The sequence below is a fragment of the Lolium perenne genome, chromosome 3 (genome assembly GCF_019359855.2).
Source record: "Lolium perenne isolate Kyuss_39 chromosome 3, Kyuss_2.0, whole genome shotgun sequence".
Lineage (NCBI taxonomy): Eukaryota > Viridiplantae > Streptophyta > Magnoliopsida > Poales > Poaceae > Lolium > Lolium perenne.
Genome location: NC_067246.2, coordinates 2501464 through 2573552, shown reverse-complemented (window position 1 = coordinate 2573552; position 72089 = coordinate 2501464). Strand labels below are relative to the sequence as shown.

Genomic DNA, 72089 nt, shown 5'->3' with positions numbered 1-72089 from the left:
TACTTTGTATGATCATGGGCTAGAATCAAAAATTGGCTATGTAGTCAATACTAGCCCATTTCAACTATTTCAAAATTTAGGAATTTAAATCTATGAGATGTAGCACCTCATTTAAATCACCTTCCCAAGTGTTATGAAGTAATGTGATGATCCCTATTGCATGGTCTCATAATTGCTCACTTGTGGAACTTAAATCAAAATAGTATTTAAATCACATGAGATGATGAATCTCATTTAAATCATGTTTCTCAACTAATAAGTGTGAAGTGTTGACCTTGGTCAACATGTGATCATACCTTGTTGTTTGAGAAGATTAAATCTTAACAAGATTCAATGAGAGGAAATTATTTCTCCAAACTAAATAGAAACCCTAATCCACATATTCAATGAGAGGAAATTATTTTCCCAAACCCTAAGAAGAAACCCTAGCATAATTTTGAATAAATGTTAAGTGATGATGCTAGATCATCTTGAGTGAGCCATTAAGGCTAATTAGTCTACTTAACTATTGTTTGGTGATTGTATCCTCGTATTCGTTTATAGACGCTAGTACCGGAGACTATCAAGAGGAGGAGGTCTACTTTGAAGAAGAGGAAGAGAACTTTGATCACCTCACCAATCAAGGCAAGCTAATATTCTTGCAAAGTGCAAAGCTCTACCAGAGAAAGGCACACTCACCTATTACTTTATGCTTCATGATCCCATCCCAAGTAATATTCTTCCAAAGTTTTTACTTTATTTATTAAAGCTTCTTTTTATAGTTAACTTTGGTCTAAGTATAAGAGGAGTACAAGAGCATCAAACTTAGCCTAAATAGCTACAAGTAAGTTAGCACCACTCATGCCTAGTTGCTAGTGCTAAACTAAAATTGACTACTCTAGAGAGGAACTTGTGAAAACCAATGACTTCGAAAACCTTGGAATGATGAGTCATTCTATTGAAAGATTTTGAAGGTGAATATGACTTGGGAAGGACATGGTGAACTTTACAAAAACTGATTGTTGGGTTCGGATGCGATACCATTCCCATTTTTGAGTACCCCCACAATACCTGATTATGGGTAAGGGCTTAACTGGAAGTTTATGTGCTTTAGTATGGGTTCCCTCTAAACAAGCGTCATCGGGGTTATGCCGAGGGCTGCCTCCACAAAGAAATGTGAAATGATGTGAGATGACGTGAAATGAGGTGAATGTCCAGCCCAAGCCCTGTGCAGTTCCCAGGCTGACGGTTTGTCTTCACTGGGAGGCCAAGCTCATGGGGAGAGGTGCCTATACTAGGGTATGTAAGTGAAAGGTTATGGTTGGTAGTCTGCACACGGAGTGTGATAAATCAGGGCCAGTTAACCCTGACGGATTATTGCAAATGTTGTGGCACAAGTGTACGCCCTCTGCAGAGTGTAAACCTATTCGAATAGCCACGTCCACGGTTATGGACGGTTGGAAAGGCCATACTGTTCCGTCCTCAGAACTTTTCCAAAATATGAATGGTGACTTGTGACTGGTGACTTGATAGTGAAATGTGACTTTGACTTGGAATCACAAACGAGTGGTGGGAATGACACTAATGTTCCCACTTGAGTTAAGTTAGGCAAAGGAAGAGTCTTTGATTATAAATGCTTATGAAATAAAACTGGCTTTATGCAAATGAAACTAGAGCTGAGAACCCTCTTATCCTAGTTGATAGTATTTACATTAGTATTAGTTTGCGAGTACTTTAAAGTACTCATGGCTGTGTCCCTGGCTATTCAAATGCCAGACTATGAAGAAGAGCCCAAGTGCCAGGATGAAGGACAGCAGGACGTCTACGACAACTAGGACCGCTCCTGACGTCAACAGTTGCCTGTGGAATAGATGGACCGCAACCGCTACTTCGCTTCCGCTATGTGTTTTGTAATATGATCATTAGATCAACTGTGTTGTATTAAGACTGGATCATGTGATCCTTTATTGTAAGACAATTATGGTATGTAATGAATGATGTGTTGTGATATCAATCTATTATGTCTCGCAAAAACAATATTCCTGGGATTGCGAGGTATGGCATAATAGGCATCTGGACTTAAAAATCCGGGTGTTGACAAGTTGGTATCAGAGCCATTGTTGACCTTAGGAGACCATAGTTAGAATGGACGTCTGAAAAACTTAGTTTCAAAACCAATGAAGTGATTATTTATGAAAACTTATTCTCACTCTTATCCTTGAGATCTTCTTCAAAATAAGAAAGTTATGCTCTATTCTTCTTATACTACTACATAAAATTTTGACACACTACTCACTTCTCTAACTTACTCATCATAATTCTTCACAGATGGAGTACACCTGCCAGTCCTATCAGCTTGGCCACGGAGGAAACCTCATGTTCGAGAAGGAGTTGAAACAACTAGTTGAATACTTAGGACGCCCGTATCCCGAGTTATTCGGAATACCAATCAACAATCAGTCGGGAAGACAACCTCGGTGGGAAGTCACTGCAGATCTGAGAGGAAAGCTTGGAGCCCCAACTTGGGAAACCATCTGGTTTTTTGTAACGGGGAACACTTGGAAGGACGGAATAGATAGAGCCATGCAAGAAGCAATTGCCCGTCTGTGTGGACGGAATGTGAACAAGCTCCAGAATACTCGCTTCATTTACTACCCAAGACATGATCCCATGGGAAGACCAATAACCATGCCACCGCACCCGGAGATGAACCACTATGTCGCCTACCTGGACTTCATGTTGTACAAGACCCGCAAAGAGTTGGACAACGCCCACGCCTTTCGCCCAGCACATTACCCATGAAGACGAAGAATCTACCATTCCGGAAGAAGAGTAGCATCACTAGAGCACTCTCGTAGGTGTGAGTTTGTATCAGGATCCCTTGTATCGTAGAACGAATGAATGGTTCTTCAAACCAACGGTGTGTTAGCTTTGTAATGTGTGATGTTTGGTATGAATGAAAAAGTGTTGTTGGTTTTTACCCCCTCAACACTACTCAAGTTTTCAAGTTTTGAACTTTTTAAACTTGACCCAAACAAACCCTAGAAATTTCCCTCTTATCTTATCATCTACCTCAATGATCAGATGGCCCCACCAACCCGCAGCACCAACCAAGATGCAATGATGCAGATGCTCCAAATGATGATGGCATACCGAGAAGCCGAGAGAGCTGAACGACAAGCCAATATTGCCGCACTGCAACAGATAGCTCAGAACAATCAAGGCCATGGAAACCACGATCACCCTGGATCGAAGCTGAAGAACTTTCAGAACACCAACCCTCCTATGTTCAGCAAGACCGAAGAGCCACTCGATGCTGATGACTGGCTCCAGACAATGGAGAACAACCTGGAAGTTGCGGGAGTAGAAGCCGCAGAAAAAGTACTGTTTGCCACCCACTACCTGTCAGGACCTGCAAGAGCCTGGTGGACAAGTGCCCGTGCAATGAATGCAGGACAGATGATGACTTGGGAAGACTTTAAACTCAAGTTCAGCAAATACCATGTACCCCAAGGACTGATCAAGAAGATGAGAGACGAGTTCCGCGAACTCAAACAAGGAAGGATGTCCGTGGTGGAATACCGCGACAGGTTTCTTACTCTGTCAAGGTACGCCCCGGATGAGACCGACACCAACGAGAAGAGGAAGGAGAGATTTCTGAATGGACTGCATGATGAAATGCAAACTGTGTTAGTGAACATTCCGTTCGCTGACTTGGAAGCCCTGGTAGACTCAGCCATACAGATGGAAGGGAAGCTGCATCAAGCCAACGAGAACCGCAAACGCAGGATGATGAACCAGAATGGACCCCACCATACACAGAAGCACCGCAACAATTCAACTGGAGGATTTACCCCAAGATACAACAAGCCCACTGCTCAGACATATCGCCCAAACTACACCAACAAGAATGGAGGACCCCCGAAGCCCGGAAACCACAACAGCAACAACAACCATGGTAACAACAACAACCCCAATAATGGCCCGAGGACTGGAAGCAACGCTGTCCCCGTCACCCCAAAGGACAAGTCCACAATAACCTGCTATGAATGTGGAACTGTGGGTCATTACTCCAATGAATGCCCCAAGAAGCTTGCAAAGACTGCCCCCAATACTGCTGCACCTGCCCAGCAACAGCGCCGCTTCGCAGCCAGAAGGAACCAGAACTACCACAACGGCCGTCTCTACCACATGAGTGCCACAGAAGCTCACAAAGCCCCCCAGGCCATGCCAAGTATGTTTTCCTGTTAATCCAATTGCTCAATCTCTCTTAGGAACCTAAATTTTCTTAAAATCTCGGGACGAGATTTGTTTAAGGGGGAAGGGTTTGTAACATCCCAAATTTTCAAACAAAGAGAAAATGAATTTCCCTTTTTCCAAATTTTGGAACCAACAAAAAAAACTTTTCTTAAATTAAGTTTGATGCATAGTACTCATGCTTAATTCTTGTGCTATGGCCATAATTGTTTGTTGAAGTATATTGAAATGATCTTAAACCCTAAACCCTATCCTTTTCACCATCCAAGTTAAAATAAAATAAAAAGAATTTAAATAAGAAAAGGGCCTATGTGCCTATGGCTACTTTTGTAAAACTTTACCCTAGGCCTTTCTACTTGGTTTAGAGGATTGGAAAACCTTCATAAACCTTACCTAGTACTTATCACACCAAATCCAAGGTGAAACCAAAGAAAATAAAAAGAAAATAAAAATGCCATAGAGGCATATGAGAGTAAATAGCAAATTTGTGAAATTGAGGATCTTGACCCTAAGACTTGTTGTGAATAGTTGGATCACTCCTCTATACCATTTCAACACTCAACCACATCAAATGGGTCAATAAAAATCAAATTAAAAATCAAATACAACATATGCATAGAGGTATATGTGGCACATAGCCATATTACCAAATTTTGACCTATGCCCTTCTACTTTGCCCAAATGGTGTGAAACCATCTCTAAACCTAATCTCACACTAAATGGACCCTAAACCATGCCCAAGTAAAGCAAGGGGAACAAAATAGAAGATTAAGGAAAATTGGAATTTCACCTCTTATGTGCTTATGGCCATTTTTGCAAATCTTTGAGCTAGACCTTTTGGAATGGTTTCAATGGTTTGGAAATGTTCCTAAACTAATAAGAATCACTTTTGAGTAAAGAAAAATCAAATCAAATAGAGAGAAATAAAATAAGGAGAAAATGCCATTTTCCCTCACATACACTTTGGCCAACTTTTCAAATCTTTAAACAAGGCCCCAATTGCTTGTGCCATTGCTTGTGAAATACTTATATATCAAAAACAAACACTTTTGCATCCAAGAAACACAAATCAAATCAAAGGAAAAATCAGAATTCAATTACATGTGATAATGGTCACTTTGCCCTTTTATAAAATGTTACCCACTTTGCACCCCTGGTTTGGAAGATTCTTAAACCAAACTTGACCAACTCTTTCCACCTCATCCAAGACCATGTCAAGGTGAACATCTTTGGTGTTGACCATCATGGTTGACTCTGCCTAGTTTGACCAGAATAGAGGTGACAAGTAGCAACATTGAATCAAAGAGAAGATCACCTCAATTTTGAAACTTTGCAAACCAGCACCATTTTGACCACCACCACCACCATTCTACTCCAATCCTTATTCAAAGCAATTCCACCAAAAAGATTTTCAAAATTCAAATAAAAGTTTCATGCGGCCATTAACACAAACACTTGGCAGACATCAATTTGCTTTATGCATACATGCTATGATCCAACGGATTTTGGCCTAAACCCCTTTCTATTTGTGATCATCACCACCCTGGTACCTCCTCTGCATCAACCAAGCACCACAGCCCTGATAAAAGTGAAGAAATGATCAAACTTGAGCCATGCCGAGCTCAAGGACACCACCATGCCACTCCTCCTCTCCACTCTTCTCTGGCCACTTTCACTTTGTCAACACGCTGCACCACACTCTATCACGCATGCCTGTACCTTCCCTGGCCAGAGACGCGCACGGCATTGGCCAAACAACGCGCGCCCAGACACGCCCATGCCGGCCACGTCGCGCCAGAGCGTGCACTGGCACGTCTCTGGACACGACAGAGCGCACGCTCGCCCGATCGATGTCGTCCTCCTCTCGCCTTTCCCCTTCGCACGCATGATCACCACTGCACCAGCTAGCCCCTAGACAACCTCACTGGCTCACGGAAGCCCCGTCGACGTCGCCATGATCACCGTCCTTCCGACAGTACACGCACGGACATGGAAGCAATCCAAGCAGTCCCCTCACCGATTCTCTGCGCCAGCTAGACGTTGAGAACCACCATGATGCCTGCAATGCCACGCGCACCTCGCCTTGCCCTTTCGCGCCCTAGAACGCCGTCGCCACCATGACCTGCCCCGCTCGCCACGGCCACCCTCTCAACCCTATAAAAGGAGGACTCCCTCGCCCCCATTCTGCACACCATCTTGCTCCCCACTCACCTCTAGTCCTCCTCGAGCTTTCTCTCTCGCCAATTTAGCCGGTAGCCTTCCAATTTCTCGCTGGAGCCCGCGGCGGTGCTGCAGAAGAAGCCGACGATTGCCGCTACCTCTGGAGCCGCCATTTGTACCAGGAGCTTCCCCATCCTCGACAACCTCCTCCTCCACCTCGCCAACCCCTCGCCGGAGCTCAGGTGAGCCGCCGGACCAAACCCTCGCCGCGCCAGTAGCTCCTTCTCATCGACGACGACGACGAAGCTCCACCGTCCGATCTTCTTCTAATCCAGTGGCCCACGATCAAAGGTACCGTTTCGGTGAATTCGAGTCACTGACGCGCAGGCCCCACCCTGTCAGGCGGCCCGTGGCGTGAGAAACGCTGCTGGGCTGGTTTTCTCCATTTTCAAACCAATTCGGCCCATTCGCTTTCCCGCCTAGCCCATTCAGCATTTTCGAATTAATTTGATTTAGTGAATTTCAATACTGGTCTTTGCTAGTTTTTAAATAGTTTCAAATCTACAAGTCCAAATTTATTGATTCAAAATGTTCTAGAAAGCTTATGAAATGATCTAACTAATCCCACTGGTTTGAACCCTAGAACTATTATGAAATTTGAATGGTAAAAATAACAAGTCAGAGACTTTTCAGATTTCAAATAATTATTAAAAATCAACCATTTTGAATTTTGAAGTAAATCCAATTGCTATGATTCACATTTCACAAACCCTAATTGTTTATGCAAAAATATCACATGGTTACTTTGTATGATCATGGGCTAGAATCAAAAATTGGCTATGTAGTCAATACTAGCCCATTTCAACTATTTCAAAATTTAGGAATTTAAATCTATGAGATGTATCACCTCATTTAAATCACCTTCCCAAGTGTTACGAAGTAATGTGATGATCCCTATTGCATGGTCTCATAATTGCTCACTTGTGGAACTTAAATCAAAATAGTATTTAAATCACATGAGATGATGAATCTCATTTAAATCATGTTTCTCAACTAATAAGTGTGAAGTGTTGACCTTGGTCAACATGTGATCATACCTTGTTGTTTGAGAAGATTAAATCTTAACAAGATTCAATGAGAGGAAATTATTTCTCCAAACTAAATAGAAACCCTAATCCACATTTTCAATGAGAGGAAATTATTTTCCCAAACCCTAAGAAGAAACCCTAGCATAATTTTGAATAAATGTTAAGTGATGATGCTAGATCATCTTGAGTGAGCCATTAAGGCTAATTAGTCTACTTAACTATTGTTTGGTGATTGTATCCTCGTATTCGTTTATAGAGGCTAGTACCGGAGACTATCAAGGGGAGGAGGTCTACTTTGAAGAAGAGGAAGAGAACTTTGATCACCTCACCAATCAAGGCAAGCTAATATTCTTGCAAAGTGCAAAGCTCTACCAGAGCAAGGCACACTCACCTATTACTTTATGCTTCATGATCCCATCCCAAGTAATATTCTTGCAAAGTTTTTACTTTATTTATTAAAGCTTCTTTTTATAGTTAACTTTGGTCTAAGTATAAGAGGAGTACAAGAGCATCAAACTTAGCCTAAATAGCTACAAGTAAGTTAGCACCACTCATGCCTAGTTGCTAGTGCTAAACTAAAATTGACTACTCTAGAGGGGAACTTGTGAAAACCAATGACTTCGAAAACCTTGGAATGATGAGTCATTCTATTGAAAGATTTTGAAGGTGAATATGACTTGGGAAGGACATGGTGAACTTTACAAAAACTGATGGTTGGGTTCGGATGCGATACCATTCCCATTTTTGAGTACCCCCACAATACCTGATTATTGGTAAGGGCTTAACTGGAAGTTTATGTGCTTTAGTATGGGTTCCCTCTAAACAAGCGTCATCGGGGTTATGCCGAGGGCTGCCTCCACAAAGAAATGTGAAATGATGTGAGATGACGTGAAATGAGGTGAATGTCCGGCCCAAGCCCTGTGCAGTTCCCAGGCTGACGGTTTGTCTTCACTGGGAGGCCAAGCTCATGGGGAGAGGTGCCTATACTAGGGTATGTAAGTGAAGGTTATGGTTGGTAGTCCGCACACGGAGTGTGATAAATCAGGGCCAGTTAACCCTGACGGATTATTGCAAATGTTGTGGCACAAGTGTACGCCCTCTACGGAGTGTAAACCTATTCGAATAGCCGCGTCCACGGTTATGGATGGTTGGAAAGGCCATACTATTCCGTCATCAGAACTTTTCCAAAATATGAATGGTGACTTGTGACTGGTGACTTGATAGTGAAATGTGACTTTGACTTGGAATCACAAACGAGTGGTGGGAATGACACTAATGTTCCCACTTGAGTTAAGTTAGGCAAAGGAAGAGTCTTTGATTATAAATGCTTTTGAAATAAAACTGGCTTTATGCAAATGAAACTAGAGCTGAGAACCCTCTTATCCTAGTTGATAGTATTTACATTAGTATTAGTTTGCGAGTACTTTAAAGTACTCATGGCTGTGTCCCTGGCTATTCAAATGCCAGACTATGAAGAAGAGCCCCAGTGCCAGGATGAAGGACAGCAGGACGTCTACGACAACTAGGACCGCTCCTGACATCAACAGTTGCCTGTGGAATAGATGGACCGCAACCGCTACTTCGCTTCCGCTATGTGTTTTGTAATATGATCATTAGATCAACTGTGTTGTATTAAGACTGGATCATGTGATCCTTTATTGTAAGACAATTATGGTATGTAATGAATGATGTGTTGTGATATCAATCTATTATGTCTCGCAAAAACAATATTCCTGGGATTGCGAGGTATGGCATAATAGGCATCTGGACTTAAAAATCCGGGTGTTGACAGCCGCGCGCAGAACGGCGCCGCCTCCGAACGCCGCGCGCCGCCGAACGCCGCGCGCCCTCTCGATCCCGGCCGCCGTCACCGGCCGCGCGCCGCGCGCTGCATATGCAGAGAGAAGAGAGAAGGGCCAGGCGGCCGCCGGGGCGCCTATGTGGCCCACTTTTTTTTTGTTTTTTTTTTTTTAAATTTGTAACTAAGTTTTTTTAATTAAAAATGTAACTTAATTAAATTGTGAACGTGTATTATGTGAAGAACTAATTTGTAACTAAAATTTGACTTAACTAAAATTTTGACTAATTAAACTAAAATTTGACTAAACTAAAATTTTGACTAAACTAAAATTTGACTTAAAACCGCCGCGCCCCATTCTCTTCTTCTTCTCTCGCGCGCGCCGGCCAAGTTACATGCGGCGCCGCTCAGACGTCGCTTCCAGCGAGCCCCTCCCTCGCGCGCTGCCGCCGCGCCAGCGAGCACCCCTCCCTACACGGACGGCCCCCGACGAGCCCCTTCCCGCGCGCCCGGCCGCCGGCGAGCCCCTCCCCGCGAGCCCGGTCGCCGGCGATCGAGCACATCCCCACGGCGACCCTGTAGTCTTGTGTGGCGCCGGAAGGGCCTCCCGCGCGCGCTGCGCCGGCCGGCTCGCCCACCGTCATTTTTATTTTTAATCCCCGCCGCGCCGATCACCCAGTCACGCGGTTTGTACGTGCCGATCACCCAGTCACGCCGTGGTCTGCCGCCCCATCTCGCGCTCTTCCGTGACACCCTCTCCCACCCCTTCCTCGCCCCCTCCTACGTAGTACCCTCGCTCCGCCTCCTCCTGCTCCGCCTTCGACCCCCGGCGTTGGGGTGTCCCTATATATACCGGCGCGGAACGGCCGCGCCGATCACCCAGTCCATTGGCAGAGGTGAGCGGCGGTCTCTCGGTCACGCGGTCACTGCGAGGCGAGGTCGATCGTCCGCATATACACATCTAATACGCGTCCCCCCTCTCGCCTCCCTCGTCGCCCTCTCTCTTTATATGTAGAACAGATGTGATAATGCTGGCCAAGTCGTAGTCGGACTCCCCTTTTTCCACCGCCCTTTCGCCACCGCCACCGCCCCCTTCTTTACTTAATTAATTAGTTTTTACTACATGTTTTCAGGACTGACATATGGCGGACGATAGAGCTGACCCGATTATGGCCAACTATGATCCGGATGCTGAAGAACATATAATGGGCATCATAAACGGCGATGGTCCTTATGTGCCGACCGAACAAGATGAAGAAGAGGATATCTCTTCTTATCTGAACCTTGACGGTGAAGATGAAGGTCGTCAGCGAGGTGATGACGAAGGAACGGACATTGTTGATGGAGGTCAACCGTCGATAAACGACGATCTTCAATTGCAAGTAGCAACCACCTCCGGCGAGGTATATATATACATTGAGCCTCTGGTGATACAAACTTACTGATTTGAATAAATATGTGTACTAACGCGCGCGACTCTCTTTCTTATTTTAGCCCTCGGCCGGATCGTTGAAACAATCGAGTACGGCGTCAAAGCGTGGCGCAACCAAGATGCTGAAACAAGAAGAAACATATACCATCGAGGTTGTCAGTGCAACCGGCAAGCCGCTGGAGCCCCAAAAGCACTCCACCAAGTTTATCAACCAATGCGGAGCCGTTGTTAGAGACAACGTCCCGATCACCGTCCAGGAATGGAATGAGCCAAAGAAGGAACGTCTTGGTTTCAGTTTTGTCGACAAGAGAACAAAAAAAGATTGCTGGAGAAAGCTTATGGAACATTTCGTTCTACCTCCGGAATACAACAAAGTCGATGAATTCGGTAACGAGATTCCGGGTGGACGTGAGAGGAGGAGGCTAGTCAAACAGTTCGCTCTTCATCAGATGGCCGACGCATTCCGGAAATTCAAGCAAAATCTAGCCCGTGACTATGTCAACAAGAACAAGACTCCGGATTTCAAAGGACAATATGAGAAACTGAAAGATGATTGGCCAGAATTTGTGAGGCAAAAGAAATCGGAGCATTTCATTGAAATATCAAAAAAAATAAGGAAAATGCGGCTAAGAAAGAGTACAATCATATTATGGGGCCAGGAGGGTATCGCCTTTCGGAGCCTAAGTGGGAGAAGATGGAGAACGACCTGAGGGCGCGAGGAATCCCTCTAGGTACAGAGGGATGGGACCCAAGGGCCAAAAGCTGGTGATACGGGCATGGGGGATCGCTAGACCCGGAGACAGGGGTGTGTGTTCACCGGGAGAAAGCGTTTAAACCCACCCAAGCCCTTATTGACGCAATGAGGGATGCTCAAGAGGGGAAGATCAAGTTCAATAGAGAGAATGACGCGCTGACAAAAGCCCTCGGGAATCCTGAACACGGTGGACGTGTACGAGGCAAAGGCGCCATTCCGTGGTCCGTCGGGTTTTCCCAGGACGATGACCCGTACGGTTACAGAAGCCGTAAGAGAAAGACGGATCGGGATGCAGATTTTATGGGAAAGTTGGCATCGGAACTCTATGAGGTACAGCAGATGGTGTATGAACTAGCAAAAGAAAGACCGGCTGCTGCAGGGCCGCATGAAGATCTCGGTAGCCAGCAGCGGAGAAGCAGTGTGGCTTCCACGGAAGCCCCGCCTGGTGCTAATGCACCTTTGCTGGCCCCGGCTGGTGCTAATGCACCGACGATCGAGATTCGTGCACCGGAGCCTCACTACCCCGTGGATGATGTAAAGGAGATGAAAGAATGTGATCTGCATTTTCCAGTGGGGAACATTTCCATGAAGGTAGCCATCGGCACTGCTTTACCCTGTATACCTGGAGCACTCCACCACAACAACCCCATTGAAGATGGTTATGCTCGTGTCACGGTGGAAGACATAGTCCAAGGGTTTGAGGACCTGGAGATTGACATAGCCACACCCGAAGGGGCGAAAAGACTTGGAGATGTCAAGCGCCAGTTCATTCTATGGAAAAAGAAGTTCATCAAGTTTCCAGGCGAGGCGCCAAGGTCAACAAGTCCACCCCCCTCCGGTGGTGGTGGTGGTGGCGGTGGTGGTGGTGGTGGTTCACCTACACCTCCTTCACGTCAGCCGACGCCGCCCCCCAATCCACCTCCGGCGAAGAAGCAGAAGCAGTCCTGGACTATTAACCCGGACCCTTATGTACCTAAGACCACAAAGGTACCGGAGCCATCACTGAAGCCTCTCCTCCCAAGGCCTTGGGAACTTAGTGAAGATGAAAACAAATTGGTCGCGTCTGCTCAGTATGAGAAATGGAAGGCGGACTGCAAGAAGAAAAAAGAGCCCGAGCCCAAGCCAGTATTTTCTGAGAAGGAAAAGAAGTGGGCTAAGTCATTTTTGAGCACACCGTCCCAAGCCGAGAAGAATATGCCTGACGACTATGGACGTGAACTTCGTAGGTAAGCACTCATATTGAAGAAGAAGAAAGACTTGGCGGAGAAGCAGGAGAAGAAAGCCTTGGAGGAGGCCGAGAAAGAAGAAAGTAAAAAAAGCGGGAAACAAGTTGCCCAGCTCGGGGAACAAAGTAAACAATCGATCCCCCCGCTCATAGTGAAAGCCGCCGGTCCGGATGCTGAACTAATGGACCCCGCTATCATAAAAGCTGCGGCAGCACTTGGAATGACTGTAACGGAAGCCAGAGAAAAAGCGGCCGAGTTAGGTATGACTCTTCGTGCAGTGTTAGGCCTTGAGGAGGCGCCAATGAGTGAGGTAGCAATTACATATGTGTCGAATGGGCCTCTCGTCGAGCCTGCGCAGGAAGAGGATCTACCAGCACAAATGAAAAATCTGCTACGTTGGTACAAGGGTTACATAAAAAATAACGCCGGCAAAGAATATATTTATGCGGAAGTTAGACATGAGCATCACTTCAAACATTACTATGTAATAGTTCATATGAGTGAATTGTTTCAGCTGTTCAATCTGCGCGAGCTCGACAAATCTATCATCAGTTGCTACGTTCTGTAAGTGATTTATTTCTACCTCATCTCGTTCATTGCCTGCACTATATATATATATTGTCCTAACTATATTGTTGTGTACGCTATTATGCAGAATGAAGATTAGGGAATGCAGAATAAGGAACATCCATGATGTTGGGTTCATTGACCGACAAATCGTTAATGGATATGTGTTAGAAAAACACCCCGCCGACGTGGAGCAAGACCTGTGGGATTTTCTTACAAAGCAGCAACTCAAAAGTCAAATTCTATTTCCTTACCATTTTGGGTGAGTGTTTCTGTCTTGAGCACATTCTCTTTTGGTTACTCCATGCATGGTATGTCTAATCGATGAGTTATGCATGACTGTGCATGTATCGTGTCCGCAGGTTCCACTGGATTCTGCTAGTAATTGAATTTCACACCTCCAGAGTTGTCATCATGGACTCTCTGAATATGGATCCAAAGCTTTGGGTCAACATGAGAAAAATGCTGCAAAAGTAATTATTTTCATTCATTTGCGCTCTATATCGATCGGCCCCTTTTGTTCATTTCCTAATATCAAGTAACTAATAACTCCCTTGTTCATTTAATTTTCTTTGCCTCGTAGGGTTTGGACACGGTTCACAAATCAAATGGTCGGTGAATTCAAAAAAGAGCTAGACTTTAAAATGGCACTGACTGGGGATATTCAGCCACCGGGGACCAATCTATGTGGATATTATGTTTGTGAGTTCATCCGGAGACACTTCTGAGCGGAGGCCGTCGGATAACAACGTCAAGAGGAATAACTTCCGGAAGACGCTTAGTCCAGAAGCTCGCTTCCAACCAATTCAAGAGGAACTAGCAGGATTTTTGATGAGGGAAGTCCTCCATCCTAAAGGAGAACACTATTACGAGGACGAAGAACTTCTGATGACGTAAATTATGTATGGAAACTTGTTCGAAGTTGTATATGGTCATCCGAGATTGAATATATATATATATTGTATATTCCTCTTGAATTCTTCTTGTTTCTAATTTCAAACTTGTATGAAATTTTACATTCATATGCATGTATATAGTAGCGTAGAATATGTGTACTGAAACTTCTTCAAAATTAAAATAAAATACAAAATAAAATATAAAAGAAATAAAACAATACAAATTAAAAAGAAACCAGATTTAGGGGGGGGGCTAAAACCCTAAACCCGCGGAGGCCTTTAGTCGCGGTTGGCCAGGCGAACCGCGACTAAAGATCCTCCGCCCCGACGCACGCCTGCCGCCCACGTGGATGGGCCTTTAGTAACCGCGACTAAAGGGGGGCCTTTAGTCGCGCATAATTAGTCCCGGTTGCGCAACCGGGACTAAAGCCCGTTGCCAACCGGGATTAAAGGCCCTTTTTCTACTAGTGATAGTTTGGATGCTCTAACTGTCGATCAGAAGAACTAGACTAGGTGGTTGACGGCTCGCAATGGAAGGGTCCGGGGAGCGATCTGCTGGTCAATATCAGCTCAACATGTACTGTGCGGAACGGTCCCGGGGCAGAGGCAGGCCGTGTTATCAATCGAGTAACTGCACGAGATGGGACTGAATTATTCTGCCATATTTGTTGGCCTGCTTATACTCTCCATTTACAATGTTCTGTATAGTTCAATTCAGTCACCGGGCAATTATAGTGCATCAAGACAAGTTCTGGTTATCCATGGTAATGCTACCCCTTCTAATTTTTAATATATACTTCATTCCTTTATATTTAATTGACTTAGATTTATCTAGAGTCATATATATCTAAATTTGTTTAGTGTGTAGATACATGTGAATCTAGACAAATTTGAGTCAACTAATTTAGAATGGAGGGAGTGTATAACTCCATGGGAAAAACATAAGAAATATATATGCATTGCTTTCGGTAGTGCTGCATGCAATGATCCAATTAATAAGAATCATGTGTACATATGCTCAATCTTATTCGGTAGCATTCTACTCCATGTTGGATAAGCTTCACAGTCTGCTATACGATATATGCATTTAGTTGGTCTGTGTTTGGTTATTAGATAAGTCCGAATGAATCTTAGTTATGGTAAGAGCTTGATTTTTTTTTTTTGAGAAGTTACCACTTCTCTATTCATAGGTCAACAGATTACAAACGCGGAAACAACACGGAAACTCCAGAAACACCAGCTGTTCCGACACTTTGCACAAAAGACCTCGCGAAACAGAAAATTACAAAGAAGCCCAGAAGATCTTTGTGCAAACACGCCAACGAACACCTCCTGCGGCCGCCGCTGTCGAAGACGCCGGAGGGAGAGGAGATGAATCCAACACACCGAGACTCGGAGAAGCACCCTCGCAGTCACCGCTGCTTTGTGGACCTCTATCCGCACCCGCCGGAAGCGGCGGAGTTGCCTACTTTGGGGATCATCGGCCGGGGAAAGCCCCGAGCTTGTCCGAGCCACCACGCCGCCGAAGCCAATCGACGGAGTCGATGGAAAACAGCGACGCCGCCCTTCCGCTTCCACCGCGCCCACGTCGGAGAAACCAGCCTGGAGTGTGCCGACGGAAGGCCAGCCCTACTCCTGTACAGAACCTCACAAGCTCCGTGGCGACGATGGAGTAGTCGCGGCCACGACGGCGAAGCCAGAGGACAAAATCCACGACGGGGTCGGCACCGCTGCCGCACCAACCCCCCAGGAACCCTAGACCCATGGATCCGCCTGACCCATGGGCACACGCGGCCTCTAACTCTCCGACGTCGCCATGGGAAGCGTCGCCATGATGGGGAATGAGCAGAGGCACCTTTATTCCTCCCGATGCCGCCTCCACCACCGCAGCGCCGCCGGCAGACAAACTAACCCTACTATCAACACGCCAGGCACACAGATCCGCGGTTCCCCCGCTCTCCCGCCGCCAAAGCAGCAGGCGGAGAGGGAGGGAACCGGCGGTCCGGCCGGCGGAAGGACGAGGGAGACTGGGCTCAGCAGGGAGAGGGGAAGAGGAAAGCAGATCGGTAAGAGCTTGAATTATTTGATAGGTCTGCACGCACATACACAAATTCTAATTCTGCAGTTCGGCAATACACACATATACTTTATCTTTACTAATGGTTGGAACTAACATTATTTTGATCACTCTGTAGATATTGCAGTAGTTTCGGTTTTTATATAGTATAATGTGCCGACAAAAGTTTCATGAGTTGTTTATCTTATTTGAAATTTACATGATGGCATGATTTATATGTCAATAAAAAGTCTCCCCTGCATGTTCTAGATTATTTTGGTTTTGGGCACGATCGCTCTCAATCAATTCTCATATACTCCAGTAGTACCTAGATTTTATTTGAAAGACATTTTGACAATTAGGTTGTATTTCTTATGGGTTACCGAATGCCGTATATTGGATTTGGTCAATGGCTTGATCCTGAACAAAGGCACAACACTGCTATATGTTCTGGACCAAAAAATATATTTATTTGCTTATATATAAAAGTTTATTTTCCCAATCTCATGTTTCTACATCACTTATGATCTCTTTGCATGGCATCACTTAGATTAGGAACTTAACTAGGGATCACTTAGATGATTGACTTTGTTGTTACCAAGATCCTAGATGCCTTTTCAAGAAAATATCCAAATTCATTTACACTAGCTATTTATTTGTATCACTAGTAGAAAAAGGGTCTTTAGTCCCGGTTCACAACGGGCTTTAGTCCCGGTTGTGCAACCGGGACTAAAGGGTCGCGACTAAAGCCCCCCCACTGGTGGAAAAAAGGGCTTTGGTCGCGGTTGGCAACTGCCATTAGTCGCGGTGGCGCAACCGCGACCAAAGCTGCGCGACTAAAGGCCCCCCCCTTTAGAACCGCGACTAAAGGCCCGTCCACGTGGGCCGCAGGCGAGCGCCAGGGCGGAGGACCTTTAGTCGCGGTTCTTCTGGCCAGCCGCGACTAAAGGCCTCCGCAGGGTTTAGGGTTTTAGCCCCCCTCCCCCTAAATCTGGTTTCTTTTTAATTTGTATTATTTTATTTCTTTTGGGTTTTAATTCTGAAGGAGTTTCACATATTTAGGCCAACCGCGACTAAAGGCCTCCGCAGGGTTTAGGGTTTTAGCCCCCCTCCCCCTAAATCTGGTTTCTTTTTAATTTGTATTATTTTATTTCTTTTGGGTTTTAATTTTGAAGGAGTTTCACATATTCTACGGTACTGTATACATACATGCATATGAATGTACAATTTCAAACAAATTTGAAATTAGAACCAAAAAGAATTCAAGAGGAATATACAATATATATTCAATATCGGATGACCATATACAATATATATTCAATATCGGATGACCATATACAATTTTGAACAAGTTAGTTACAAATTCTGGTGCATATAAAGTTCTACGTCATCGTAATAGTGTTCTCCTTTAGGATCGATGACTTCCCTCGCCAACCATCCAGCTAGTTCCTCTTGAAGTGGTCGGAAGCGAGCTTCTGGACTAAGCGTCTTCCGGAGGTTATTCCTCAGGATGTTGTTCTCACACGTCTGGTCCCGCTCATTGCAGTATCTCCGGATCCTCTCACAAACATAGTATCCACATAGGTTGGTCCCCGGTGGCTGAGTATCCCCAGTCGTCCGCACTGCCATTTTAAAATGTAGCTCTTTTTTGAATTCACCGACCTTGGTATCTACGAACCGTCTCCAAACCCTACGAGGCAAAGAAAATTAAATAAACAAGAGAGTTATTAATTAGTTACTTGATATTAGGAAATGATGAACGAAATAGGCCGATCGATATAGAGCGCAAATGAATGAAAATAATTACTTTTGCATCATTTTTCTCATGTCGCCCCAAAGCGCCGGATCCATATTCAGAGAGTCGTGGACGAGAACTGAGGAGGTCTGAACTTTAATTACCATAAGAATCCAGTGGAACCTGCGGACACGATACATGCACAGTCATGCATAACTCATCGATTAGCCACATACCATGCATGGAGTAAACAAAAGAGAATGTGCTCAAGACAGAAACACTCACCCAAAATGGTAAGGAAATAGAATATCACTTTTCTCGTTGCTGTTTTCTAATAAACCGCCACAGGTCATCCTCCACGTCGGCGGGGTGGTGTTCTAACACATGTGAATTAACGATGTGTGGGTCAATGAACCCAACATCATGGATGTTCCTTATTCGCATTTCCCGCTTCTTCATTCTGCATAATAGCGTACACAACAAGATAGTTAGGACAAGGCAGGCAATGAACGAGATGGGGTAGAAATTAATAAATCACTTACGTAACGTAGCAACTGATGATAGATTTGTCGAGGTCGCGCAGATTGAACAGCTGGAACAATTCACTCAGAGGAATTTGTACCCAGTAATGTTTGAAGTGATGCTCATATCTAACTTCCGCATAGATATAGTCTTTGGCGTTTTTATGTTTTATGTAACCCTTGTACCAATTTAGCAGACCTAGCATTTGTCGAGGTAGATCCCCTTCCTGCGCAGGCTCGACGAGAGGGCCATTCTTCACATATGTAAATACTACGTCCTTCATTGGCGCCTCATCAAGGCCTAGCAAGTGCACGAAGAGTGATACCTAACTCGGCCGCTTGTTCTCTCGGCACTCGTTACGGTCAATCCATGTGCTGCCGCAGCTGCTATGATATCGGGGGCATCCGGATCGGCGGCTTGCACTATGAGCGGGCGATCGATTGTTTACTTTGTTCCCCGAGCTGGGCAACTTCTTTCCCCCTTTCTAATTTTGACTCGGCCTCGTCCTTCACGGCTTTCTTCTCCGCCAACTCTTTCCTGTTCTTGAACGCGAGTGCTTGCCTACGAAGTTCACGTAAATAGTCGTCATGCAGATTCTTCGCGGCTTGGGTCGGTGTGTTCAAAAATGACTTAGCCCACCGCTTTTCCTTGTCGAATATACTGGCTTGGGCTCGCCTCTATTTTCCTCTTGACGCTCGCCTTCCATTTCTCTAAATCAGCAGCCGCGCCCGCCTCGACTTCCTCGGCACTACTTTCCCAAGGCCTCGTGGGGAGAGGCTTCAGTGATACCTCCGGTACCTTTGTTTTCTTAGGTACGTAAGGGTCCGGGTTAATAACCCAGGACTGCTTCTGCTTCTTCGCCGGAGGTGGATTGGGGGGCGGTACCGGTGTCTGATCACCCGCCGGACGAGGACTGGGGGGCGGCGGCGTGGGCTGACGTGAATGAGGTGTATTAGGTGAAGCACCACCGCCACCGTCACCGCCACCGCCACCGTCACCGCCACCGCCACCGCCACCGTCACCGCCACCGCCACCACCACCACCGTACGGGGTGGACTTGTTGGCGCCTCGCTCGGAAACTTGATAAATTTCTTCTGCCATAGAATGAATCGGCGCTTGACATCTCCAAGTCTTTTCACCCCTTCGTGTGTAGCAATGTCAATGTCCAGGTCCTCAAACCGTTGGACTATCTCCTCCACCGTCACACGAGCATAGCCATCTTGAATGGGGTTGTTGTGGTGGAGTGCTCCAGGTGGTAAAGCACTGCCGATGGCTACCTTCATGGACATGTTCCCGATAGGATAATACAGATGACATGCTTTCATCTCCTTTATATCGTCCACGGGGTAGCGAGGAGGCTCCGGTGCAGTAATTTCGACCACCAGAGGCTCCGGTGCAGTAATTTCTATCGTCGGTGCACCAGCCGGTGAGGCCTCCGTGGAAGCCACGCTGCTTCTTCTCTGCTGGCTTCCGAGATCCATTGGATGATCTTCAGCATGCTGCGCCCGAGCTGCATCTCTTTCGGCGACTAGTACACTCACGGTTTTCTTCATCACATCCATTTCAGTTACCAACTTCGCCACAACATCTGCATCCCGATCCATCTTTCTCTTACGGCTTCTGTAACCGTACGGGTCATCGTTCCGGGGGAACCCTATTTTCCACGGAATGGGCCCCATGCCTCGTATACGTCCTCCGTGTTCAGGATTCCCGAGGGCTTTTGTCAGTGCGTCGTTCTCTCTGTTGAACCTGATCCTCCCCTCTTGAGCCTCCCTCATTGCCTCAATAAGCTTTTGGGTGGGTGTAATTATTTTGCCCTGATAAACACACTCCCCTGTCTCCGGGTTCAGCGATCCCCCATGCCCGTACCACCAGCTTTTGGCCCTTGGGTCCCATCCCTCCGTACCTGGACGGATTCCTCGCGCCCTCAGCTCGTTCTCCATCTTCTCCCACTTAGGCTGCCAAAAGCGATACCCTCCTGGCCCCATTTTATGATTGTACTCCTTCTTGGCCGCATTTTCCTTATTTTTTCTCGATAGTTCAAGGAACTGCTCCGATTTCTTTTGCTTCACAAATTCTGGCCAATCATGTTGCAGTTTCTCATATTGTCCTATGAAATCCGGAGTCTTGCCCTGGTTGACAAAGTCATGGGCTAGATTTTGCTTGTATTTCCGGAATGCGTTGGCCATCCTAGAAAGAGCGAATCGTTTGACTAGCTTGCGCCTCTCCTTGTTTTCCGCAATCTTGTTACCCTCCTCATCGTATTTGCGGTATTCCGGAGGTAGAACGAAATGTTCCATAAGCTTGTTGAAGCAATCTTTTTTTTTTCTCTCTTATCGACAAAAGTGAAACCAACACGTGCCTTCTTTGGCTCATTCCACTCCTGGCGGGTGATCGAGACGTTGTCTCTAACAACGGCTCCGCATTGGCTGACAAACTTGGTGGCGTTCTTGCTGGGCTCCAGCGGCCTGCCGGTTGCTTCATCGACAACATCGATGGTGCATGTTTCTCCTGCTTTCATCGTCTTGGTTGCGCCACGCTTTGACGACGTACTCGATTTTTTCGACGATCCGGCCGAGGGCTAAAATAAGAAAGAGAGTCGCGCGCGTTAGTACACACACATTTATTCAAATCAGTTAGTTGTATCACCGTACGCTCAATATGTATATATATATATATACCTCGGCGCCGGAGGTGGTTGCTACTTCCAATTGAAGATCGTCGTTTATCGACGTTTCTTCGGCATCATCTGCTTGCTGACGGCGCCCTTCATCTTCACACTCAAGGTTCAGATAAGAAGAGATATCATCTTCTTCTTCTCCGGTCGCACATATGGAATATCGCCTTTTATGATGCCGAACATATGGTCTTCAGCGTCCGGATCATAGTTGTCCAGAATCGGGTCAGCTCTATCGTCCGCCATATGTCAGTCCTGAAAACATGTAGTCAAAACAAATTAATTAAGTGAAGAAGGGGTGGTGGCGGTGGCAAAAGGGCGGTGGCAAAAAGGAGGGGGCCGGCGAGCTGGAAGGGGTTGGGAGAGGGTGTCGCGGAAGAGCGCGAGACGGGGCGGTAGACGACGGCGTCACGGAGAGGGAGGCGTATGCGGAGGGGGCGACGAGGGGCTCGCTCCCCCCTCAGTATACGCGCGCGGTGGCGGTGGTGAAAGGGCGGTGGCGAAAGGGCGGTGGCGGTGCCGAGGACACATAACCCTCGCGCGGTGGTTAAGTTATGTGTCCTCGGCGCCCTAGTGCGTGTGTGTGGCACGCCGTCCTAATGCGTGTGTGTGGCGCGCGCCCCCGGCCGGCCTTCGGGCCTCCGTCTCCCCCCTAGATCTAGTACGTTTTATTAAGTCAAGATTTTAAGTCAAAATTATTAAGTCAAAAAAAGTCAAAATTTTAAGTCTCAAATTACAAGTCTTCTTTTAGTTTTTTAAGTCTCAAAATTTTAACTCTCAATTATTTAGTTAATTTTAAGTCTCAAATTTTAAGTCTAAAATTTTAAGTCTCAAATTTTTAAGTCTCAAATTTTATGTCTTCTTGTAGTTTTTTAAGTCTCAAATTATAAGTCTCAATTTTTAGTTAATTTTAATTTCGAAATTAACAAAAACTAAAACTAAAAAAAAAAGAAAAAAATTTAAGTTAACAAAATTTAAGTTAACAAAATTTAAGTTAACAAAATTTAAGTTAACAAAATTTAAGTTAACAAAATTTTAAGTTAACAAAATTTAAGTTAACAAAATTTAAGTGAACAAAATTTTAGGTTAACAAAATTTTAGGTTAACAAAATTTAGGTTAACAAAGTTTTATTTTGTGTCTAACCAACAAAACAAAACAATTCAGATATGATGATTCAATTTTAGTTTTTTTTAAGTCCAATTTTAGTTAATTTTAATTTCGAAATTAACAAGAACTAAAACTAAAAAAAAAGAAAAAAAATTTTGGCCGGGGGTGCGCCGGCCGCGCGCGCGGCGCCCCATGTATCTTGGCCGGCGCGCGCCTCTCTCTGGCCGGCGGCGCCGCCTTCCTCTCGTGCGGCGCCGCCCTTCCTCTCGTGCGGCGCCGCCCTTCCTCTCGGTGGCGCGGCGGCTGCGCGGCGACACGGCGGCGGGGCACGGGCGGTGGCGCGCGCGTTTGTTTGGAGGGATCCTTACGGGCCGGGGCGTGGCGAGAAGAGAAGATGGAGGGCGGCGATGGCGGCGACGGCGCGGAGACGATGACGCCGGCGACGGCGTGGAGACGACGAGAGGACGGCGTGGAGACGACGAGGGCGGCGCGGCGTCTCGCATCGATGCGCGATTCGGGCGGAGGAAGAAGAATGGCGCGGCGGTTCGCCGTGCGCGAATATATAGGGACCCCCTTTAGTCGCGGTTGGGGTCGCCAACCGCGACTAAAAAGCTACTTAGTCGCGGCTGGGGACCCCAACCGCGACTAAAGGTATTTTCGCCCGGTTTTTATTTTCCCGCGCGCAAGGACCTTTAGTCGCGGTTGGCCAGGCCAACCGCGACTAAAGCTCTTTTTTGAAATTTTTTTTCTTTTTTGAAAATCATATAATACATATAATATATCAAAAAAATCAGAAAAATAAAACTAATTCAATTCAAAATTTTAAAAATACAAATAATATATCAAAAAAATCAGAAAAAAAAACTAATGCAATTCAAAATCTTAAAAATACAAATAATATATCAAAAAACTAAGAAAAATAAAACTAATTCAATTCAAAATGTTTAAAATACATATAATATATCAAAAAATTCATAAAAATAAAACTAATTCAATTCAAAATCTTAAAAATACAAATAATATATCAAAAAATTCATAAAAATAAAACTAATTCAACATGATTCATTCAACAAAGTTTGGTACAATAAATTATTACACATCATTTCTTCCCTTGTGTCCCTGCTTGCTTACGATTGTGCCGTATCCATGGAGCATCCTCATCATTTAACTTAATGCTTGGGTCGGTGTTCACTTTGAAGGGCGGAATTTCAGCAAACATATTATAATCTTCTGACATGTCTGTCTTGTCCTCCACTCCCACGATGTTTCTTTTCCCTGAAAGAACAATGTGGCGCTTTGGATCATCGAACGATGTACTGATCGTTTTCTTATCTTTCCGTTTCCTCGGTTTGCTACTCATGTCCTTCACATAGAAAACCTGAGCGACATCTTTCGCTAGGACGAATGGTTCGTCAAGATAACCAAGATTGTTGAAATCCACCATTGTCATTCCGTATTGCTGGTCCACCTTTACCCCACCTCCTGTTAGCTTGAACCATTTGCACCGGAACAAAGGGACCCTAAAGGAGGGTCCATAGTCAAGTTCCCATATCTCCTCTATGTAACCATAATATGTGACCTTTTGCCCATTCTCGGTTGCTGCATCAAAGCGGACACCACTGTTTTGGTTGGTGCTCTTTTTATCTTGGGCGATCGTGTAAAATGTATTCCCATTTATCTCGTACCCTTGGAAAGTCGTTATAGTCGAAGATGGTGTCTTGGCCAACATGTACAAATTGATCTACAACCTTATTGTCACTCATTAAATGTTTTCTCAACCAACTGCCGAAAGTCTCCATGTGGGCCTTCCTAATCCAGGATTCGGGCTTCCTGTGGTTGTCCGAGCGTAAAATATTCTTGTGTTTCTCAAAGTACGGAGCCACCAAGCTGGAATTGGTCAGAATCGTGTGGTGTGCTTCATCGAGAATGGCCGTCCATACATATCATTGATTTCCTTCCGATCGTGCCTTTTCCACTTAGTCTCCCTCGTGCCGCGATTGAGGAAGACCAATCGGCTTAAGGTCGTGAACAAAGTCAACACAAAACTCAATTACCTCCTCATTTCCATAGCCCTTGGCGATGCTTCCTTCTGGCCTAGCACGGTTACGAACATATTTCTTTAATACTCCCATGAACCTCTCGAAGGGGAACATATTGTGTAGAAATACAGACCGAGAATGGAAATCTCATCGACTAGGTGAACCAGGAGGTGCGTCATAATATTGAAGAAGGATGGCGGGAACACCAACTCGAAACCGACAAGACATTGGATCACATCGTTCAGAACCGTGGTAGAACTTCTGGATTGATTCCCTTCTCAGAGCTTGCAGTGAGGAATGCACATCGCTTCACCATGGCTACTCGAACAAGTTCCGGCAGGAGCCCCTCAAAGCAATCGGAAGCAATTGCGTCATAATCACGTGGCGCTCGTGAGACTTCAGGTTTTGGAACTTTTTCTCCGCCATGTTTATTATTCCCTTTATATTGGACGAGAATCCCGACGGGACCTTCATACTGCTCGGGCATTCAAAAAAGATGACCTTCTCTTCTTTGGTCGTAGCGTAGCCGGCACGACCTTGAAACCGTTCCGGATGCTGGTCATCGGGGTCTTTCAAACTTTGCTGGTCCTGCCGTGCTTCCTTTGTATCATGTGACTTCCCATACACGCCCAAGAAGCTTAGGATGTTCTCGCCCAGATACTTCGTAACGTGCATCACGGCGAGGGAAGGGCGGACTACTAGGACTTTCCAATATTCGAGCTCCTGTAATATAGATTTCTTCTTCCACATGGCTACGTGCCCGTCAGCTCCCTTCGAACTGATTGTCCGCCAGACCCTTTCCAAAGATGACTTTCAAACCCTTGACCATATCAAATACCTCAAAGCACTAGTGTGTTCCGCAGGCTTCGGCCGGTGATCCGCCTTGCCGTTGTAATGCTTGCCTTTCTTTCTTATCGGATGACCTTTCGGAAGAAATCGACGATGCCCAAGGTACACGTTCTTCTTACAATTTGGCAAATGTACACTTTCGCCTCATGTAAGCAGTGCGTGCATGCATTGTATCCCTTATTTGACAGTCCCGAAAGGTTACTAAGAGCAGGCCAATCGTTGATGGTTACGAAAAGCAACGCTCGTAGGTCAAATTCCTCTTCTTTGTGCTCATCCCACACACGGACACCAGGTCTGCCCCACAGCTGTAAAAGTTCATCAACTAATGGCCTTAGGTACACATCGATGTCGTTGCCGGGTTGCTTCGGACCTTGGATGAGCACCGGCATCATAATGAACTTCCGCTTCATGCACAACCAAGGAGGAAGGTTGTAGATGCATAGAGTCACGGGCCAGGTACTATGGCTGGAGCTCTGCTCGCCAAAAGGATTCATGCCATCCGTACTTAGACCAAATCTTATGTTCCTTGCGTCAGCTGCAAAATCTTTGAACTCTCTGTCGATCTTTCTCCATTGCGTTCCATCCGCGGGGTGTCTCAACTCCCTGTCCGACTTACGGTCCTCTTTGTGCCATCGCAACAACTTGGCATGCTCTTTGTTCCTGAACAGACGTTTCAACCGTGGTATTATAGGAGCATACCACATCACCTTGGCGGGAACCCTCTTCCTGGGTTTCTCGGCCCTCAACATCGTCACCAGGGTCATCGCCTCGATCTTATAACGCAATGCAGTGCATACCGGGCATTCATTCAAATTCTCGTATTCACCGCGGTAGAGGATGCGATCGTTGATGCATGCATGTATCTTCGTAACCTCTAAACCAAGAGGGCAGACAACCTTCTTAGCTTCGTACGTAGTGGCGGGCAACTCGTTATTCTTTGGAAACATATTCTTCAACATTTTCAGCAAGTTTTCAAATGCCGAGTCAGCTACACCTGCCTGTGCCTTCCATCTCAAGAAATCCAAGCAGCAGCCCAGCTTTTTCAGACCATCATCGCATCCGTACAGCGCCTTCCCGTGATCCTCTAACATGCGATCCAAATTCTCCCTCTCTTTTTCAGTTTCGCAGCGGCTCCTTGCTTGAGCACTTGTCGGACCAAGATCATCAACGGGCTCATCACGTGCCTCTTCTTCACCTTCCCCTTCACCTTCCCCTTCACCTTCAAAGCATCCTCCATGAAAGTATCACCGAAATGAGCAAGATATCTTTCATCGATGAAATCATCCCCTTCTTCATCTTCTTCCATTATAACCCCTCTTTCTCCATGCTTGGTCCAACAATTATAGCTTGGCATGAAACCGTGCCGAAGCAGGTGCATGTGAACATCTCTTGAGGAAGAGTAACCCTTCTGATTCTTACATTTAACACATGGACAGATAACAAAACCCTCCTGCTTGTTCGCATTAGCCACTACGAGGAAATCTTTCAAACCCGCACTGAACTCGCCGGAGAGTCGGTTACCGTACATCCATTGTCGATTCATCTGCATTATTATAATATAAAATATATAATTAACCATCATGCATTTGTTAAACTAACTAGCTACAAACAATATAAATTAAACAATGAACTACACACACATGCACATTTTATCAACGACACATCAAAGGTTCAAGTTGCTAACCGCGATCGAGGAGGAAAAAATAAATGAGAAAGCTCAAGTGTGGCTCCAACACTTCATATCATGTTTGTTTCATGCTCTTGGGGCATTTCATCAAACACCTTATGTGCATAAGAGGAACCAAAAGCAAACCTAACACCCACTTGTGAGCTTGTGAAGAGAATGGCACCAAATGGCTAAGTGTTGGCTGCTGGATGGGTATATATAGGGGAGGGGCTTTAGTCCCGGTTGGCCTGGCCAACCGCGACTAAAGGCCTTCGGGCACCTTTAGTCGCGGTTGGCCTGGCCCACCGCGACTAAAGACCCCCCACGTGCACCGGCTGGCCCCCGCGCGCCCTGGGCCCAGGCCTTTGGTCGCGGTTCTCCTCCCGAACCGCGACTAAAGGTACCATTTGTCGCGGATCCTGCAGCATCGCGACTTATGGGGCTCACCCGAAGCCTGTTTTTCCACCAGTGCCCCCTTTAGTCGCGGTTGGTTACGAACCGCGACTAAAGGTCTGTCCACGTGGGCGGCTAGCGTGCGCCTGGGCGAAGGACCTTTAGTCCCGGTTTGTGTCCCTAACCGGGACTAAAGGCTATTTCGTTAATTTTTTTTAATTTATTTAGGTTTCTAATTTTTTTTCACTCCGTTTTTTTTTTATTTTTTTTTTCAGAATTTCTATTATTTCCGTTATTTGCATAGCTTAGTCTCTATCTCTAACTACACTTATCTCTAGTCAAATTACTTACTCGTGGTCAAACTTCCCGCTCGGTCACCCATCCTCCCACTACTCCACCTCTAGCACGCTTAACTTCCGAGTTCCATTCCGTCCCGCATCCAAGTGCTACGCGCGCATGTATGTTATACTAGTATCATATCAATCCTGTTAACATGTTGGTCGATGGCACATTTTTTGATTGTTTGAATTTCAAATAATTTTTTTCATAAACAAAAATAATGATGTAATAATAATCGTGAATAAATAAATAAATATTAACTTTTTAATTTTTATTATTTTAATTTTTTTAATTTTTTAAATATTTTTTTTGCCAAACCTAAAACCTAAAAATTTGAAAATCTAAAAATTGGGTAAAAGTAATAGTAATCTTTATGCTGGATGCAATTATTAATTTTATTTTTTTGAAAAATTTAAAAAATATAAAATCCGTAATTTATATAAGAAACTAAAATCTTCCTGCTTTCGTATTTTCATTTGGAGTTTTGAGAATCTAAAAATTGGCTAACCGGATGTAACTTTTTCCCAGGATTTTACCATTTTTTAAACTTTTTTTGCAAAAAAAGTGAAAATTCGAATTTCTTAATTTCTCCGAATAGTAGGTTGCATAACATACAAGAATCTGCGATCCACGGGGGTGCAGGGTGCGTGAAAATTCGAAACTTTTTTTTGAATTTTCTATCATTTTCTTTTGTATTTTACAAACCAAAAAAGGCGATCACGGGGGGGGGGGGGGTGCAGGGTGCGTGGGAGTAAAAAAACTCGGAAAAACCTTTAGTCGCGGTTGGGGACACCAACCGCGACTAAAGGGGTACCCTTCCGTCGCGGTTGGTGTCCCCAACCCCGACTAAAGGTTTTTCCGCCGGCCGCATCCCTCCATAGCCCTTTAGTCCCGGTTGGGGACACCAACCGCGACTAAAGGGGCACCCTTCCGTCTCGGATGGAGCATTAGTCGCGGGTCGCCTCCCGAACCGCGACTAAAGCCCCCTTTAGTCGCGGTTCGAATATTTTCGGGACTAATGGGGGTGGACGGAAGCCTCTTTTTCTACTAGTGTATGTAAGGTAAAAATGGGAGAAAAAGTGTAGTTTCAGAGATAATTAATTCAGTTTAAAAAATAATGACAAAAAAGTGGCGTCATCTATTTTGGTTTTCTTTGTCGTTTATTACCTAATCATATTTTTTATGCTTTGCTATAGTTCTATCTCTTCCCACTTAGACACTCACATGCATTCATGGCATTTTCCATGGTGCAGAGCAACTCACCTGACTCAAGGATTTGCTGGCGGAACTGGAACCTTATTCTTGATCAGTAGTTATATTTTCTGGGAGGTATACTCTAATTTAGATTTGTCACAAGTACCTTTTATCTCTCAATTGTTATGGTGTAACAACCTTGGATACTTCAGCTCAGGAACCACGGAAGATCTTAATTTTTGAGCATGGTTCACTGGTAGAAAAAGAGGCTTCCGTCCACCCCCCATTAGTCGCGAAAATGAAGGAGCCGCGACTAAAGGGCTCTTTAGTCGCGGTTCGGGAGGCGAACCGCGACTAAAGACCTGGGCCCAGCGCGCTCGGTGGCCAGCTGGTGGACGGGAGGAGCTTTAGTCGCGGTTGGTCATCCGAGATTGGATATATATATATATATTGTATATTCTTCTTGAATTCTTCTTGTTTCTAATTTCAAACTTGTATGAAATTTTACATTCATATGCATGTATGTAGTAGCGTAGAATATGTGTACTAAAACTTCTTCAAAATTAAAATAAAACACAAAATAAAATATAAAAGAAATAAAACAATACAAATTAAAAAGAGACCAGATTTAGGGGGGGGGGTAAAACCCTAAACCTGCGGAGGCCTTTAGTCGCGGTTGGCCAGGCCAACCGCGACTAAAGGTCCTCCGCCCCGACGCACGCCTGCCGCCCACGTGGACGGGCCTTTAGTCGCTTTAGTCGCGCTTAGTTAGTCCCGGTTGCGCAACCGCGACTAATGGCAGTTGCCAGCCGAGACTAAAACCCGTTTTTCTACCAGTGGTTTATGATGAAAACCAGCTCGCTAATGGTTGCATGGGTGCTGAATTCTAATTCCTTTCTATCATTTCTAAAGTGTAATATTATCCCCCCGTAGAATTTTACATTGTCTAGATGACGAAGCTATGTTGTGCGCGTACCTTTGCCTCATGTGGTTGCCGCATGGTCGACTAAAATCCCCTTTATTGCTTGATGTTATATGAGGGAGTTCTGCATATGCAGCCTAACTATTTCACAAATTTAATTTGAGTTGACCTACACTAAGTACGATCCGAAGTATGCATATTTTGAAAGATAGACTATCATGCATAATCACCTAAATGATAATATTGTGTAGGGACGCCTAGACCACAGCCAAATCCCCTTTGGGGACCCTGTCAAAAAATAAAAGGAAGGCTTGGTTCACGTTTTTTCTAGGTCTTGGCTAAAAACATTTATAGATTTTATAAATCTTTAAAAATTAAGCAACCAGAGATTAAGTTGAAAGTCGCCATCATAAATTTGGCCAACTAATATATGGTCATTTGTTAAGTTTAAGGTAAATGAAAAAAATATAAGAATGCTACAATTTAAGTATGAAAACTTTGGCCCAGCGCATTCGCTTGGTGATAGGCTGAGTTAGGGCTGGAACCTTAGATCCGGACAATAACATCCATGACCTACAAAAGAAAATATCAACCATGAGATACCACATCGAAGATTACAAAAAAGAGGGATAGCAAAAGAAGACGAACGTGTTAACACCTCTATTTGAGTAACATAACATTTATTATGTGCTACAAAATTATTCAACTAATTTCCTATTTGAAAGAAAATGAAGGGTATAATTTTTAACCTACACACCACACTTATAATAGGAAAAATTGATGATCAAAGTTAACTCACAAAAAACGAGGATGAAATGTAAATAGAGATAAAAGTGGTATCCAGCTATACCCATCTATTTGTTATGGTGTCCCTTTCAATCCATTTAATTCAAGAACTCAAGTAGAATATAATAAAAATAAAAGTAACCTTTCTACCAAAATTATTGCTATCTTGCACATAATTTTATTCCTGCAAATAATATTAATTGAGTAAGTGAAAATAACTTTCCTCATTAATATATTATTAAAAAATTATAAAGACGTTGCCTGCGCAATTGCGCGGGCCACTTGGCTAGTTAGGAAAAAATGATATCATTCTAACAAGAAAAATATCTTTAACAAGTATTTAAAAAGTTCTATATTTCTCCAAGGCTAATAAAATTGACATATATTATAACCAAACTATACTATTTTTAAAATTCTTTGGCCGTGCGGATCGCACGGGTTGATGACTAGTAATAAAATAATGCGAATTGAGATGTCAAAATAATACTATGTCAATATACCAAGTTGCGTACCAACACCTATCTATTCATCAAAGCAAGCCAATTTTCCGATCAAGCAACAATAATCCTTCCTCATGTGCATCGGATGTGCTAGGAGAGATATGAATTTAAGCTGGCTCTCATCCCATCCGAGAACTCCATACCCTTTCATCATGTCATCACGCGCCAAGTCGGGTATCTCCCATAGTGTCGCCAGCATCTCTTTAGGGGAAGCCACTACCCCTGGTAAGGTTAATTTTGATGTCTTGTCCGTAGCTTCGAGACGAGTGTCCTTTCGTCGGGCCAGGGTACAGCTGCGGGGTGAAGCGTCTAAGTATTGAGAGATTTGGGAGGCGATGAAGTGGGGGCCGAAGGTGAAACTGTCGTCATCGATGCAGATGGAGCACAATTCCATGCGGCTCACGATGCACATATAAAGCTCAAGGAGTATGGGGTACGTCGGGGAGGATCATGCATATACATGGTGTCAGATAGTGCAGTGCCAACATGGCAGGTGAACTAGGCACAAGGTGGAGAATGGTTGCAGTCGGATAAGTTCGCATGGGTCAGATTGGACTGTTTGACGAATACAGAAGATGGTGAAGATCGGCGAAAACGACATAGGAGTGTGATGGCTAATGGTGTCCGAATTCTGCTTCGACATGCCATGGCGCTGAGTTTATTCAAGACTGTATACACGTGGGAACTTGAAGTCGACAGGGCGCAGGGTGGACTGATCATCTGCCAAGGAGTCATGTTGAAGGTGGAGCTGGAATCTAGAGGAAAATTCTACTCACCTGATAGAGGGTCTACGGCATAAGATCTCAGAGGGTAGAAGCCTATTTCAGCGGGAGGCGAGAGGCACGTTGTTCGGACTGGAGCTCAGGGTTCGAGAGATGCGTGGGACTCGACATCGGTAGGGTATGACTGATGGTTGTCTGTAGTGGGGCATGAGGTGGTGTGGGTTCGCGACCCAGTTGATCTTGGCCAAGATTGTGGATGCTCGACGTGGTAATAGCGGCGAGGCGTGCGGTAAGCGCATGACACAGCGACAGACCATGGCACAAGCGGTCAGACAATTTGTTTGACATATGTGAAGGGGTGCTGAAGTAGTGTTGGCGAGTACTAGGTTTAAGTTGGTGACTGGATCTATCGGGATTGGCCTGAAGTGATGCACAAGAGTCGACCATAGGGAATCTGAGAACGCACGTGTTTTAGAAAGTCCGAAATGTCAAAGCATAGAGAGCACATGGCCATATATTTTGTGATGTTCTGTGCACATGGCCATATATTTTTTGATGTTCAGTGCACATGGCCAAGTGCAAGTGAAGGGATGCAGAAGAAGGCGGAGTGTTGTAGCCGTGGGACATGTAAAAGACAATCGAAAAGGATGAGGTGACTGTGAATTTGAATCAAGGTGACACAAGGGCGAGGTGAAATTTCCTCAAGTCGAAAGCACTTACGTAGATCAGTGGTCGAAATGTGATGGTGCCAAAATGGAAACACTACTAGAAAATCGCTAATCGGTGTAGCACCTATATTGGCTATCAGTGGCGCACCTGGGTGCGACACTGCTATCACGCCACTGCTAACTGTTAGCAGTGGCGCACCAATGGTGCGCCATTGCTACCTGGCTTAGCAGTGGCGCACCACGTAGTGCGCCACTACTAGCTTATTGGTGGGCCACTTCTATTTCGTCGAGGTGCGCTAAAAGAGGTGCACTGCTAGTAAAAATTTGAAATTTGGATATGGATCTAGATCTGGAATTTTTTTTCGATTTTCGTTCTAGTATGCATCTTGGCGTGTTCTCTGTGATGGGAAGCTCCACATGCAGCCGAAGAAGAGGGTGAGGAAGGAAGGGTTGGCCGAGTGGAGGAGGAGAGGATGAGGAAGAGAAGGAGGAGAGGAGGAGGAGTGGAGGAGGAGGATGCCGGAGTTGGAGTTGGAGGAGAGGAGGAGGGGCGGAGTTGGAGGAGGAGAGAGTGGAAGAGGAGGCCGGAGTGGAGGAGGAGGCCGAAGTGGAGGAGGAGGAAAGAGTTGGAGGATGAGGGAGTGAGTGGAGAAGTAGTGTGGAGGAGGGAGGAGGGAGGGGATAAGGGTAATGGTAGCCGGCCATTTCAAATTTCTATGGGCGGGAAGTTAGCAGTGGTGCACGCCATGGCTTGGTGCGCCACTCCTATTTTTTTCTTTAAAAAAAAATTATGCCCGAAATGTAAAACCTGAAAAATTCCTGTTTCCTTTTCAATTTTTAGGAATTTAAAAATTGTCTAAACGCCGGGAGGGGGTTGAAATTGGATAGGAAATTTCGCGTATATACATTTTCATATAAAAAAGATTTTCATTGGAGGTCGTATGCAACAAGAAATCCAGTTTTACCGAAACATGACGCCATTTTGCAAAAAAAGTCAAAATTTATGTTTGTTAATTCTCATTAAAACTAGATGACATAATACATGGGCATCTCGAAGGATTTTATTTTTTGACATTTCTATCTATTTCTTTTATTTTTTTCAAAACCGAAAAGACGATTGGGGGCGGGGGGTGGAAATGTTTGGGCACCACTTAGCAGTGGCGCACATAAGGATGGCAATGGACAGGGTAGAGCAATACCAAACCCATACCCGTATAGTTAATGGGTAAAATCTTTTACCCATACCCGTACCCGTGGGTATAAAACTTTACCCATACCCATACCCGGTGGGTACCCGTACCTATAGGGTACCCGGTGGGTAGGTCAAATTGTACACAAGTCACTCACAATTTTAAATTTATCGATAACAAATTTGATTAAAAAATACATTATCTCAACTCAATAACAGGTAGTTGAGTATATAACAATTAACAAAATATAATAATCATATTCTCATATTCTAACTCATAAGTCAACAAAAGTAGACGTGCCACGTATGAAATTTACAATAAACGGGCAGGGTATGGGTAGACCCACTGATACGAGGCTATACCCGTGCCATACCCCTGAATTAATGGGTAGTATATGGGTACTACGCATGGGCATAAACGTGTACCCATACCCTACCCATGCGGGTACAGTACCCGCGGGTACCCATAACGGTGGGCAAAATTGCCATCCTTAGGCGCACCAAGCATGGTGCTCCACTGCAAAGTGGTGCCCAAACGTTTCCATCACCCCCCTATACATAGCAATGACGCACCATGTAGAGATGCGCAACTGCTACCTCAAATAGCAGTGGCGCACCTCTACATGGTGCACCATTGCTATGTATAGGGGTGAGTCAAACCATGGTTAAACTTAGTGGTGGCTCACTGCTAACCAGGTGCGCCACTGCTAAGTTACCTAACAGTGGTGGTGCGCCAGTGGCGCACCACTTCTGGTGCGCCATTGCTAGCATTCTACGGCTAGTCTTTTTTCTAGTAGTGAAGAAGAAACTATAGTTGCAGGTGGAGACACGTGAAGTCATGGAGTGTTAACAGCCAAATTATTCACAACACTCAGTCACTCACAGATACAATAATTCGCGAGATCAACCGATGAACAAGCATGAAGGGGAAGGAAGAACAGAGCCAAGGTGGGAGAGAAGGTTTCGCCGCCGTTCGTCCTGATCCAACTTGGATGGTCTGATCGTTGTCTGCTCCCAACTATATGTAGCGTGATGGTTGGCACCGGACCAGGCCCATGTTGCGGCCCAGGAGGTAAGCCCAAGTATAGATATCTGTAGGATAGGATCCTAACATGGAGTAGCAGTGGAGCTCATGAAAGACAGCTCAAGTCCTGAGTACATGGAGGTATGATGCTTAGACCAACCCAAGGTGGCGGAGAATATTCACCAAGGTTTAGTTTGTTGAGTTTGTGTCGAATATTAGTGTATGAGTTGGTTAACATTTGGACTCTGAGTTGTAATAGGTGTGGATAGATCACGTGTAGTGTTTGAGTTGGACTCTAGTAGCCTGAGCCCCCCATATAATGTGAGGGGCACCACATGCTGTAATCCATGACGACTTGATAGCAGTAGATGCGCAAGGGGAGCCAGCGGCTTGTGCCGACGACCAAAGAGGTCGGTGCAGCGTTATCAATGGAGAGGAGCTCATGTAGTCATGCCCTGCAAAATAGGCAAGTTGCCGAACTATATTAACAAATCTCGGTATCGTCATCTGTGATTGCTTGATTTTCGGTAGATCTACAGTTACGTCTACAATGATATCAAATATAAGTGTGGTTGAGAATAATACGAATCCTGAGAAACAAACATTTCGATTTGACGACGACATTTTCTCTAGACGTGCCAAATATGAGGAGATAGACGTGTGTGGCGTTATTTCATATGATCTAGGTTTGCCACTCGATTGCCGATCGAGGGGAGATTACAATCTCCCAACAAATGCTTCATCGACGCTTCCGCCGTATGTATGATGAGATATTTCAGTACGGAAGCAACGGAACAGAGAGCATATATAAGTGGTCACGGGAGGCTATAACGCCTGTTGCTCAAGCGGAGCTCCGTGTCCGGTTTCCACCACTGCTGGAGCTCATGGGCTGCCAAAGACGTCTGCTGAAGACCCCGTACGTCTTTACGCATGGTGGAGTTCTTCCAGAGCGTCGCAGACGGAAGGAGGTGTGACCGTTCTTTCTCCTTGCCGACCGCCGAGAAGAGCATGTCACGGTAGGACAGTGTGGTGGCGGACTTTGCGACGCCGGTAGAGAAGCGCTCTTGCATTTGCTGTCGCTGCTCGAAGTAGGCGATGAAGCCCTGGCAGACTAGGTCCTTGTCGTGAACGTAGAGGTTTGGTGCCCACGGTGATAGCCGCTCGAACAAGGCCTCCATGCGCCTCCGGTGGGGATTGAGGACTAGCCCGAGGCCGGCCTTTACCAGGTTGCTCGCGACTTGCATCTCTCTCCACACCGCATCGGACGGGAGCAGCAGGTTGATTGCTGGACCCAGGGACATCTGCGGCGGGTTGAAGAGGAAAGTCGGGAGGTTGAGGCCCCGGTCCGACATCATGGCCCGCCCCACATCCAGCGCCAGTGACGCACCGACAGAGTGCCCTGTCAGCCAGAGGGTGCAGTTTTCCAAGCCGGCCTGGGTGGTTGTAATCAGGAGCTTCTCCACTGCCAGCCGCGCAAGCTTAGTTCGCTCGCTGCTTGGGAGGGTGTTGGCAATGACGTTCAAGTCAAGGTGGATGTCCTGTATTATCTTTGGGTGATAAGGCATGGTCCCTCGGAAGGCCACAATATACTGCGGAGCGGATGGGTGGCGCGGCGTGTCTTCTGGGGGCAGCTGCTCGAAGATGGCGCCAAAGATGAACTTGTTGTTCAAAGCCTCGTCCTCCAGCACCTCAATGAGGCGGAAGTTGAAGCTCTCCCACCACGGTGGGGCCAGCGCATCCTCGTTCATCCTGCACTTGGTTCTGTCGTTCTCCAGGGTGTAAGTACCTTGCACGACGCATGCCGCGACGCACCGCCGGTCCTCCTCATTGTTCCTATGATACAACCCAACACAATGATATATAGTGTCAGCGGTGGACCAACAAGCTAGTCAGATCATTCAGAATCGTAGTATTTCTTGCAGACAACCATAGAAAATCATATTTGCTATCAGTCGAGCCAAGTCCAAGTGCATCGCGCAACCGCCAAGATGGTGGATTCATAATTACATATATCTTGCCCATGTACATATAAACAGATGTCATAGATTAAAGCACCATGCACGATGCGCGATTCCGTACCAGTCGATCATCGTTGAAGAAGGTTGGCCGGCGGTGGCTTTGGACAGGATGTTGTTAGTGATGGACCCATAAAGTTTCCGAAGCCTGGAAAAAACCACAAGTCAGACTATTTATTTATAATGCTAGTTGTTTGATGCAAACCACCATAGAAAATCACATATGCTATCAATCATCATGCGAGCCGCCATCATTCGGATACATATAAGCAGATGGCCTAAATTAAAGCTTTCGATGCATGATGCACGATGGCATACCCCTCAATCATTGCTGGAGAAGGATCGCCGCCAGTGGCGTCGGACAGGATGTTGTTAGTGATGGAACCATAAGTTCTCCGAATCCTGGACAAACCACAAGCCAGAGTATTCAGAATGCTAGTTTTTATTGCAAGCGCCAAGCCTCATGTACATGTAAACAGATGTTCTAAATTAAAGTTCCCGTGCATTATGCACGATGACATATATATATATATATATACCAGTCAATCATCGTTGGAGAAGGATGGCCAGCGGTGAATATGGACATGAGATTGTGAGCGATGAACCTGTAAATTTTTTGAAGCCTGGACAAACCACACGTCAGAGTATTTTTGAAAATGACCATAGAAAATCACATTTGCTATCAATCCAGCCTAGGCAGCTTCCAGCGGGCAGGAATGGATAGTGGAATACAGAATTGCATGTAGCTTGATCACATACATATAACCATGCCTTGAATTTAAGATCCCATGCATGATGCAGGATGGCATACCAGTCAATCATCGTTGTAGAAGGATGACCAGCAGTGGCTCTGTACAAGATGCGCGCCGGCCCTGAGACCTCGAAGCGGTCCGCGAGGTCGGCCAGGTCGGCGGTTGAAGCCATTGCTCAATGCACTCGGTAGAGCTTGTTTGCTGGTAACTTGGATCTGAAGTCTTGTTCTGCAAGCTACAATCTGCTCTTGCGGTTTGCTTCAAAACCACTATGATTGAGGTGCATATATATATGGACGTGGATTTTTTCCCCAAAAGAAATGGATGTGGATTGCACTTTAATTTAGAAATACAAGTAGTTTCAGCTAGTAGCAGCTAGTGTCCCATTCTTTAAGTTTCAACTTGCAACGGGTTAATTACACATTACAACTACAAGTTGTTTCAGCTAGCAGCAGCCAGTGGTTCTTTGGATCTCTATGTATCAAGTTGCAACGGCTTACACTTGGGAACTACGACTAGTTTCAGCTAGCAGATCAGACAATATTTCTTCGACCTCTTAAGTTTCAACTTGCACAAAGTAAGGACCATCTAAATACATCTATTCCATTGTGGGGCGATGGTGGTGCATAAAACCGCTTTCAATACCACAGATTTGCTTTCTGTGAACCGTCCAATCGTTACACATTAAACCGGAGAAGATATTCTGCTACATCACGGATATTGCCACTGCAACCTAAAAATGGTTTAGCTACAGAATCTTCTATAGTCAGTTATTAATTTCCTCTCTAACGTAAGAGAAGAAGTCAATTAACTTTCTTCTATGACGTCTGCCTCAATGTAGAACAAGAGCTTTCCTTTTACCTATCTAGGTCTGCCCATTGGAGAGCGAGCTCTCCTGACCTCGGATTGGGGTCAGGTTATGGCCAAAGTGGCAAAGAGAGCGAACCCATGGATGGGTAAACTCATTAACGCTTGCCTCTCTAGCCTCCCACTACACGCTATGGGGGTGTGTCTTCTGGGGAACGGAGTCCACCAGGTTATGAACAAACACCGTTCAAGGTTCTTCTGGGAGGTAAAAGGGACTAGACGCAAATTCCATTGGGTACGGTGGGATGCCATGTGTAAACCAAAATCCTTGGGGGGATTGGGGATCATGGACACCAATATTATTAATATTTGCCTGATGGCGAAATGGATCTGGAAACTCTACTCCTGGGAGCAGGGCTTGTGGGCTGACCTCATAAGACAGAAATATCTTCGATCCAAAGATCTCCTAACTGATGTCCACTGTCCCGGGTCTCAGTTCTGGAATGCGCTTCAGCGTATTAAGGGTGTCCTGCGCTTGGGGGCCAGACACTTGGTGGGTAACGACACCTCCACCATGTTTTGGCTTGACTGGTGGACTGGAACTACACCCTTTAGGGCATGCTTCCCTACCCTCTTTGCTACTGCGGCGGACCCAGAGGTGTCGGTCGCGCATAGTCTGAGAGGGGGGGGGGGTGGGAATGGGTGATCCCCTTCCACCGGACCCTGGGTAGGGGCGAGAGGTTAGAGTGGGAGGAGATGCGACATATGTTGGTGGGGACCAACCTGTCGTCCCGACCTGACGAGCTCACCTGGACCCTGGAGCGTTCCGGAAAGTTCTCGGTTAATTTGCTTTATCGCAAGCCGTGTCTGTTGGAGATATGCCCAAGAGGCAATAATAAAATGGTTATTATATATCTTTATGTTTATGATAAATGTTTACATACCATGCTATAATTGTATTAACCGAAATATTGATACATGTGTGTTATGTGAACAACAAGGAGTCCCTAGTAAGCCTCTTGTATAACTAGCTTGTTGATTAATAGATGATCATCGTTTCATGATCATGAACATTGGATGTTATTAATAACAAGGTTATGTCATTGATGAATGATGTAATGGACACACCCTATTAAGCGTAGCATAAGATCACGTCATTAAGTTCATTTGCTATAAGCTTTCGATACATAGTTACCTAGTCCTTTCGACCATGAGATCATATAAATCACTTATGCCGGAAGGGTACTTTGATTACATCAAACGCCACTGCGTAAATGGGTGGTTATAAAGGTGGGATTAGGTATTCGGAAAGTATGAGTTGAGGCATATGGATCAACAGTGGGATTTGTCCATCCCGGTGACGGATAGATATACTCTGGGCCCTCTCAGTGGAATGTCGTCTAATTAGCTTGCAAGCATATGAATGGTTCATAAGAGACTATATACCACGGTACGAGTAAAGAGTACTTGTCAGGAGACGAGGTTGAACAAGGTATAGAGATACCGATGATCAAACCTCGGACAAGTAAAATATCGCGTGACAAAGGGAATCGGTATCGTATGTAAATGGTTCATTCGATCACTAAGTCATCGTTGAATATGTGGGAGCCATTATGGATCTCCAGATCCCGCTATTGGTTATTGGTCGGAGAGAAGTCTCAACCATGTCTGCATAGTTCGCGAACCGTAGGGTGACACACTTAAGGTTTGATGTCGTTTAAGTAGATATGGAATATGGAATGGAGTTCGAAGTTTTGTTCGGAGTCTCGGATGGGATCCAGGACATCACGAGGAGGTCCGGAATGGTCCGGAGAATAAGATTCATATATAGGAAGTCATATTCCAAGTTTGGAAATGATCCGGTGCATTTATGGAAGGTTCTAGAAGGTTCTAGAAAAGTCCGGAAAAAATCACCATGGAAAGTGGAGTCCCGGAGGGACTCCACCTTGCATGGCCAGCCAAACCCTAAGGGGGAGGAGTCCCAGGTGGGCTCCACCTTGGTGGCCGGCCAAACCCCCCAAGGAAGGGGTGGGAGTCCCACCTTGAGTAGGATTCCCCCCTTGGGTAGGTTTTGTCCCTTTGGTAGGTTTTGGTTTCGGGTCTTATTCGAAGACTTGGATACCAACACTTGGGGATTTCCACCTATATAAAGAGGGGCAAGGGGAGGGGGCCGGCCACCACAATCACCACCTTGGCCGCACCCCATAGAGGCACCAAGGCCGGCGCCCCCTCTCCCCAAACCCTAGCTCCCCCTCCTCCTCATACACCTCTAGTAGTGCTTAGGCGAAGCCCTGCCGGAGTTCTCCACCACCACCGCCATCACGCCGTCGTGCTGCCGGGATTCCGAGGAGGATCTACTACTTCCGCTGCCCGCTGGAACGGGGAGAAGGACGTCGTCATCAACACCGAACGTGTGATAGAGTACGGAGGTGCTGCCCGTTCGTGGCACCGTCAAGATCTTCTACGCGCTTTTGCAAGCGGCAAGTGATCGACTACACCAACAACGAGATCTAATCTCGTAGGCTTTGGAAATCTTCGAGGGTTAGTCTCATGATCTTCTCGTTGCTCCCATCTTCTTGATTGCATCTTGGCTTGGTTTTCGTTCTTGCGGTAGGAATTTTTTTGTTTTCTATGCTACGAATCCCATCAGTGGTATCAGAGCCGTGTCTATGCATAGATTGGTTGCACGAGTAGAACACAATTGTTTTGTGGGCGTTGATGCTTTGTTGTCTTTAGTTCGTGTACTTTGCATCTTTGTGGCATAGTGGGATGAAGCGGCTCGGGCTAACTTTACATTACCGCGTTCATGAGATTTGCTCCACGCTCGACATGCAACTTGTATTGCATAAGTGGCTTTGCGGGTGTCTGTCTCTCCCACTATAGTAAAGATCCAATTTACTCTTTCTATTGACAACATTTGTATCACCGTTGTGGTTCATGTTCGTAGGTAGATTGGATCTTACTCAAAAACCCTAAACCACGTAAAATATGCAAACCAAATTAGAGACGTCTAACTTGTTTTTGCAGGGTTTGGTGATGTGATATGGCCATAATGTGATGATGAATATGTATGAGATGATCATTATTGTATTGTGGCAACCGGCTGGAGCCTTATGGTTGTCTTTAAATTTCATGTTGATTAGTATTTCAAAGAAGTTGTAATAGTTGCTACATGGAGAACAATCATGAAGACGGCGCCATTGACCTTGACGCTACGCCAACGATGATGGAGATCATGCCCGTTGATGATGGAGATCATGTCCGTGCTTTGGAGATGAAGATCAAAGGCGCAAAGACAAAGGGGCCATATCATATCACATATGAATTGCATGTGATGTTAATCCTTTTATGCATCTTATTTTGCTTAGATCGCGACGGTAGCATTATAAGATGATCCCTCTCACTAAAATATCAAGATAATAAAGTGTTCATCCTTAGTAGCACCGTTGCTAAGACTTGTCGTTTCGAAGCATCACGTGATGATCGGGTGTGATAGATTCTACATGTGCATACAACGGGTGCAAGCCAGATTTGCACACGCGGATACTAAGGTTGCCTTGACGAGCCTAGCATGTACAGACATGGTCTCGGAACACGGGATACCGAAAGGTAGAGCATGAATCATATGAATGATATGATGAACACTTTGAGTGTTCGCCAATGAAGCTACATCTTGTCTCGTGATGATCGGACTTGGTGTAGTGTATTTGGTTCGTGTGATCACTAAGACAATGCGAGGGATATTGTTTTGAGTGGGAGTTCACCTAGTTTTTAATTTTGTTGAATTAAAATTTGAACTCAATTTGTCATAAACTTAGTCTAAACTATTGCAAATATATGTTGTAGATCATGGCGTCCCCATCAATCAATTTTAACCAGTTCCTAGAGAAAGAAAAACTTAAAAGCAATGGTAGCAACTTCACCGACTGGTTCCGTCATGTGAGGATTTTCCTCACTGGTGGAAATCTGCAATTTGTGCTCGAAGCACCGCTAGGTACCCCACCACCACCTGCAGTATCCGAGGACGAAAAGAATGTTTACGAGACTCGGGTAACTCGGTACTCTCAAGTTCAGTGTGCCATCCTGTGCAACCTAGAGGCGGAGCTCCAAAAACGTTTTGAGCACCACGATCCTTATGAGCTGGTCCATGAGCTAAAAGCTATCTTTGAAACTCATGCGGCCGTGGAAAGCTATGAAGCATCGAAACACTTCTTTGGCTGTATGATGGAAGAGGGTAGCTCCGTTAGTGAGCACGTGCTCGCTATGTCCGGGCATGCAAAGAAGCTCAGTGACTTGGGGATAGTGATTCCTAACAAGCTGGGTATTCATCGTGTACTCCAATCACTGCCACCTAGTTACAAGAACTTTGTGATGAACTACAACATGCAGAACATGAACAAGGAGTTACTTGAACTCTTCTCCATGCTGAAATCTGCTGAGGTAGAAATACAGAAAGAGCGCCAAGTGTTGATGGTCAACAAGACCACCAGTTTCAAGAAGCAAGGCAAACCTAAGAAGGGCAACGTCAAGAAGGGCGGCAAGAAAGCTGCCGCACCTCCTGAGAAGCCTAAAGGTGGCCCTAAACCTGATACTGAGTGCTATTACTGCAATGGGAAGGGGCACTGGAAGCGTAATTGCCCCAAGTACTTGGCTGATCTGAAGAGTGGCCTTGTCAAGAAGAAGAAAGGTATATTTGATATACATGTTATAGATGTCTATCTTACTGGTTCTCGTACTAGTGCCTGGGTATTTGATACTGGTTCGGTTGCTCACATTTGTAACTCGAAATAGGAACTACGGAATAAAAGAAGCCTAGCAAGGGACGAGGTGACGATGCGCGTTGGAAACGGATCCAAGGTCGATGTGATCGCTGTCGGCACGCTCCCTCTACATCTACCTTCGGGATTAGTTTTAAACCTCAATAATTGTTATTTGGTGCCTGCGTTGAGCATGAACATTATATCTGGATCTTGTTTAATGCAAGACGGTTATTCATTTAAGTCTGAGAATAATGGTTGTTCTATTTTTATGAATAATATCTTTTATGGTCATGCACCTGAGACGAATGGTTTATTCCTGTTAAATCTCGATAGTAGTGATACACATGTTCATAACATTGATGCTAAGCGAATTAAATTGAATGATAATTCTACTTATATGTGGCACTGTCGTCTTGGTCATATTGGAGTGAAACGCATGAAGAAACTCCATTCCGATGGACTACTTGAGTCACTTGACTTTGAGTCACTTGATAGATGCGAAGCATGTCTAATGGGAAAAATGACTAAGACTCCATTCTCTGGTATTATGGAGCGAGCTACAGACTTATTGGAAATCATACATACCGATGTGTGCGGACCAATTAGTGTAGCCTCGCGCGGTGGTTATCGTTATGTTCTAACCTTCACAGATGATCTGAGTAGATATGGGTATATCTATTTCATGAAACATAAATCCGAAACTTTCCAGAAGTTTAAGGAATTCCAAAGTGAAGTAGAAAATCAACATAACAAGAAGATCAAGTTTCTGCGTTCTGATCGCGGAGGCGAATATCTGAGTTATGAGTTTGGCATGCATTTAAAGAAATGCGGAATACTTTCACAGTTGACACCGCCGGGAACACCACAACGCAATGGTGTGTCCGAACGTCGTAATCGAACTCTCTTAGATATGGTTCGTTCTATGATGTCTCTTACTGATTTGCCGTTATCGTTTCGGGGTTATGCATTAGAGACAGCCGCATTCACTTTAAATAGGGCACCATCCAAATCCGTTGAAACGACACCGTATGAATTATGGTTTAATAAGAAACCTAAGCTGTCGTTCCTTAAAGTTTGGGGTTGCGAAGCCTATGTAAAAAAAGTTACAACCGGACAAGCTAGAACCCAAAGCGGAGAAATGCGTCTTCATAGGATACCCTAAGGAAACTATTGGGTATACTTTCTATCACAGATCCGAAGGCAAAATCTTTGTTGCTAAGAACGGAACCTTTCTTGAGAAAGAGTTTCTCACTAAAGAAGTGACTGGAAGAAAAGTAGAACTCGACGAGGTTACTGAACCTTCTCTCGTTGATCAAAGTAGCGCAGTACCGGAAGATGTTCCTGTGCCGCCTGCACCGGTGACAGAGGAAGCTAATGATAATGATCATGAAACTTCGAGCGAGGTAGCTACTGAACCTCGCAGATCGACAAGGGAACGTACCACTCCTGATTGGTATGATCCTTGTCTAAATGTCATGATTGTGGACAACAATGAGGACCCTGCGACGTATGAAGAAGCGATGATGAGCCCAGATTCCAACAAATGGCAAGAAGACATGAAATCCGAAATGGGATCCATGTATGATAACAAAGTGTGGACTTTGGTAGACTTACCTGATAGCCGTAAGGCTGTCGAGAATAAATGGATCTTCAAGAGAAAAACAGATGCTGATGGTAATGTTACTGTCTATAAAGCTCGACTTGTCGCAAAGGGTTTTCGACAAATTCAAGGTGTTGACTACGATGAGACTTTCTCACCTGTAGCGAAGCTAAAGTCTGTGAGGATTTTGTTAGCAATAGCTGCATTTTTCGATTATGAGATTTGGCAGATGGATGTCAAAACAGCGTTCCTTAATGGAGACATTGAGGAAGAGTTGTATATGGTACAACCCAAAGGTTTTGTCGATCCTAAAAATCCTGACAAGGTGTGCAAACTTCAGCGTTCAATTTATGGACTGAAGCAAGCATCCAGGAGTTGGAACCGACGCTTTGATAAGGTGATCAAAGACTTCGGGTTTATACAGTGCCATGGAGAGGCCTGTATTTAAAAGAAAGTGAGTGGGAGCTCTGTAGCATTCCTGATATTATATGTAGATGACATATTATTGATTGGGAATGATATAGAACTATTAAGTAGTGTAAAAGGTTATTTGAATAAGTGTTTTTCAATGAAGGACCTTGGTGAAGTAGCATACATTTTAGGCATCAAGATTTATAGAGATAGATCAAGACGCCTAATAGGGCTTTCACAGAGTACATACCTGGACAAGATTCTAAAGAAGTTTAGAATGGATGAAAGTAAGAAAGGGTTCTTACCGATGTTGCCAGGTAAGGTCTTGAGTAAGACTCAAGGTCCGGCTACGGCAGAAGAAAGAGAGAGGATGAATCAGATCCCCTATGCCTCGGCAGTAGGCTCTATCATATATGCCATGCTGTGCACTAGACCGGATATAGCACATGCTGTTAGTTTGACTAGCAGATATCAAAGTGATCCAGGAATGAAACACTGGACAGCGGTCAAGAATATCCTGAAGTACTTGAAAAGAACTAAGGATATGTTTCTTTGTTATGGCGGTGACCAAGAGCTCGTTGTAACCAGTTACACCGATGCAAGTTGGAACACTGATCCTGATGACTCTAAGTCTCAGTCTAGGTACGTGTTTATATTGAATGGTGTTGCAGTATGCTGGTGCAGCTCAAAGTAGTGCACAGTGGCGAAGTCTTCAACAGAATCGGAATACATAGCGGCTTCAGAGGCTTCATCGGAAGCGGTATGGATGAAGAGGTTCATTGTTGAGCTTGGTGTGGTTCCTAGTGCATTGGACCCACTAGTCATCTATTGTGACAACATGGGTGCCATCGCCAATGCACAAGAACCAAGGTCACACAAGAAGCTGAAGCATATCAAGCTGCGTTTTCATTCGATTCGCGAGTACATCGAAGATGGAGAAGTAAAGATTTGCAAAGTACACACTGATCTGAATGTGGCAGATCCGTTGACTAAAGTTCTCCCTAGGGCAAAGCATGACCAACACCAGAATGCCATGGGTGTTAGGTACCTTACAATGTAATCTAGATTATTGACTCTAGTGCAAGTGGGAGACTGTTGGAGATATGCCCAAGAGGCAATAATAAAATGGTTATTATATATCTTTATGTTTATGATAAATGTTTACATACCATGCTATAATTGTATTAACCAAAACATTGATACATGTGTGTTATGTGAACAACAAGGAGTCCCTAGTAAGCCTCTTGTGTAACTAGCTTGTTGATTAATAGATGATCATCGTTTCATGATCATGAACATTGGATGTTATTAATAATAAGGTTATGTCATTGATGAATGATGTAATGGACACACCCTATTAAGCGTAGCATAAGATCACGTCATTAAGTTCATTTGCTATAAGCTTTCGATACATAGTTACCTAGTCCTTTCGACCATGAGATCATATAAATCACTTATGCCGGAAGGGTACTTTGATTACATCAAACGCCACTGCGTAAATGGGTGGTTATAAAGGTGGGATTAGGTATTCGGAAAGTATGAGTTGAGGCATATGGATCAACAGTGGGATTTGTCCATCCCGATGACGGATAGATATACTCTGGGCCCTCTTGGTGGAATGTCGTCTAATTAGCTTGCAAGCATATGAATGGTTCATAAGAGACTACATACCACGGTACGAGTAAAGAGTACTTGTCAGGAGACGAGGTTGAACAAGGTATAGAGATACCGATGATCAAACCTCGGACAAGTAAAATATCGCGTGACAAAGGGAATCGGTATCGTATGTAAATGGTTCATTCGATCACTAAGTCATCGTTGAATATGTGGGAGCCATTATGGATCTCCAGATCCCGCTATTGGTTATTGGTCGGAGAGAAGTCTCAACCATGTCTGCATAGTTCGTGAACCGTAGGGTGACACACTTAAGGTTTGATGTCGTTTAAGTAGATATGGAATATGGAATGGAGTTCGAAGTTTTGTTCGGAGTCTCGGATGGGATCCAGGACATCACGAGGAGGTCCGGAATGGTCCGGAGAATAAGATTCATATATAGGAAGTCATATTCCAAGTTTGGAAATGATCTGGTGCATTTATGGAAGGTTCTAGAAGGTTCTAGAAAAGTCCGGAAAAAATCACCATGGAAAGTGGAGTCCTGGAGGGACTCCACCTTGCATGGCTGGCCAAACCCTAAGGGGGAGGAGTCCCAGGTGGGCTCCACCTTGGTGGCCGGCCAAACCCCCAAGGAAGGGGTGGGAGTCCCACCTTGAGTAGGATTCCCCCCTTGGGTAGGTTTTGTCCCTTTGGTAGGTTTTGGTTTCGGGTCTTATTCGAAGACTTGGATACCAACACTTGGGGATTTCCACCTATATAAAGAGGGGCAACGGGAGGGGGCCGGCCACCACAATCACCACCTTGGCCGCACCCGATAGAGGCACCAAGGCCGGCACCCCCTCCTCCCCAAACCCTAGCTCCCCCTCCTCCTCATACACCTCTAGTAGTGCTTAGGCGAAGCCCTGCCGGAGTTCTCCACCACCACCGCCATCACGCCATCGTGCTGCCGGGATTCCGAGGAGGATCTACTACTTCCGCTGCCCGCTGGAACGGGGAGAAGGACGTCGTCATCAATACCGAACGTGTGACCGAGTACGGAGGTGATGCCCGTTCGTGCCACCGTCAAGATCTTCTACGCGCTTTTGCAAGCGGCAAGTGATCGACTACACCAACAACGAGATCTAATCTCGTAGGCTTTGAAAATCTTCGAGGGTTAGTCTCATGATCTTCTCGTTGCTCCCATCTTCTTGATTGCATCTTGGCTTGCTTTTCGTTCTTGCGGTAGGAAATTTTTTGTTTTCTATGCTACGAATCCCATCAGTGTCAAGGAACAGTACGAAAGCATTACAGCGAGCTCTAGCGTGTTGCCATCCCGCTCAAGATCAGAGTGTTTAGTGCGTAAACGCCTACCCACGAATGGCAACATCCTGCAGCGACATGGCCCATCTAATGGGAGATGTGCGCTATGTGATGAACATGAGGACACTAACCATCTGTTCTTCATTTTCCCCATGGCCAAGTTCCTCTGGAGCGCAGTTAGGGAACTGTTAGGATGCTCCTGGAACCCCTCGTGTTTTGCCGACCTTTATAGTTATCTTCAGCGATGTGAGGGCCAATCCAAACGAGTCCTTTGGATTTGCGGTGCTACCCTGTGTTGGACCTTATGGAACTTAGGCAACAAATTCACCATCGAAGGGGTGTTCCCTAACCAACCAGCTGAGACGCTCTACAAACTATGAATGTATCTGTAGGTATGGAGGCCAGTGGCTAGGAGACAGGACCGGACGATGATCGAGCTGACGATTCACAAGATCAGGGCACTGTATTCTTTTATCAAGGATCCTGCCTAGAAGACCCCAGGGCTTGTGCGTCGGCTTTGTGTTTGTCTACGTTGGGGAGTAGATATGTTGTTATGGTGTTCACTGGTAGAAAAAGAGGCTTTCGTCTAGCCCCATTAGTCGCGAAACTATAGGAACCGCGACTAATGGAGTCTTTAGTCGCGGTTTGGGAGGCGAACCGCGACCAAAGGCCTGGGCCCAGGGCGCTCGGTGGCCAGCTGGTGCACGTGAGGGGCTTTAGTCGCGGTTGGCCAGGCCAACCGCGACTAAAGCCCAACCCCATATATACCGTTCAGCCCACTGCACTTAGCCATTTGGTGCCACTTCTCTTCACAAACTTCACATGGGGGTGTTAGGTTTGCTTTTGGCTCCTCTTATGCACACAAAGTGTTTGATGAAATGCCCCAAGAGCATGAAACAAACATGATATGAAGTGTCGGAGCCACACTTGAGCTTCCTCATTTATTTTTTCCTCCTCGATCGCGGTTAGCAACTTGAACCTTTCATATGTGTCATTGATAAAATATGCATGTGTGTAGTTCATTGTTTAATTTCTATTGTTTATAGCTAGTTAGTTTAACAAATGCATGATGGTTAATTATATATTTTATATTATAATAATGCAGATGAATCGGCAATGGATGTACGGTAACCGACTCTCCGGCGAGTTCACTACGGGTTTGAAAGATTTCCTCGTAGTGGCTAATGCGAACAAGCAGAAGGGTTTTGTTATCTCATTCATGTGTTGACCGTAAGAATCGAAGGGTTACTCTTCCTCAAGAGAAGTTCACCTGCACCTGCTTCGGCACGGTTTCATGCCAAGCTATAATTGTTGGACCAAGCATGGAGAAAGAGGGGTTATAATGGAAGAAGATGAAGAAGGGGATGATTTCATCGATGAAAACTATCTTGATCATTTCGGTGATACTTTCATGGAGGATGCTGAAGGTGAAGGGGAAGGTGAAGGGGAAGGTGAAGAAGAGGCACGTGATGAGCCCGTTGATGATCTTGGTCGGACCATTGCTGATGCACGGAGACGCTGCGAAACTGAAAAGGAGAGGGAGAATTTGGATCGCATGTTAGAGGATCACGTAAAGTCGCTGTACCCGGATGCGATAATGGTCTGAAAAAGCTGGGCTGCACTGCTGGATTTGCTGAAATGGAAGGCACAGGCAGGTGTAGCTGACTCGGCATTTGAAAACTTGCTGAAAATGTTGAAGAATATGTTTCCAAAGAATAACGAGTTGCCCGCCGATGCGTACGAAGCAAAGAAGGTTGTCTCGCCCTCTAGGTTTAGAGGTTCTCAAGATACATGCATGCATGAACGATCGCATCCTCTACCGCGGTGAATACGAGAATTTGAATGAATGTCCGGTATGCACCAGCATTGCGTTATAAGATCGTAGGCGATGACCACGGTGACGATGTTGAGGGCGAGAAACCCAGGAAGAGGGTTCCCGCCAAGGTGATGTGGTATGCTCCTATAATACCACGGTTGAAACGTCTGTTCAGGAACAAAGAGCATGCCAAGTTGTTGCGATGGCACAAAGAGGACCGTAAGTCGGACGGGGAGTTGAGACACCCCGCATATGGAACGCAATGGAGAAAGATCGACAGAGAGTTCAAAGATTTTGCAGCTGACGCAAGGAACATAAGATTTGGTCTAAGTACAGATGGCATGAATCCTTTTGGCGAGCAGAGCTCCAGCCATAGCACCTGGCCCGTGACTCTATGCATCTACAACCTTCCTCCTTGGTTGTGCATGAAGCGGAAGTTCATTATGATGCCAGTGCTCATCCAAGGTCCGAAGCAACCCGGCAACGACATCGATGTGTACCTAAGGCCATTAGTTGATGAACTTTTACAGTTGTGGGGCAGACCTGGTGTCCGTGTGTGGGATGAGCACAAAGAAGAGGAATTTGACCTACGAGCGTTGCTTTTCGTAACCATCAACGATTGGCCTGCTCTTAGTAACCTTTCGGGACTGTCAAATAAGGGATACAATGTATGCACGCACTGCTTACATGAGACTGAAAGTGTACATTTGCCAAATTGTAAGAAGAACGTGTACCTTGGGCATCGTCGATTTCTTCCGAAAATTCATCCGAAGAAAGAAAGGCAAGCATTACAACGGCAAGGCAGATCACCGGCCGAAGCTCGCGGAACGCACCGGTGTTGAGGTATTTGATATGGTCAAGGATTTGAAAGTCATCTTTGGAAAGGTCCTGGCGGACAATCGGTTCCGAAGGGAGCCGACGGGCACGCAGCCATGTGGAAGAAGAAATCTATATTCTGGGAGCTAGAATATTGGAAAGTCCTAGATGTCCGCTCTGCAATCGACGTGATGCATGTTACGAAGAATATTTGCGTGAACCTCCTAAGCTTCTTGGGCGTGTATGGGAAGACAAATGATACAAAGGAAGCACGGCAGGACCAGCAACGTTTGAAAGACCCTGATGACCGGCATCCGGAATGGTTTCAAGGTCGTGCCAGCTACGCTCTGACCAAAGAAGAGAAGGTCATCTTTTTTGAATGCCTGAGCAGTATGAAGGTCCCGTCTGGATTCTCGTCCAATATAAAGGGAATAATAAACATGGCGGAGAAAAAGTTCCAAAACCTGAAGTCTCACGACTGCCACGTGATTATGACGCAATTGCTTCCGATTGCTTTGAGGGGGCTCCTGCCGGAAAATGTTCGATTAGCCATTGTGAAGCTATGTGCATTCCTCAATGCAATCTCTCAGAAGGTAATCAATCCAGAAGTTCTACCACGGTTACAGAACGATGTGGTCCAATGTCTTGTCAGTTTCGAGTTGGTGTTCCCGCCATCCTTCTTCAATATTATGACGCACCTCCTGGTTCACCTAGTCGAAGAGATTTCCATTCTCGGTCCTATATTTCTACACAATATGTTCCCCTTCGAGAGGTTCATGGGAGTATTAAAGAAATATATTCGTAACCGTGCTAGGCCAGAAGGAAGCATCGCCAAGGGCTATGGAAATGAGGAGGTAATTGAGTTTTGTGTTGACTTTGTTCCTGACCTTAAGCCGATTGGTCTTCCTCGATCGCGGCACGAGGGGAGACTAAGTGGAAAAGGCACGATCGGAAGGAAATCAACGATATGTATGGACGGCCATTCTATGACTGAAGCACACCACACAGTTCTGACCAATTCCAGCTTGGTGGCTCCGTACTTTGAGAAACACAAGAATATTTTACGCTCGGACAACCCGGAAGCTTTGAATCCTGGATTAGGAAGGCCCACATGGAGACTTTCGGCAGTTGGTTGAGAAAACATTTAATGAATGACAATGATGTTGTAGATGAGCTGTACATGTTGGCCAAGACACCACCTTCGACTATAATGACTTTCGAAGGGTACGAGATAAATGGGAATACATTTTACACGATCGCCCAAGATAAAAAGAGCACCAACCAAAACAGTGGTGTCTGCTTTGATGCAGCAACCGAGAATGGGCAAAAGGTCACATATTATGGTTACATAGAGGAGATATGGGAACTTGACTATGGACCCTCCTTTAAGGTCCCTTTGTTCCAGTGCAAATGGTTCAAGCTAACAGGAGGTGGGGTAAACGTGGACCAGCAATATGGAATGACAATGGTGGATTTCAACAATCTTGGTTACCTTGACGAACCATTCGTCCTAGCGAAAGATGTCGCTCAGGTTTTCTATGTGAAGGACATGAGTAGCAAACCGAGGAAACAGAAAGATAAGAAAACGATCAGTACATCATGCGATGATCCAAAGCGCCACATTGTTCTTTCAGGGAAAAGAAACATCGTGGGAGTGGAGGACAAGACAGACATGTCAGAAGATTATAATATGTTTGCTGAAATTCCGCCCTTCAAAGTGAACACCGACCCAAGCATTAAGTTAAATGATGAGGATGCTCCATGGATACGGCACAATCGTAAGCAAGCAGGGACACAAGGGAAGAAATGATGTGTAATAATTTATTGTACCAAACTTTATTGAATGGATCATGTGAATTATATTACCCGTGATGTGTTTGGTGTCCATTTTCGAATGATTAATTCGATTGATTCGAGAAACCACACTGATGATACATGAAATTTGGAGTGATTTAGTCATACTCCTGCCTAGGCGTATAATATGCATACTCGTAGTCTTCATAGCCGCCGCCGTTGTACTGGTAGTCGTCGCCTTCTAAGTTGCCGCCGTCGTCGTCGCTGCTGTCGTCGCTGTCGTCGGGCGGCGCTCGTGGCTCGAACTGAGGGTAGCGCAGGCGGGGGATATCGCCGGCCGTGATGTAGTCCATGACGCTCTGCAGAGTCCGGCCGTACCACCATAGCCGACGGCCGGCCTCGTGGAAGTTCCCAGGAGGCAGACCGTCCTCCTCATACCTGGCGAGCGCCCTCTCACGATGATTGATGAAGAAGGCGTCCCAAGTATGCTGGTTATCGGGATGCCAGCGGGGATTCATCCGCTGCTCCGGCGTGAGGTCGAGGTAGTAGTGGTTCGTGATGACCGCCCGGCGCGCAGTACCCTGAGGGATGGGAGGGACCGGCACGCCGCCGGCGCTTAGGCTCCAGCCGGCGGGGACGCGGTAGCCCGGTGGGCAAGGGTAGTTCGAGGCGCAAAGCTCCTCCACCTGCTGGTAGGTTAGAGTGGGTGCGGTGGAAGCCATGAGAGAGTGATGAGAGATTGTAGAGATGTGATAATGCTGGCCTAGCCGGGCTACATATATGTAGTGAGAAATGGCGGGAAAAATGGGAGCGGGAAGACAGGAGGCGGGAAGAAAGTGGCGGGAAGAAAGAGGCGGGAAGAAAGTGGCGGGAAGAAAGTGGCGGGAAGAAAGAGGCGGGAAGAAATTGGCGGGAAGACAGGGAAGAAATGGCGGGAAGAAGAGGAATCCAGAGCTGGAGGTTGGGATAAGGACGTCTGGGTAAGCTTTAGTCCCCGCTGGTGGGTGCAACCGGGACTAAAGGTGGTTTTTGTGTCATCTATGAAAACTGTCGGTGGGATAAGGATGTTTGGGTAAGCTTTAGTCCCGGCTGGAGGGTGCAACCGTGACTAAATCTGTCGGCAGGATAAGAACGCGTGCGTGGGTGGACGCACTGCTCGATTTTGAAATGAATTAGTTTTATTTTTCTGAATTTTTTGATATATTATTTGTATTTTTAAGATTTTTAAATGAATTAGTTTTATTTTTCTTTATTTTTTGATATATTATTTGTATTTTTTAGATTTTTAAATGAATTAGTTTTATTTTTCTGATTTTTTTGATATATTATTTGTATTTTTCAGATTTTGAAATGAATTAGTTTTATTTTTCTGAATTTTTTGATATATTATTTGTATTTTTAAGATTTTTAAATGAATTAGTTTTATTTTTCTTTATTTTTTGATATATTATTTGTATTTTTAAGATTTTTAAATGAATTAGTTTTATTTTTCTGATTTTTTTGATATATTATTTGTATTTTTCAGATTTTGAAATGAATTAGTTTTATTTTTCTGAATTTTTTGATATATTATTTGTATTTTGCATATTTTTAAATGAATTAGTTTTATTTTTCTTTATTTTTTGATATATTATTTGTATTTTTAAGATTTTTAAATGAATTAGTTTTTTTTTCTGATTTTTTTGATATATTATTTGTATTTTTTAGATTTTGAAATGAATTAGTTTTATTTTTCTGAATTTTTTGATATATTATTTGTATTTTTCACATTTTTAAATGAATTAGTTTTATTTTTCTTTATTTTTTGATATATTATTTGTATTTTTAAGATTTTTAAATGAATTAGTTTTATTTTTCTGATTTTTTTGATATATTATTTGTATTTTTCAGATTTTGAAATGAATTAGTTTTATTTTTCTGAATTTTTTGATATATTATTTGTATTTTTAAGATTTTTAAATGAATTAGTTTTATTTTTCTTTATTTTTTGATATATTATTTGTATTTTTAAGATTTTTAAATGAATTAGTTTTATTTTTCTGATTTTTTTGATATATTATTTGTATTTTTCAGATTTTGAAATGAATTAGTTTTATTTTTCTGAATTTTTTGATATATTATTTGTATTTTTCAGATTTTAGAATCAAAAGAATTTGGAAAATCACCTTTAGTCGCGGTTGGCCTCGCCAACCGCGACTAAAGGGTCCTTCGGCGCGGGAACGAAATTTCCCAAAAAACCCTTTAGTCGCGGTTGGTCTGCCTTTAGTCGCGGTTGGTCCGACCAACCGCGACTAAAGGTATTTTAGTCGCGGTTGGCGGACCAACCGCGACTAAAGGTCCTTTTTTTATAAATAGGCGCCCGCCCGCCTCGGCGGTTTCACTTCATCTTCTTCGCAGACGCAGAGACGCCGTCGGTGCCGCGCCGGCGACGAACCGCCCGCCCGCGCTCGCCGCCATCTTCTCCTCGCCGACGAACCGCCGAAGCTCCTCCGCCGCCGCCGTAAGTCGCCGAGCTCCCACGTACGGCCCGGCCGCCGCCGTGCGCACAACGAGACGCCGGCGCCGCCGCGCACCCCGAGAGACGCCGCCGCCGGCCGGCCCCGCGTATATCGCCGCGCGCGCCCGTACGAGCCCGGCCGCGCCCTTCGATCGCCGGGGCCGCCGCGCCGGCGTGCCGCCCCGCGCGCCAGTACACAGAGGAGGGGGCCGGCATGCCAGCGCCCCGGCCTCTCTCTTTTTTTTTTTACAAAAACAAAAAAATTAACTTAAAATTTTTTCACTTAGAAGTTTTAATTTAAAAAAATTGTAACTAAAATTGTAATAAAAATTAACTAAATTTTTTTAACTTAGAAGTTTTAATTTAAAAAAATTGTAACTAAAATTGTAATAAAAATTAACTAAATTTTTTTAACTTAGAAGTTTTTTTTGTTCTAGCTTGTTAATTTTAACTACTTAACAAGAATTAACCCGTCCACAACTCCCCGCACAGTCGTCGCGCATTCGTGAACCATACACAAGCAAAAACAACGCACTCAACAACAGTCCTCCTCCGTGTCCCTCTTCGTGACGCCGTCGTCTGCCGCCCCGTCTCGCGCTCTTCCGCGACGACACCCTCTCCCACCCCTTCCTCGCCCCCTCCTACGTAGTACCCTCGCTCCGCCTCCTCCTGCTCCGCTTTCGACCCCCGGCGTTGGGGTTGTCGTCCCTATATATACCGGCGCGGAAGGCCGCGCCGATCACCCAGTCCGCATATACACTTAATTAATTTGTTTTTACTACATGTTTTCAGGACTGACATATGGCGGACGATAGAGCTGACCCGATTATGGCCAACTATGATCCGGAAGCTGAAGAACATCTATTTGGCCTCATAAACGGCGATATTCCTTATGTGCCGACCGAACAAGATGAAGAAGATGATATCTCTTCTTATCTGAACCTTGACGGTCAAGATGAAGGCCGTCAGCAAGATGATGCCGAACAAACGTCGATAAACGACGATCTTCAATTGGAAGTAGCAACCACATCCGGCGCCGAGGTATATATATACATTGAGCCTCTGGTGATACAAACTTACTGATTTGAATAAATATGTGTGTACTAACCACTAGTGGAAAATAGGGCTTCCGTGGGAGCCATTTGTCGCGGGCGCACCTGCACCCGCGACAAATGGGGTGGCCACGTCGCTCCGAATCCGGCAGAGGCTTTTGTCGCGGCCTTTTGTCGCGGTCCGTATTACGACCCGCGACAAAAGGGGTCGGCACCCCTTTTGTCGCGGGTCGTAATACGGCCCGCGACAAAAGGGCCATGCCTATATATATAGACAAGCAGCCAGCCACCCCCCACCTCATTTTTTCCTTGGTGGTGAAGGTGGAGGTGTATGCTAGCTCATTTTTTCTACATGTGCACAAGAGGTGTTTGATGGAATGCTTGTGAGAGGGATGCCACTTGGTTTTATTTGATAAGATTTCTCCTCTTTTTGATCCTAAAAGGTTAGTAACTATTTTCTCGTATATATATGTATAGTCCGTACAATACTAATTTTAGCAAGGTGATTGCATCTGATACATATAATTGTACTTATGATGCAGATGAGTCATCCATGGATGTACGGTAACCGATGTGCTCCCGCTTTCAGAGAGGGCGTGAATTCTTTCCTGCTTGTGGCCGAGGCCAACAAGTCGAAGCAAGGTTTTATGTGCTGTCCATGTCTAAAATGTAAGAACGAGAAGGATTACTCTTGCTCAAGAGACATTAAGAGCCACCTGCTTCGGTTTGGATTCATGTCCAGCTATAATGTTTGGACCAAGCACGGAGAAGAAGGGGTTATGATGGAAGACGGCGAAGAAGAAGAAGATAATGATGACCAGTACCGATCTATGTTCTCTGAATGCTTTGATACCGCAATGGACGACAATGAAGAAGAAGGAGGTGAAGAACAGGCATCAGATGATCCTGTTGATGATGATCTTCGTCGGGCCATTTCTGATGCAAGAAGAGACTGTGGCACGGATAAGGAGAGGTTGCAGTTCGACAAGATGTTAGAGGACCACCACAAATTGTTGTACCCAGGTTGTGAAGATGGGCAGAGAAAGTTGGGTAGCATATTGGAATTGCTGAAATGGAAGGCAGAGGTCGGTGTGACTGACTCGGGATTTGAGAAATTGATGATAATATTAAAGAAGTTGTTTCCAAGAAATAATGAATTGCCCGTCAGTACATATGAAGCAAAGAAGCTTGTCTGCCCTCTAGGATTAGATGTGCAGAAGATACATGCATGCATCAACGACTGCATCCTCTACCGCGGTGAGAAGTACGAGAATTTGAATGAATGTCCGGTATGCACTGCATTGCGTTATAAGATCAGAGGCGATGACCTTGGTGACGATGTTGAGGGCGAGAAACCCAGGAAGAGGGTTCCCGCCAAGGTGATGTGGTATGCTCCTATAATACCACGGTTGAAACGTCTGTTCAGGAACAAAGAGCATGCCAAGTTGTTGCGATGGCACAAAGAGGACCGTAAGTCGGACGGGGAGTTGAGACACCCCGCAGATGGAACGCAGTGGAGGAACATCGGGAGAGAGTTCCCGGATTTTGCAGGTGAGGCAAGGAACATAAGATTTGGTCTAAGTACAGATGGCATGAATCCTTTTGGCGAGCAGAGCTCCAGCCATAGCACCTGGCCCGTGACTCTATGCATCTACAACCTTCCTCCTTGGTTGTGCATGAAGCGGAAGTTCATTATGATGCCAGTGCTCATCCAAGGTCCGAAGCAACCCGGCAACGACATCGATGTGTACCTAAGGCCATTAGTTGATGAACTTTTACAGTTGTGGGGCAGACCTGGTGTCCGTGTGTGGGATGAGCACAAAGAAGAGGAATTTGACCTACGAGCGTTGCTTTTCGTAACCATCAACGATTGGCCTGCTCTTAGTAACCTTTCGGGACTGTCAAATAAGGGATACAATGTATGCACGCACTGCTTACATGAGACTGAAAGTGTACATTTGCCAAATTGTAAGAAGAACGTGTACCTTGGGCATCGTCGATTTCTTCCGAAAAATCATCCAGTAAGAAAGAAAGGCAAGCATTACAACGGCAAGGCAGATCACCGGCCGAAGCCTGCGGAACGAACTGGTGCTGAGGTATTTGATATGGTCAAGGATTTGAAAGTCATCTTTGGAAAGGGTCCTGGCGGACAATCAGTTCCGAAGGGAGCTGACGGGCACGCAGCCATGTGGAAGAAGAAATCTATATTCTGGGAGCTAGAATATTGGAAAGTCCTAGATGTCCGCTTTGCAATCGACGTGATGCATGTTACGAAGAATATTTGCGTGAACCTCCTAAGCTTCTTGGGCGTGTATGGGAAGACAAATGATACAAAGGAAGCACGGCAGGACCAGCAACGTTTGAAAGACCCTGATGACCGGCATCCGGAATGGTTTCAAGGTCGTGCCAGCTACGCTCTGACCAAAGAAGAGAAGGTCATCTTTTTTGAATGCCTGAGCAGTATGAAGGTCCCGTCTGGATTCTCGTCCAATATAAAGGGAATAATAAACATGGCGGAGAAAAAGTTCCAAAACCTGAAGTCTCACGACTGCCACGTGATTATGACGGAATTGCTTCCGATTGCTTTGAGGGGGCTCCTGCCGGAAAATGTTCGATTAGCCATTGTGAAGCTATGTGCATTCCTCAATGCAATCTCTCAGAAGGTAATCAATCCAGAAGTTCTACCACGGTTACAGAACGATGTGGTCCAATGTCTTGTCAGTTTCGAGTTGGTGTTCCCGCCATCCTTCTTCAATATTATGACGCACCTCCTGGTTCACCTAGTCGAAGAGATTTCCATTCTCGGTCCTGTATTTCTACACAATATGTTCCCCTTCGAGAGGTTCATGGGAGTATTAAAGAAATATATTCGTAACCGTGCTAGGCCAGAAGGAAGCATCGCCAAGGGCTATGGAAATGAGGAGGTAATTGAGTTTTGTGTTGACTTTGTTCCTGACCTTAAGCCGATTGGTCTTCCTCGATCGCGGCACGAGGGGAGACTAAGTGGAAAAGGCACGATCGGAAGGAAATCAACGATATGTATGGACGGCCATTCTATGACTGAAGCACACCACACAGTTCAGACCAATTCCAGCTTGGTGGCTCCGTACTATGAGAAACACAAGAATATTTTACGCTCGGACAACCCGGGGAAGCCTGAATCCTGGATTAGGAAGGCCCACATGGAGACTTTCGGCAGTTGGTTGAGAAAACATTTAATGAATGACAATGATGTTGTAGATGAGCTGTACATGTTGGCCAAGACACCACCTTCGACTATAACGACTTTCGAAGGGTACGAGATAAATGGGAATACATTTTACACGATCGCCCAAGATAAAAAGAGCACCAACCAAAACAGTGGTGTCCGCTTTGATGCAGCAACCGAGAATGGGCAAAAGGTCACATATTATGGTTACATAGAGGAGATATGGGAACTTGACTATGGACCCTCCTTTAAGGTCCCTTTGTTCCGGTGCAAATGGTTCAAGCTAACAGGAGGTGGGGTAAAGGTGGACCAGCAATATGGAATGACAATGGTGGATTTCAACAATCTTGGTTACCTTGACGAACCATTCGTCCTAGCGAAAGATGTCGCTCAGGTTTTCTATGTGAAGGACATGAGTAGCAAACCGAGGAAACAGAAAGATAAGAAAACGATCAGTACATCATGCGATGATCCAAAGCGCCACATTGTTCTTTCAGGGAAAAGAAACATCGTGGGAGTGGAGGACAAGACAGACATGTCAGAAGATTATAATATGTTTGCTGAAATTCCGCCCTTCAAAGTGAACACCGACCCAAGCATTAAGTTAAATGATGAGGATGCTCCATGGATACGGCACAATCGTAAGCAAGCAGGGACACAAGGGAAGAAATGATGTGTAATAATTTATTGTACCAAACTTTATTGAATGGATCATGTGAATTATATTACCCGTGATGTGTTTGGTGTCCATTTTCGAATGATTAATTCGATTGATTCGAGAAACCACACTGATGATACATGAAATTTGGAGTGATTTAGTCATACTCCTGCCTAGGCGTATAATATGCATACTCGTAGTCTTCATAGCCGCCGCCGTTGTACTGGTAGTCGTCGCCTTCTAAGTTGCCGCCGTCGTCGTCGCTGCTGTCGTCGCTGTCGTCGGGCGGCGCTCGTGGCTCGAACTGAGGGTAGCGCAGGCGGGGGATATCGCCGGCCGTGATGTAGTCCATGACGCTCTGCAGAGTCCGGCCGTACCACCATAGCCGACGGCCGGCCTCGTGGAAGTTCCCAGGAGGCAGACCGTCCTCCTCATACCTGGCGAGCGCCCTCTCACGACGATTGATGAAGAAGGCGTCCCAAGTATGCTGGTTATCGGGATGCCAGCGGGGATTCATCCGCTGCTCCGGCGTGAGGTCGAGGTAGTAGTGGTTCGTGATGGCCGCCCGGCGCGCAGTACCCTGAGGGATGGGAGGGACCGGCACGCCGCCGGCGCTTAGGCTCCAGCCGGCGGGGACGCGGTAGCCCGGTGGGCAAGGGTAGTTCGAGGCGCAAAGCTCCTCCACCTGCTGGTAGGTTAGAGTGGGTGCGGTGGAAGCCATGAGAGAGTGATGAGAGATTGTAGAGATGTGATAATGCTGGTCAAGCCGGGCTACATATATGTAGTGAGAAATGGCGGGAAAAATGGGAGCGGGAAGACAGGAGGCGGGAAGAAAGTGGCGGGAAGAAAGAGGCGGGAAGAAAGTGGCGGGAAGAAAGTGCTGGGAAGAAAGAGGCGGGAAGAAATTGGCGGGAAGACAGGGAAGAAATGGCGGGAAGAAGAGGAATCCAGAGCTGGAGGTTGGGATAAGGACGTCTGGGTAAGCTTTAGTCCCCGCTGGTGGGTGCAACCGGGACTAAAGGTGGTTTTTGTGTCATCTATGAAAACTGTCGGTGGGATAAGGATGTTTGGGTAAGCTTTAGTCCCGGCTGGAGGGTGCAACCGTGACTAAATCTGTCGGCAGGATAAGAACGCGTGCGTGGGTGGACGCACTGCTCGATTTTGAAATGAATTAGTTTTATTTTTCTGAATTTTTTGATATATTATTTGTATTTTTAAGATTTTTAAATGAATTAGTTTTATTTTTCTTTATTTTTTGATATATTATTTGTATTTTTTAGATTTTTAAATGAATTAGTTTTATTTTTCTGATTTTTTTGATATATTATTTGTATTTTTCAGATTTTGAAATGAATTAGTTTTATTTTTCTGAATTTTTTGATATATTATTTGTATTTTTAAGATTTTTAAATGAATTAGTTTTATTTTTCTTTATTTTTTGATATATTATTTGTATTTTTAAGATTTTTAAATGAATTAGTTTTATTTTTCTGATTTTTTTGATATATTATTTGTATTTTTCAGATTTTGAAATGAATTAGTTTTATTTTTCTGAATTTTTTGATATATTATTTGTATTTTTCAGATTTTTAAATGAATTAGTTTTATTTTTCTTTATTTTTTGATATATTATTTGTATTTTTAAATTTTTTAAATGAATTAGTTTTTTTTTTCTGATTTTTTTGATATATTATTTGTATTTTTCAGATTTTGAAATGAATTAGTTTTATTTTTCTGAATTTTTTGATATATTATTTGTATTTTTCAGATTTTTAAATGAATTAGTTTTATTTTTCTTTATTTTTTGATATATTATTTGTATTTTTAAGATTTTTAAATGAATTAGTTTTATTTTTCTGATTTTTTTGATATATTATTTGTATTTTTCAGATTTTGAAATGAATTAGTTTTATTTTTCTGAATTTTTTGATATATTATTTGTATTTTTCAGATTTTTAAATGAATTAGTTTTATTTTTCTTTATTTTTTGATATATTATTTGTATTTTTAAGATTTTTAAATGAATTAGTTTTATTTTTCTGATTTTTTTGATATATTATTTGTATTTTTCAGATTTTGAAATGAATTAGTTTTATTTTTCTGAATTTTTTGATATATTATTTGTATTTTTCAGATTTTAGAATCAAAAGAATTTGGAAAATCACCTTTAGTCGCGGTTGGCCTCGCCAACCGCGACTAAAGGGTCCTTCGCGCGAGAACGAAATTTCCCAAAAAACCCTTTAGTCGCGGTTGATGCCTTTAGTCGCGGTTGGTCGACCAATCGCGACTAAAGTACTGCTAGTCGCGGTTGGCCGACCAACCGCGACTAAAGGTCCTTTTTTATAAATAGGCGCCCGCCCGCCTCGGCGGTTTCACTTCATCTTCTTCGCAGACGCAGAGACGCCGTCAGGCTGCCGCGCCGGCGACGAACCGCCGCCCGCGCTCGCCGCCATCTTCTCCCCGCCGACGAACCGCCGAAGCTCCTCCGCCGCCGCCGTAAGTCGCCGAGCTCCCATGTACGGCCGGCCGCCGCCGTGCGCACAACGAGACGCCGGCCGCCGCCGCGCACCCCGAGAGACGCCGCCGCGGCCGGCCCCGCGTATATCGCCGCGCGCCCGTGAGAGCCCGGCCGGCGCCTTCGATCGCCGGGGCCGCCGCGCGGCGTGCCGCCCACGCCAAGACATTACAGAGAGGAGGCCGGCATGCCAGCGCCCCGGCCTCTCTCTTTTTTTTTTTACAAAAACAAAAAAATTAACTTAAAATTTTTTCACTTAGAAGTTTTAATTTAAAAAAATTGTAACTAAAATTGTAATAAAAATTAACTAAATTTTTTTAACTTAGAAGTTTTAATTTAAAAAAATTGTAACTAAAATTGTAATAAAAATTAACTAAATTTTTTTAACTTAGAAGTTTTTTTTGTTCTAGCTTGTTAATTTTAACTACTTAACAAGAATTAACCCGTCCACAACTCCCCGCACAGTCGTCGCGCATTCGTGAACCGTACACAAGCAAAAACAACGCACTCAACAACAGTCCTCCTCCGTGTCCCTCTTCGTGACGCCGTCGTCTGCCGCCCCGTCTCGCGCTCTTCCGCGACGACACCCTCTCCCACCCCTTCCTCGCCCCCTCCTACGTAGTACCCTCGCTCCGCCTCCTCCTGCTCCGCTTTCGACCCCCGGCGTTGGGGTTGTCGTCCCTATATATACCGGCGCGGAAGGCCGCGCCGATCACCCAGTCCGCATATACACTTAATTAATTTGTTTTTACTACATGTTTTCAGGACTGACATATGGCGGACGATAGAGCTGACTCGATTATGGCCAACTATGATCCGGAAGCTGAAGAACATCTATTTGGCCTCATAAACGGCGATATTCCTTATGTGCCGACCGAACAAGATGAAGAAGATGATATCTCTTCTTATCTGAACCTTGACGGTCAAGATGAAGGCCGTCAGCAAGATGATGCCGAACAAACGTCGATAAACGACGATCTTCAATTGGAAGTAGCAACCACATCCAGCGCCGAGGTATATATATACATTGAGCCCCTGGTGATACAAACTTACTGATTTGAATAAATATGTGTGTACTAACCACTAGTGGAAAATAGGGCTTCCATGGGAGCCATTTGTCGCGGGCGCACCTGCACCCGTGACAAATGGGGTGGCCACGTCGCTCCGAATCCGGCAGAGGCTTTTGTCGCGGCCTTTTGTCGCGGTCCGTATTACGACCCGCGACAAAAGGGGTCGGCACCCCTTTTGTCGCGGGTCGTAATACGGCCCGCGACAAAAGGGCCATGCCTATATATATAGACAAGGAGCCAGCCACCCCCCACCTCATTTTTTCCTTGGTGGTGAAGGTGGAGGTGTATGCTAGCTCATTTTTTCTACATGTGCACAAGAGGTGTTTGATGGAATGCTTGTGAGAGGGATGCCACTTGGTTTTATTTGATAAGATTTCTCCTCTTTTTGATCCTAAAAGGTTAGCAACTATTTTCTCGTATATATATGTATAGTCCGTACAATACTAATTTTAGCAAGGTGATTGCATCTGATACATATAATTGTACTTATGATGCAGATGAGTCATCCATGGATGTACGGTAACCGATGTGCTCCCGCTTTCAGAGAGGGCGTGAATTCTTTCCTGCTTGTGGCCGAGGCCAACAAGTCGAAGCAAGGTTTTATGTGCTGTCCATGTCTAAAATGTAAGAACGAGAAGGATTACTCTTGCTCAAGAGACATTAAGAGCCACCTGCTTCGGTTTGGATTCATGTCCAGCTATAATGTTTGGACCAAGCACGGAGAAGAAGGGGTTATGATGGAAGACGGCGAAGAAGAAGAAGATAATGATGACCAGTACCGATCTATGTTCTCTGAATGCTTTGATACCGCAATGGACGACAATGAAGAAGAAGGAGGTGAAGAACAGGCATCAGATGATCCTGTTGATGATGATCTTCGTCGGGCCATTTCTGATGCAAGAAGAGACTGTGGCACGGATAAGGAGAGGTTGCGCTTGACAAGATGTTAGAGGACCACCACAAATTGTTGTACCTGTGTTGTGAAGATGGGCAGAGAAAGTTGGGTAGCATATTGGAATTGCTGAAATGGAAGGCGAGAGGTCGGTGTGACTGACTCGGGATTTGAGAAATTGATGATAATATTAAAGAAGCTGTTTCCAAGAAATAATGAATTGCCCGTCAGTACATATGAAGCAAAGAAGCTTGTCTGCCCTCTAGGATTAGATGTGCAGAAGATACATGCATGCATTAATGATTGTATCCTCTACCGCGGTGAGAAGTACGAGAATTTGAATAAATGTCCGATATGTGGTGCATTGCGGTATAAGATCAGAAAAGATGACCCTGGTGATGTTGAGGGCGAGCCACCCAGGAAGAGGGTTCCTGCGAAGGTGATGTGGTATGCTCCAATAATACCACGGTTGAAACGTTTGTTCAGAAACAAAGAGCATGCCAAGTTGTTGCGATGGCACATGGAAGAACGTAAGAAAGACGCGATGTTGAGGCACCCCGCTGATGGTCGGCAGTGGAGGAACATCGGGAGAGAGTTCCCGGATTTTGCAGGTGAGGCAAGGAACTTATACTTTGGTCTAAGTACAGATGGCATGAATCCTTTTGGGGAGCAGAGCTGCAGTCACAGCACCTGGCCCGTGACTTTATGTATCTACAACCTTCCTCCTTGGTTGTGCATGAAGCGGAAGTTCATTATGATGCCAGTGCTTATCCAAGGCCCAAAGCAACCCGGCAACGACATTGATGTGTACCTAAGGCCATTAGTTGATGAACTTTTGGAGTTGTGGGCCAAACCAGGTGTACGTGTGTGGGATGAGCACACCGAGCAAGAATTTGACCTACGAGCGTTGCTATTCGTAACCATCAATGATTGGCCTGCTCTTAGTAACATTTCAGGACAGACGAACAAAGGATACAACGCATGCACACACTGTTTAGATGAGACTGAAGGTAAATATTTGGGAAAAAGCAAAAAAGTTGTGTACCCGTACAATCGCCGTTTCCTTCCGCGCAAGCATCCCTTAAGGAAAAAAGGCAAGCATTTCGATGGCGAGGCAGACAATCGTCCGAAGCCTGTACCCCGTAGTGGTGCTGATATATTTGACATGGTCAAGGATTTAAATGTTATCTTTGGAAAGGGTCCAGGCAGTCGACCTGTTCCGAAAGACGATGACGGACACGCGCCCATGTGGAAAGTCCTGGAAGTCCGCTCTGCAATCGACGTGATGCACCTGACCAAGAATCTTTGTGTGAATATTCTAGGTTTCCTGGGCGTGTATGGGAAGACAAAACATACACCAGAAGCACGGGAGGACCAGAAACAACATAAAGGACGAAACGACAATCATCCAGGGAAGTTTGAAGGGCCTGCTAGCTACGCTCTTACCAAACAAGAGAAGGAGATCTTTTTTGAAGCCCTATTCAGTATCAAGGTTCCGTCTGGTTTCTCGTCGAATATAAAGGGAATAGTAAATATGAAGGAGAAAAAATTCCAGAACCTAAAGTCCCATGACTGCCACGTGCTTATGACACAATTGCTTCCGGTTGCATTGAGGGGACTTCTACCAGAAAATGTTCGACTAGCCATTGTGAAGATATGTGCATTCCTCAACGCAATTTCTCAGAAGGTAATGGATCCAGAAACTTTGTCAGGATTACAGGAAGATGTGGTCGAATGTCTTGTCATCTTCGAGTTGTTGTTCCCACCATCCTTCTTCAATATTATGACGCACCTCCTCGTTCACCTAGTTGAAGAGATTAGAATTCTCGGTCCAGTATTTCTACACAATATGTTCCCCTTCGAGAGGTTCATGGGAGTTTTAAAGAAATATGTTCATAACCGAGCTAGGCCGGAAGGAAGTATCTCAAAGGGCTACGGAACTGAGGAGGTCATTGAGTTTTGTGTTGACTTTATTCCTGACCTTAAGCCGATTGGTGTTCCTGAATCTCGGTATGAGGGGAGGCTGACTGGACAAGGCACCCTAGGAAGGAAAGCAACAGTGTGCAGGGACAAGATTTCCTTCAATCAAGCACACTACACAGTTCTATACAATTCCAGCTTGGTGGCTCCGTACATCGAGAAACATAAGAATGTTTTACGAGAAATAAACCCGGGCAAGCCCCATTCATGGATTACACGTGAACACATGAATACCTTCGGCAGTTGGTTGCAAAGACATCTCATCTTTTCCATCAAAGCGGACACCACTGTTGTAGAGCAGTTGTACTTGTTGGCCAGGTTACCATCTTCGAACATATGTACATTCCAAGGGTACGAGATAAATGGGAATACATTTTACACGATCGACCAAGATAAAAAGAGCACCAACCAAAACAGTGGTGTCCGATTCGATGCAAAAGACGAGAATGGGCAGACCACCACATATTATGGATACATAGAGGAGATATGGGAACTTGACTATGGACCCACTTTTAAGGTCCCTTTGTTTCGGTGCAAATGGGTGAAGCTCAGCGGTGTACATATAGACGATAAGTACGGTATGACAACAGTGGATCCCAACAATCTTGCGTACCTGGACGAGCCATTTGTCCTAGCCAACGAGGTGGCTCAAGTTTTCTACGTGAAGGACATGTCTAGCAAATCGAGAAAAAGAAATCAACGAAAGAATACATCAACGGAGGAGCCAAAGCGCCACATAGTTCTTTCTGGGAAAAGAAACATAGTGGGAGTGGATGACAAGACAGACATGTCAGAAGATTATAATAAGTTTAAAGAAATTCCGCCCTTCACCGTGAAAATTGACCCAAGCATCTTGCTAAATGATGAAGATTCTCCATGGCTACGGCGTAGAAGATCACAACAGTAGATGGCGATGTAAGAATGTATTCTTCATACATTTATGTAATAATAAGAACCCTTTCCCCAACACTGTTAGAGGAGACGGAGTCTTTCACGGGCTTGCAGGGAAATTTTTAGTCCCGGTTGCACCCACCAACCGTGACAAAAGGTTACCGACACATCCTTATCCTGCCGACATCTTTAGTCCCGGTTGCACCCACCAACCGTGACAAAAGGTTACCGACACATCCTTATCCTGCCGACAGCTTTAGTCCCGGTTGCACCCACCAGCTGTGACAAAAGGTTACCCGCAGTCTTTTGTCCCGGTTGGAGCCTCCACCCGGGATGAAAGTTTCGCGCGCCACTTCGTTCCCGCCTATTTTCTTCCCGCATTCCCGCCATTTTTCCACTATATATATGTAGGCTTGGACTCATATCTGCAAACCTCATCACTCTCTCCCATGGCTTCCACCGTATGTCTAACACCCCGGGAGGCGGAGGCGCTTTGCGCCTTGAACTACCCCTGCCCGCCCGGCTACCGCGTCCCAACCGGCTGGTTGCTGAGCGTCGGAGGCGTACCGGTCCCTCCTATCCATGTAGGTGTGCCACGCGAGATGGCCATCACGAACCACTACTATTTCGAGCTCACGCCTGAGCAGCGGAGGAATCCCCAGTGGCATCCCGACTACAGCCCGACTTGGAACAGCTTCTTCATCAATCGGCGTGAGAGGGCGGTTGCCAGGTACGAGGAGGACGGCCCGCCTCCTTCGAACTTCAACGAGGCCGGCCGTCGGATGTGGTGGCGCGGCCGGACTCTCCAGAGCGTCATGGCCTATCGTGGCCCCCGCCTGCACTACCCTCAATCCCAGCCCACGCGTGCTCACCCGCCGAGGTTCGACAACCGCGACCCCGATGCTAGCGACGATGACGTCGGCGACTATGATGACTACAGTGGCGACTATTATAGGGCTAGGCACGACTATGATTGAATGGCTGCAACATTCGAATCTGGCCATGTATCTTAATTTTCAGTTGAGCTCTGTACTTTAATTTCAGTTCAATCGTAATAAATTTCGTGTCAACCACTTTATTGAACAAAAACAACCGTCAACGACTTTATAAACTAAATTTAAACTAATAGAACCGCGACAACGACTTTATTGAAATTACAATAAAATAGATAAATTACTAGTCTAGTCTCTACTCGTCGTCGGAGGTTGTCTCCGTCCAAATGTCATCCCACCGAGGGTCGTTTTCGGTCCAAGTTGTATTCGGGTTCTCGAGCTCGAAGGTGGCGACGGCCCGACGGTGGCGCCTGTTGGACCTGCGTTGTGCCCTAAGGTTAGCGAAGAACGCGTCGGTGTTGTCGACGTCGTTGGGGAACTGCGCCCTCCACTGGCGCATCAACTGCTCGTCGTGCTCGGCGATGGCGATCCTGCGCTGCACCTGACTGTGCCGGCGACGGTCCTCGTCGTCGACGAGGCACGGCGGTGGCGCGAGGAACTCCGCCTCCTCTAGCGATTCAACATCCGGGAAGTTCATGTCGTGCCGTGGCCGCCGAAAACGCCACGCCGCCGCGTCATAAGCGCGCGCCGCCAGCTCCGGCGTGTTGTACGTGCCGAGGGTGAGGCGGAAGCCACCGGCGCGTATCTCGGCGTAGAACCTACCGCTCGGACGCACTCGAACGCCACGGAAACCGGACGCCCCTCGACGACGTGGAGGCATCCCGGAGATGAATGAGCGGAGGAGGCGGTGGCGACGTGTGGTTGCGCCCGCACTCGTCGCTCTATATAGCGCACGCGGGGCATGGCACGTGTAAGCCACGGCTACACACGTCGCACGCCGGCAGCGACGGGGCGAGACACGTGGAAGCGGCGGCGACACGTGGCGAGGCACGTGTAAGCCACGGCTACACACGTCACACGCCGGCAGCGACGGGGCGAGGCACGTGGAAGCGGCGGTGACACGTGGCGAGGTGAAACCTTACTCGGTGTTACTCCGCATATCATTAGGGGTGAAACATACACGACTATGTTCATTGTGAGATGCAAATAGTTATATGGATGTCATATTCATGTTCATTGTATTTTTCTGACAAATTTTCATATATAACACTTTTCTATTTGATTTACCATTTAAAAGTTATTGAAATAACACTTTTTATTAAGTTAAAATAGATAAATAAGAAAAAAGAAAAAAAAACAGAGGCTGATCCGTGTCCAACGGCTCCATGCCGTTGGATTCAAACGGCCGGAGCCGTTGGATGCAGACGCCGCGGATCAGCACCCAACCCCTTTTGTCGCGGGTCGTGCTACGGCCCACGATAAAAGACCCCCCCTTTTGTCGCGGGTCGTGCCACGACCCGCGACAAAAGGGGGGTAGGTATAAAACCCGCGCGTCGCGGGCCGGCCGCCCACCCGCAACACCGGAGGCCAACCCTAGCTCGCATCACGCCGTCAGGCTGCCCGATTTTCGCGCCGCCGCCGCCGTCTTCCTCACCTCCGGCCGCCGCCCTCTGCGCCGCCTCTGCGCGCGCCGGCCGCGCCCTCTGCGCCGCCTCCGGCTGCGCCACCACCGCGCCCTCTGCGCCGCCTCCGGCCGCGCCACCACTGCGCCGCCTCCGGCCACCTCTGCGCCACCTCAGGTAGCGCCACCACTGTGCCGCCGCCGCGCGCCTCCGGCCTTTTTTTTTGTTAATTAGTTAGTTTATTTAGTTAGTTTAATTAGTTTGTATATTTAGTTATAGTTAGTAGTTAGCAATTAGTTCAATTAGTTTGTATTTAGTTAATTATTTTTGTATTTAGTTTAATTATTTTGTATTTATTTTGTATATAGTTAGTACATATAGTTAGTATATTTAGTTTAGTTATTTAGTTTAGTTTAGTTATTTTGTATATTTAGTTTAGTTTAGTTATTTAGTTTAGTTTAATTTAGTTAATATAGTACCGACGCCGACACCGACACCGGCGGTGTTACTAATATATATAGTTAGTACATATAGTACCGACGACGACGCCGACACCGGCCCTCTCCCCCTCTTCTCTCCCTCTCGCAAAAACCACCGACGCCGACCCTCTCCCACTCGCAAACACCTCTCTCTCCCTCTCGCGAAAACCACCGACGCCGCAACTCCCCTCTTCTCTCCCTCTCGCAAACAACCGACGCCGCAAACACCTATATTTCTCTCCCCTCTCGCGACCCCCCCCCCCCCGATGCCGCAACTACCCTCTCCTCTACCTCTCGCGAACAACCTCTTAGTCACGTGAGCATTGTCGAGATCATCTACCTCACACGCTCTCTTCTCCCTGCTCCACGCCGCCTTCCCCTCCTTGAGTTAGGGTTTGGGTTAGGGTTTGGTTAGTGTTTGATTAGGGTTAGGAACAGGGTTATATACATATGTACTTATCGATTTAATTTTTTGCAAAAACAATGGATCCATTCGAAATCCGTCGAGACTTGGAACAGGAAGACTTTTTCGAGGACATAATCCGCGAAGGTCCAGAAGCCGACCGAGAAGAGCGCGACTCCGGTAATGGACAAGCCGACGGCTCCGGAGCTGGAGAAGACCGCGGCTCCGGTGATGGAGAAGCCGATGACTTCGGTGATGGAGAAGCCGACGGCTCCGGTGATGGAGAAGCCGACGGCTCCGGTGATGGAGAAGCCGACGGCTCCGGTCATGACGAGGTATACGATCAGTTCAGGCATTAATGGAATTCTATATGTACATATGTATATAAATTAACTGATTTTTATTCTCTTAGGCCTCCGAAGATAAGTTGGAGAAACGAGGCCCGGCAAAGAAATTGGGCAAAAAAGACCACTTCAACATTGAAGCTATATCACCGAAAGGCCAACCGGTGGCACCCGCGAGTGTCAGAGTGACATTTAAGAATCAGTGCGGAGTTCTGGTTAGAGATCATCTCCCGATCACTATTAGAGAATGGAACAAGACCAAGAATGTGTCCGAAGATCAGGTTGCCGATAGGTACAAAAACACACTTTTTGACGACCTCATGTCACATTTCACTTTGCCAGATTTGGGATCGGACTCTGAGAATGCCAAGCAGAGGGCGCTAGTGAAGAAATGGGCTCTGAAGAAGATGGGGGAACTTTTCCGGGCGTATAAGAACCGGTTATGGTCAGCTTATAAGGCCGAGAAGAAGCCTCCAGTATTCGAAAACTATCTAGCGAAGCAGGAGCATAACTGGGAAGAATTTGTGAAGTACAAAGAATCAGAGGAGGCTGTGAACCTGTCAAAGAAAAACAAGAAGAATGCAAGCGAAAAGAAATATCACCATCATACGGGCCGAGGGGGCTACGAAGTAGCCATGCCTAAGTGGGATGCACAAGAGGCTGAGATGAAGCTGAATGGGATCACTCCAGAACCTGAGCGAGAAGGATGGGACACTAGGGCTCGAAATTGGTTCCTTGGGCATGGCTGTGAGTATGACATGAAGACAGGGAACCTTGTTGAAAGTGACAGCAAGGTTAGGGTACCCAGAGCAAAATGGATTGAAGTGACGGCTGCTATTAAAGCGGGAACACTGAAGTTTGCTCCCGATAGAGAGAAAGACTTGCTGACGCTTGTCCTCGGTAATCCTGAGAAGGGAGGACGAACAAGAGGCTACGGCCCTAGTGTTCCGTGGGCGCTTGGGTTTCCGAATGACGCGGAGACTTATAGAAGCCGAGCGAGAGCAAAACAACGCGAGCTGGAGGTGCAGAATGACCGGATGGCTGAGTTCCAACGGCAACTAGACCAGCAGAAGCGGGAGATTCAGCAGCAGCAGCGGGAGATTGATGAACTTAAAGGACATCGCCAGCCAGATAATACCGCCGGCATATCTCAGCGACGAGACAGCAGGGTGGCCGACTCGGAGGCCCCGCCTACATGGATGATGATAGATGCCGGTCCTGGCGACCCATTGGATGGAATCAAGGAGCAAACACCTTGTGATCTCCATGAGGTGTTCAGGAAGGTGTCTGTTAAGGTGGCGGTCGGCTATGTCTTACCGGCATTTGGACCTGAAGGTGAGCCGGCAACATGGCATGGCAATCAGATTCCAACTGGCTATGCTCGTGTCGGGGTGGATTCAATTGTACCGTCGTGG

The 72089-nt window shown here is 45.7% G+C and overlaps 1 protein-coding gene across 1 annotated transcript; it reads right to left on the bottom strand.

Annotated features, from left to right (window-relative positions):
* Positions 1–35286: 35286 nt before the first annotated feature.
* LOC127338010 (GDSL esterase/lipase At4g10955) lies at positions 35287–37542 on the bottom strand. Its single transcript, XM_051364304.1, has 5 exons — positions 37373–37542; positions 37101–37184; positions 36880–36963; positions 36626–36709; positions 35287–36379 (listed from the first exon to the last, which is right to left on the bottom strand). Exons 1-5 carry the CDS (start codon positions 37483–37485, stop codon positions 35362–35364), a joined length of 1383 nt encoding a protein of 460 aa, XP_051220264.1. The 5' UTR covers positions 37486–37542; the 3' UTR covers positions 35287–35361.
* Between the last annotated feature and the right edge of the window lie 34547 nt (positions 37543–72089).

What these genes read in the sequence shown, in the direction of transcription:
- LOC127338010 (XM_051364304.1), bottom strand. Translation starts at nt 37,485, where the DNA reads ATGGCTTCAACCGCCGACCTGGCCGACCTCGCGGACCGCTTCGAGGTC. An exon ending in TCTACAACGATGATTGACTG is followed by an intron (nt 37,185 to 37,372) that starts GTATGCCATCCT and finishes TGGTTTGTCCAG; the next exon opens with GCTTCAAAAAATTTACAGGT. An exon ending in TCTCCAGCAATGATTGAGGG is followed by an intron (nt 36,710 to 36,879) that starts GTATGCCATCGT and finishes GGTTTTTTCCAG; the next exon opens with GCTTCGGAAACTTTATGGGT.